This window comes from Lactuca saligna, chromosome 2, assembly GCF_052625555.1.
Source record: "Lactuca saligna cultivar CGN05327 chromosome 2, ASM5262555v1, whole genome shotgun sequence".
Classification (NCBI taxonomy): domain Eukaryota; kingdom Viridiplantae; phylum Streptophyta; class Magnoliopsida; order Asterales; family Asteraceae; genus Lactuca; species Lactuca saligna.
The window spans coordinates 2,214,242-2,286,330 of NC_136418.1; the positions used below are offsets into that span (position 1 = coordinate 2,214,242).

Below are 72,089 nucleotides of genomic sequence, written 5' to 3' on the forward strand. Positions count from 1 at the left end.
AACCACATGTGTAGACTAGTTCTAGATCGGTCTCTGATAGTATTCATCGATGATATGTTGGTTTATTCCAAGGCTCAGGAAAAATACGAGGAGCACTTGAGGTAAGTGATGGAGATGTTAAGGAGGGAGAGGCTTTTCGCGAACTTCTCCAAGTGTGAGTTCTGGTTGCGCGAGGTGCAGTTTATGGGGCACCTTGTCACCCAGAATGGTATTCTGGTCGATCCGGCCATGGTCGAGGCCGTGATGCAGTGGGAGGTTCTGAGGTCTCCATCTGAGATTCAGAGTTTCTTTGGTTTTGCTGGTTACTACTAGAGATTTATCTAGGATTTCTCGAAGATAGTTGTTCCTTTGACTCGGTTGATGAAGAAGATGGTTACATTTCGCCGGGGGCCTGAGAATCAGGCAACTTTTTAGACCTAGAGACAACGGTTGTTTGACGTACCGATTCTGACCCTACCATAGGTTGTTGAGGATTTTGTAGTTTATTGTGCTGCGTTGATCACGGGTTTTGGAGCAGTGTTGATGTTGATGGGTTGCGTGATCGCTTACGCTTCAAGGTAGCTAAAGCTTCATGAGGCGAATTATCCGACGCATGACTTGGGGTTGGGGGCTATGTCTTCCGCCCTCAATATTTGGCGACATTAACTCTATGGGGTCCATTGTACTATTTACACGGATCACAAGAGCCTGAAGTATTTGATGGATCAACCTAATATGAATATGAAAGAACACTGATGGTTGGATGTGGTGAAGTATTATGATTGTGAGATCCTCTATCACCCGAGGAAGGCTAATGTGGTGGCCGATGCTCTCAGCCACAAGGCCATCGTGGCTCCAATCTGGGATATATGTTTGAGGATGACCGTGATTACTCCACTGTTGAGCGGATTCAGGAGACTCAGGTCGAGGCTATGAAGGAAGAACACCGGAAGAGTGAGCGTATAATGGGTCAGGTGGCTTCCTATCGATTGTGATAGTCGTGGATTGTTGACTCTACATCAGTGAGTTTGGGTTCCATATTGGGGCGGTGTGCGTTAGGTTATGATGGAGGAGGCGCATTAGTCGACGTTATCCATTCATCCCGAGGCGACGAAGATGTATAGGGATCTTCGTCCTGATTATTGGTGGCCGTGCATGAAGTGAGATGTGGCATGGTATGTGGAGTGGTGCTTGACTTACAGGAAAGTCAAGGCTAATCACCACTGACCTCACGAAATGATGCAACCGTTGGAGATTCATGTATGGAAATGGGAGGATATTACCATGGATTTCATCACAAAGTTACCCTAGATTACACGTGGAGTGGATTCAATTTGGTTCATCGTGGATCGATTCACCAAGAGTGCGCATTTCATTCTGATTCAAGAGAGTATTTCCGCAGAGAAATTGGGTGAGATTTATATTTAGGAGATTGTGGCACGTCATGGGGTGCCGGTGTCGATGGTTTCGGACATAGATGTCCCGTTTACTTCCAGTTTTTGGAAGAGGTTCCATGACGAGCTAGGTACTCATCTCCATTTCACCACATCATTCCATCTGAAGAGCGATGGTCAGAGCGAGTAGATGATTCAGACATTAGAGGATATGCTTCAGGCGTGTGTCTTCGACTTTGGTGGGAGTTGGCATACGTATCTTCCGTTAGCAGAATTTTTGTATAACAACAATTATCACGCTAGCATTGATCAACATCCTTTCGAGATACCCTACAGGAGGAAATGCAAAACATCGATTTTTTGGGGTGAGGCCGGTCAACGGGTTTTGGGCAGTACCGAGGTGGTACTCAAGACCACCAAACTGATTCAACAGGTTCGGAGTAGGCTCTAGATAGCTCAAATTCTATAGAAGAGTTATGTCGACAGGCGCCGATCAGACTTAGAGTTCTAGGTGGGGGATTTGGTTATCCTGAAGGTGTCACCTTGGAAAGGTGTCATCCAGTTTAGGAAGATGGGCTAGCTGGGCCCCGGGTACATTGGTCCTTTCATGGGTGTTAGCCCAGCTGGGCTAGTTTGCTTAGTGCTTGGATCTTCCTGATGATCTTAGTCAGATCCACAATACATTTCATGTTTCTCAACTACAAAAGTGTTTAGTCAATGATTCCGTAGTGGTTCCATTAGAGGATATTCAGGTGGATAACCATCTGAATTACCTTGAGAGATTGGTAGCGATTCTTGATCGGAAGACCAAAACCTTGAAGAACAAGGTTATTGAGTTCGTGAAGGTGCAGTGGCAACACTGCAAGGGTTCGAAGTGGACGTGGGAGCCGGAAGAAGAAATAAGGGAACCTTATCTGGAGTTATTCAGTGTAGTGGACTTTGAGAATGAAGTCCGATTCAAGTGGGGGAGAATTGTAACACTTGGAAAATGGTAAGTTTCATAAATAAGTCTGATGCACGATCGCTCCTTCAGACACGTACGCGGGGCGTACATGTGGATTAGTGAAACCCAAATTTTAGGGTGTTGCACCCTATTTAAACCTTGTGATAGCCTCACTAGGTCATGTTTAGATAGCCTCCATCCCTTTGTGTCCAGAAAATCGAACCCTAAGTGAGATCTTGAGAGTTTGAGCCTTAAAGTGTGATTTTTGGTGCATTGTGATGGTAAAGAAGAAGTGAACCACTTGGATTTGTGCTTGGATCTTTAAGATCTGTGATTAGCTCTTCCTTTTCCTTCTTTTGAGGTAAAAAGCTTCCATCTTGCTTATCCTTAATGATAGATCTAGCATAGTGCCATTTTATGCTCTTTGAGTCCATGGTTTGATTGTTGAGCCTTTTGCTTCACTCCAGAAGTGATTGTTGGTAGAACTATGACCCTTTTGGTCCCTCTGTCCATAAAGGTGCAAGATTTAGGGAATTTGTGGTCTTATGCATCCATTAAGTCATTTGTTAAGTCCTTTTGAGCTTCAATAGCTTCATTAAGCCATGCATGCACACAAAGTTGGCAACTTTACGTGATAAGACACCTTAAGAAGGTTAGATCTGAGTTGGGGTTGAGGTCTTCATTGATAAAGAACTAAAAAGTGAAGGTTGACCAAATAAAGGGAGTACGTTGGGCGTACAAGCTCGTACACGCCACATACAAGCCCTAAAGTGAGTACGCTTAGCGTACAAGTTGAGTACGCCCCGCATACTAAGCAGTAGGCTTCGGTTTCATGGGCTCGTTGGTATTTGGCTATTGTGGACCTTAGTGACTTGGGCCGTATTTGGCCATTAGAATTTTATGAATGGGCTACTAATATTTTATTGGACTCTTGGTTGGGGGCCCATGAAAGGGGTCTGGGCCTAATTTGGAAAATTGGCCCATATTGGGATTTGAGTGATTATTATGGAAATTAGGCCTTTGGACAATTGGATTGGGCTTTGGCCTTGGGTGAAGTTAGGAAAAGGGTAAACAGGGATTTTACCCTATTTTGGGCTCTTAGCGTGGGTCGGGACCCGATTATTGATTGCAAGATCATTTTGTGATTTGTATCGCGGGGATTTGTAGCGGGCCAGCAGCCAGAGATTTATCTGTGAGATTCGGCATTGTGAGGTGAGTTTCTTCACTAGGTTCGCGGGTCTAAGGCACCAATGTCGACCCTTGTTTATTATGTTAGGATGCTAGGAGTCTGCGTGACATTTTCATGTGTTATGTGTTGCTATGTATATTGGGTGGGGCTCGATGCCGGAGGAGGCCGGATGACTGTATCGTATGCTATTTTCCTTATGAGTATTATATGTGTTAGCATGATTATGTGATATATGTCTATGTGTATAGTAGGCGGGGCCCGATGTCTGGTGGGGCCTATGGAAAATAGATATTTATACAAAGCAGGGCTCGTTGTTGGGCGGCGCCCGAGGCCGAGTGGAACTCGATACAGGGCAGGGGCCCAATATGTGGTTTATTATGTATGGTATGGGGTAGTTTTGGGAACTCACTAAGATTTGTGCTTACAATTTTTAGTTTGTGTTTCAGGTACTTCTGGTTCCAGAACCTTGGATGATTGCATAGCACACACCACGTTGTTCCGCATTTTGTGATTTACTTTGATATGATGTGATGATTGATACATTTGTTTTATTTGGATTTTTATGATAATGTTTCTTGGATATTGGTTTCAATAATTTTAAAATGAAATTTTTGGGTCTTATTTTTGGGATGTTACACTAGTTCCATTAAAGTCTCATTATTTTGCCATAATTTATGAATATGTACCAAGCTAAAATTTAGTGATGATTTGACCTTTTTCTGTCAGTAACATACATTTTACCGGTTTCATTGTTGACATGGACGCCTAGTCATTGAATGAGCTGATGAGATGAATATGTTAGGTTATATAATTCTGTGTTGGGTTAAAGACATGGGATTTTAATCAATCAAATGAAATCTCAAGTACATTTGGGAGATGATAAGCAACTGTGATTTGGAAGGACATGGGACTGTTGTGATCATTACAGGCAACAAATCTAAAATTTGTGTTTGTACACCATCACCAACTATAATAAAGCACATTAATTTATCAACAAAGAGTAGATTTAGGTTATGCATAATACACAAAGACTTAACATATTAAATAGGCTTATAATTCAAGCTTAAATCTACAAAGTGGTGATAAGAGTCAATTTGAGATGACTAATCTCCTAAGAAAATGACAGGGAAAAAAGAGATACTTGAAGCAATTTCTTTATTCGTTAATAACCAAACAATATGAATACAAGCAAATTAAATATGCAAACTAGGTCCTAAAATTTAGCTAGAAATGGGAACAAGTAGTAAATAGAAGACATAGCCTAAAGCAACAACTTTTGACAGGAAAATAAGGAAATGTGAGCCTATCTTTAAATTCATGATTGGTGGAAATAAGAATTAGTCTATTAAAGAAAGAAGACCAAATAAAAATTCTCAAAGTAGCTCTTGGAATGTTACTATTCCCCTTGCTCCAAATTTGCATACTCCAGGTTTTTGTCAGCATTAACTGTGTTATGTAACTCTTCATTCTTATTCATATGTATATCTTCTTTCTTGCATTTGTTCATCTTGAATTTGAACACACAAAAGTCTTTTGCATATTTTTTTGCTATAAAACAAATATCCCATCTTCAGGTTGTTTCACTTCATCTTTAATTTGATTGTTGTAGTTGTTTGCTTTGTAAATTGGTTTTTCTGGGATGATGTTGTGTTGAACGTCATCACTAGCCCAATGAAGCTTAGCCTAATAAAGTTTAGCCCTTTATCAAAAAGATGTTATAGTGTTCTAAAATAATATGGAAGATTCTAGAACATTATGGAGGCCTATGGTATATTGTAGAATATGCCAAAAGACTATAAAATATTCTAGAATGACATGGAAGGCCTAGAAATGTTATGTAACATTCTAGAAGGTCATGGAAGACACAAGAACGTCCTATACTTCTCTAGGACATGGTAGTGCATTCTAGAAGCTAGTAAATACATATAGAGTATGGTTGATGATTCTAGAATGTTGTAGATGTGTCTATTTAGTAGAAAAATCTTGAAGCTTCTTTAGAGGAGGTGGTAACACCTATAAATATGTGTGGAAATCCTTGGCTCCAAACCCTCCAAGCATCCAAGAAACATTTCAAGAAAACAAAATGTAGTAGTCCCTCTAAAGTGTAAGTTCTTCTCAAGTGATCTTAATGAAAGTAATGTTTTTTCACACATAAAAAGTCATGTTGAACTTATGGTTGGCAAATGGAAACATACTTGTGGATCCGGTTGGACACATAAGGATGTTGATGCCCCCATCCATTTAGGATTGTTTGGTCTGGTTTTTTTTTATGGTGAGGTTCGTTAGCTGTTTCTCAAGGTTTGTTGAAACTTTATTTTTTGTTTCTACATCACTTTTTCTTCTTATCCACGACATTATTCTTAAATCTATTTCATTTGTATATGTAGGGTCAAGGATTCAAAAACCACTGGCCATGGACTTGTACATTAACAAAATATGAAAATTTAAGTATACGACCCCAACATGTTTGTCAGGTTTTTTAGAACAACCTTATGTTGAAAAATACGGGTATATCATAAAAAAATGAGAACATGAGAAACAAAACATATTATCATTACAAAGGGATCACTACTAACAAAGGGTTAGAGACACAGTCCAACCAAACATGTATGATACTTGAGTTGAGTTACAAACTACAAAGATCACCAAAATCGATTATTAGTAATCTTCTTTCAGCTTCTATGAAATCTTGCCTTGAATTAAGGTGCTTGGTTTGTGACTATTCCCATTATTGAGAAAAGGGCAATCACTTTAAAAAAATATGCAAGGGAGCGTAACTTTACCTGTTAATTCATACACGTTTTATGTAAGAAATTAAATTACCAAAATCGATTATCAGTAATTTTCTTTCGGCTTCTATGAAATCTTGCCTTGAATTAAGGTGCTAGATTTGTGATTATTCCCATTATTGAGAAAGAGGCAATCACTTTAACAAAAATATGCAAGGAAGCGGAACTTTACATATTAATCCAGAGACGTTTTATGTATGAAATTTATTTTTTACCTTGAAATAAGGTGCTAGTTAATGTTTCTTGTAAAAAATTGAAGTTTGTGATGAGACAAAGTTTTAAGAAAGAATGTTTGACTACTGGAAAAACAATATTCAAGATACCACTAACCAATAACCATAACAATGAAAAATGATAATGAGTTATGCGGTTTGGTTTCAAAACAACAAGGAAAAGAATCGAGTACTTACAAACTTTAACTAAAACAAGGACATAAGTACCATGGTGTTCAAATATTGATATTAGATGGTTGAAGTTATCATAACTTATCTCCTATGATTCTTGATGTTTTCCTTCGATCTTAACTTGAAATCTAATGCAGGAGTTCACATCATCATGATCTGAAAAACACAAATGAAAGACAATTATGTTATGAACTGACTAATAAAACAATTTCAATAATAGATTCAAACACAAAAGCCTCTAATATTACTCGAATCAATAAGAAAAAGGGATAGTTTGGCAAATTTGAGAAGCCGCTCTAAAAAAGGAATAATCCTCTAAAACAAACAAGATGCCTATCCCTAATTATTCCTAGTACTTATAAGGTAACCCTCAAACTTAAATTACACCTAAAATACCCTTCTACTATAGGAGATTCCCTAATGATGTTGATTTCCCATCTTACCCCCTTCTATAAAGCTTTGCTTAAGTGAATGTATAAGACATTAATAAATAGAAAAGAAAATCTTATAGGCAACAAGGGCGACATTAATTAATAAACTTAGTTTCTTCTGAAGTCCTACATAAAATATATAACAAAGATAAAGTTGAAAATATAGAGAAAATATCAGGGCTTTTGATGAAAATATATAACAAAAATAGTACACAACATGTTTTCAATTGACGTACTTTCAAAAGACCTACCTCTTGTTTCATCTTTATAAAGGAGTTGATGTCTTCCTCTACATAATACGAGCCAAAACTTGTTTCGATTCCTTTTAGCTCCGGAGTAAACAAATTTCCCGTGGTGAAAGTCATTATTGATGGGCGTTTTTGGATGGTCAAAGTATCAAATAATGGGAATGAAAAATCCATCTTCTCCATGCAAAATCCCTTGAGACATCGAAGTTTATCAAGTTTTAAGGACTTGAAACGAGGTAACACAATTTCATTCATTTTTCCATCAGATTCCTCCTCCTCTTCATCTACAACAAATACCTCCTCCATATTCTCGCAATCAAATATGTGTACTCTTGGAGTTGAAATAGACTACCAACCATGGAACTCCTAAAAGCATATTGTAAACTATAACAGCCATCAATAGAGACTCTTGTTAGGTTTGGAAACTCAAATATTTTCCACTGATTGCTCTTCCATATATGCTTGAGAGAAGATAGACCCATCAACTTCACTTGTGTTAGGTTTGGAATTTTGACAAAAGTAGTAGTTTGCGGCGATTCATCAAAACCATTGTTTATCACTTCCAACGCTTCAAACACATCCTCTACCAAATTATAGTAGATTACCTTAATCTTTTCCAACTTTTGCAGTTGTAGCAACTCATTAGATGGGATAATCTTTTTAACAGATCTATCAAATGCCACATGTAATTCGATCAGATTATGAAAAGACCAAATGTTTGATATCTTCTGAAGTAATAGCAGCCGGGCACCAGGAGCTTGTATGTTCTAAACTCGGGAATGGGGTCTACAAGCCAAAAAAATAAAATAAAAAAGAATATCATATAAGGCAATCAACTCCACTATAACCAAAACTAGTTTCAGTAGTAGGGGTTGTCACATGAGAATTAAACCAACTTCCACGAGGATTATATTTGCCTAAACTTGTTTCTACATAGTTGGGTTGTGGAGCTTTTGAACCACCGGCTGTGAACACCTTCATTTGTGGGCAGTCCTTTATCATAAGATTATCCAATGAAGGCCACCGGAACTCATTAGTCCCTAAAAAGAAACCCACCAGCTCTGTTAGATACTCTAGTTTAATACGCTTTAGATGAGTAAATACCACAACCTTAGAAAAAGATGCCTTTGTTGTTTTCTCTACTCCATCATCTTCTTCCTTCACCACAATCACTTTCATTGCCTGTAATTCTCTATCCATAACTCTTCAAGTTGTACAAAGTTTTCCAGTGTGGAACAGGTGAATATATGTTCCAAAAGGTTACAACCCTTGATATTCAATATCTTTAGGTTGGGAGGTTCAAACATAACAATACTCTTGTTAATCCTTTCTACTTTTTCAAACACCTCCTTCATCCCATGTCAAGACTTTATTTCCAACACTTGAAGCTTTTGCATCTATCCTGCTGCATAACATGGAATCATACTTGATAATGCATCATAATATTATATATTTATCTCTCTAGGGTATTGGCATAAGGTCCAAGATACACCATCCACTTGAGAAAATTGCAGTAAATGACAAAAGGAGAGAGATGAAGTCACATAGAATAGAAACGAGAATTGAGGGAGAAAGATAAAGGGAGGATACGGGGGGTGGGGGTAGGTTTTGTTTAATGATTTAATGTATATAATAATTAAAATATAATTCTAAAAGAAATTAAAAAATATCATTTAGGGCAAAATAGACATTTTAACTCGATCGTAGACTGTCATTTAGGGACATGTTGCGTTACTTAATAGAAATCTGAGTTTCATATTGTAGGAAATACATATACACATACATGAATAACTAGGAATCTGATTATGAGCAGTAAAAATTTCAATCTCTTGTGTGTTCAAATGAATGACACTTTTATGCCTTCTAATCTTATTGTTGGGTTTGTATAATTAAAAACTAATGAGTCAATTACATGCTCTAACTTTTTCAATATCTTCTGGTCATAGGGTCTGTTGTATTTTTCTAGAATATGATTAGCATCAGGAGGATATTCCAAAAAGAAAACCACTACTAGAAAAACAGCCTTTTACGACGCGCAATGCGTGTCGTAAAACGCTCAGACGACGTGCAAATGCGTGTCAAGAAAGGCCCTGTCATAACGAGAAACGACACGCTTTTGCGCGTCGTAACCTTACGACGCGCATTTACGGCGCACAATGCGTGTCAAGGAAGCCCCTTTCATAAAGAAGATGACACGCATTCGCGTTTCGTAAAACGACGCACATTTACGACTTGCATTGCATATCATTAAAGCTCATGCCATAAAGAAAGGCGACATACAATTTTGCGTGTCATAAAGTTTAAATGTTTAAAAATCATATATATTTTTTGTAAATTTACTAATTTTCAAATTACATCACACATTTAATGTCTCATAATATAAAATAAAATTTCATACACAAAAAATAAAATAAATTGCACAAATTATAATTTCATGTAAATAATCATTCAAATGTTAAACAAAAATAATACATTACTAACATGGGTTATACATTCCTATAAAACTAACAACTCTCGGCGACCTTGATCTGGATCGAGGTCGACTTGGATCGATGGCGGCGATTGGATTTTAGATACACAACATGATTACTGACCTAAGACCTTGTGCAACAAGTACATCCCATGCCCTATTTCTAGCAACCACCACACGTTTTAGTGTCTCAAGGGCTAGTATACTTCCTCCTTGCCATCCAATAACTTTCATTGACAATGGAACCACCTGTAATTTATTAAAAAAAACAAGGTCAAAATTGAAAACTAAGTATGCCCTTGCTCCTTTTTTCCCCTTAACATGTTGAACTTAAACAATTAAACGCCCATTATGTATTCAAGGGTAAAATGGTAAAAAACTCACATGGGCAGTGCGATGGATCATTCTATCTAGTAACTCCTGGAGTAACTTATGATGGCATTATTGGAGGTGAGACTTCTATAATTCTATCAAAGCAGCAGAAAGGAAAGACTTTGTGTTTTCTTGTAAATCTGATTGTTCTTCGTGTGATAATTTGTAAGGTGACTCTTTTAGTATCATGTTCAAAGCAGAAATGGCTAGGATTCTTGTTTGTGGAAGTTGACTTTTTAAATTCTTTAGGAAATGACCAGCTGCTTCAGTGAGAATCTTTGATGATAAATTTGGTTCATTTCTAGATGACATAGCCAATAACATGAGAACCCTATTTGCCATCAAGCTATTTTGGATGATAAAAAAAAAGTATTTTTTTTACTGTTATTAAAGCATTGTAATTTCCATTATTTTTTTTACTAACACAATGATTATAGCATTATACTCTCAGTTTTTCTTATTAAGACAAATTGAAAGTATGATTCTATAATAAACAAGAAAATGAAAGTACATTGTTATTTATTGCAATTAACCATTATATATATATATATATATATATATATATATATATATACCTCAAGAGTCTCGAATCCCCACACTGGGAAAGCACTTTTATGTGCTTTCATCATTCTCTCCAGCATATCTGATAATAAAAAGTGGGAAGAATTTAAGCTTTCAGAAATCACCAAAAGCAACATTAAACCAGAGTTTGAATACCAACAGATGAAGATTTTGGTTATCAGTGATAACTAAAACACACTTTTAGTGTATAAGTTTACATATGAAGATACATTATTTTACATGTTGAACTAATGTTACCTGATCTTCTTCGCCATTCAACAACTAGAGACATTTGTTCGGTATGAACATGTAATTCTTGTTTGTGGTTAGACTTTAGCTTCCATAAGTTTGCTTGCGTTCTTGTATCTGTATATTGTCTTCTGATATTGCAAATAATGTTATCTGCAACATAAAATAGATTAATCAGGAACCAAACAGAGGAGAATTCTTTTGAACTAAACAGGAATTTGGAGGACTGGTTACTGAATTCGATAAAGCTGTATGAAACAATTTAAAAAAAAATTAACACATGTTTTGCTGAGTTGAAATAATCATATATTCATGTGTGTATATAGACCAGAATAAACTCATAGAACTTATCTCGGAAACCAAAGATACAAAGCTCCCTTGTCAAAAATAACCCCCAATAACAACTGATACCATTCCCTAGTAAGCCCACCTGATATCATTCACATGTTTTCAATAAGTATATTTTCAATAGTTGACTGACCATAGTTGACCAAGAAAATGATGAAAATAGCTTACTTTCAAGAATCAAGAATCACAAAAGTGTGAGATGAGGGAAAAGTTAATGGACACAAAAAGTTATCTAATATTGAAAAAAAAATAAGAATAATAATTTAAGATGCTAAACTCACCAACATCTACTTTTATCAGGTGAGTTAACTGTTAATAAGTGAAGAACTTAAAGTAAATAATACTATCTTCAAGAAAAAATTCAAATATCTCACCATTAGGAGAATAGATACTGAGATATATATATGAACTGATGAAATCTGTTTGCTTCGTCCTGTCTCACGATTAGTCTCATCAGAGATTTCCTTCCTCACAGCAGCTGCACAAGAAAAACAATAAAGATATGTTTATTGATTATACGAATCTTCAAGAATGTATGCCCTGAGAAAGCAGTGACATGAGTTCATGTAGTTTGACCAAACTATGGGGATTTACATTTACTTACCAGTGCCCAAAATAACCAAATATTGACCTTCTCCTCTAGAGGAAATCCAATATTCTATTGAATCTTTGGGAAACAAAAACTAGTTAAAACAACATTAACCAATAAAGATTATTCTATTAATTTATACTAAATCTGAAATATAATTAGAACAGGTTTTTTTGCTCACCTGTTACTAAGAACGGTAGCCAGAAATTTCAGCTGTCCCGGGCAGAGGGTAGGAATAAACCATTACGAAACCATTAAATACAACTTCAAATCATTCACGAGGATTAGAAGAAGCCTGTTGTCAATTGAAGCTAGTTACTGCACTTCCAAATCAAAATATTTGTAACCAAATAAGAATGTTATGAAAATTATTATAAAAATGAAAAAACAAAACCATACGTTGAAAAAAATGAAATTGTGAAAGACAAACAGAGACCTTTCTTTCTCTCTTCAAATTGGCAAGAAACTTCCATATTTCAGTTAGCATGAAGGCGTAACAGTTTAAAGTCGCTTTGTTCTGGTTACCTCCTACCTCCCCTGATGCTTCTTCCCCCTCTGGCTACTGTTTGGTTATTAACAATAACCCCTAATCAAATAGAATATAAAGATGAACTGAATCAAAACAGTTAAAACAATATATGGGTTAGTAAACCCTAACCAAATTTCTAGAGAACAACGGAATCAGTTAGTGGATTCGGCATAGTCTTCTACATTTGCACCAAGTAGAATCACAAAGTGAAATACGTTTTGCTGTAATTGCAAGAACAGATAGCATATATATCATCTTACAAAGTGAAAGCATCAAAACTTTTATCCTTTTGTCTAGTGAACAAGATAGAAGACATTGGTCCAACAAAGAACCAATATGACATCAGATATATATATATATATATATATATATATATATATATATATATATATATATATATATTGAACCATGAATCGCTGGTTTTCATTCCTCTTCAAGACCAATCCCTACAATACCTAATAAATAAGGGATATCAACTATGAAGCACCAACATGCAAACCCTTGAATTTGCAAGCATCATAAAGCATAGATAATACAATAATAAATTAAATTCAAACCTCACCTGAAGCGTTGTCTAGAGAGAGAAGTAGCAAAAAAAATAAGGAGATGAAATTTGTATATATGCAAATCAATATAAAAAGATTACATTGAAACCCACATCAGGAGCTGGCGACTGAAGCTATTAATAGACAGTATTAACAGAGGCTGAGTCGGCAAACGGAAGTAGAGGTGGAAAGGGCACGTTTCATCGACGCTTCAAACCAACTAGCTTTGGGGAAACACTCCACCACTGTCAAGAAGGAAACCTCACCGCTAGGTCGGTGTCGGTATTACCTGATTTAGGGTGAGTAAGCAGCAAAGAAGAAGAGGTGTCGATTAAAGGGGATGTAAGAGTAGAAAGCATCATTGGGAGAAACTCCACCGGCCAAAAGGAAAACCCACCACCAAGTCTTCCGTCTCAACGTGATGTCAGGCTGACTGGAAGCAAGCAAGAAGGCAGCTTTCATCAGAAAATGACATCGTTTCGTGAATCACATTATCATGTGAGGCTGATGTAGGGTTGAGAGGAATTAAGCACACAAGCATCCACTTACTGATGATACTGATTATCCAGACTGGCCTTGGAAAACGACATCAACGGAGGTGAAGGGAACGCATAAAGAAACCCCTGTGAAAGAAAAAGCAAGAGTCGATTTGAAGTAACCAACAAATGAAATTGAAAGGTAGAGGCGCTACACTCTTTTTTTTGTTCTTGTCACCACACATCAACATAGAGAAATCGAGAACCCCTGCGGGTTTGATCTGTTCAAAAGACGGGATCAGAGATTTGGTGATATTGCAATTTTGTTGTGGGAGAAAAGAGGATTGGTGATGATGTTAGGGTTTTTTTGGGTATTAAAGTGAGAGAGAGAGAGATAGAAAAGAATGATGGAAATAAGATAGAGAATAACAATGGCGGCCTTTCAAACTTTTGGGATTTTCGTTTCCCCCAGCTGCAAAAGAAGAGAACGCGCCTTTCATTAAAAAAATATAAAGCGACATTTCTAGATGACGCCCATTTTTTAATTAAGTGACCTCCGTGTTTTTAATTTTTTTGCTGGACATTAAATTTAGGGCACGCACAAAAGCGTGTCCTTTATCCTTCAAATTTTAGAAGAGATGACATTATTTTTAGGGCACACGCTTTTGCGTATCGTAAAGCACCGCGTGTCATTGTTTGCGCGTTATTAAAGAGCTGTTTTCTAGTAGTGAACGGATTTAAATAAAAAAATTGAATAGTAGCTGAAAATGTTAAAAACGTACCTTATATTGATGAAGAAAGGAGGTATTTGTAATGGTACTGCTGAAAGATATTTCATTGTTCCCAGTCTTGGCACCACCACCACCAATACACTTGAGATTTCGCAGGCCATATAAATTGAGAGAATCAAGAAGAGGGAAGAGAGTGGTGCTTGTTGTGTGGGTAGATGTAGATGGAGATGTTATTTTTTTTCTTCTTCTTGTTCTTCACCATCTCTCTTTAAAACCACTTCTTCAATACCATCACAATCTTTTATCTCAACTTTCTTTAGGCTGGAAAGGAGCTTTGCCATGAGAGGTGAAAATAAGTACTTAATGCTATGACACCTTCTCATTTCTATGGTTGCGAGGTTGTGAAATGGAGATTCTGACTGTTGTTTCTGAATGAATTAAATTCATTCCAGTTGCACTTACACACGTGACTCATCCCCTCCATATCACTTATTTCCAAATTCTCAAGGTAGGGAAGTATATGTTGTTGATTATCCTGACTTGTTGGAGTACTCTTGATCTCAAATATCACCTCTACTCCTAGATATCTCCCCAACTTAAGATTATGGAGATTATGAAATGAGTGTGTGAGACATGATGGGAATAAAGTATTCTGCACAAATATCCCAACAAGAAATGTAATTAGTAACTATAATAGTCAAGCTAAAGTCGAATACCTCAACGATTTGTAACTGTATATCTATTCACAAGTCCTTTTCTTAAAAATTAAATTTGAGAAGGATTATTTTGATTTTAAGTATTCCTTCAAGGAATATCTGGTCAACAATTTTAAGAACATTCCTACTAATTTTGTCCTTAAAAGAGTGAATTTTTTGTTATTTGAATAAAAAATCATGAAAAGCTTCATTAGTTCCTACCCACCAAACAAAAGTTGGGTATCTATTGAAGAAAATGTGAAATCTTTTCAAAAAAGAGACGGAGTTGGTAATTTGTTTTGATAAGCAACAGTAGTTTGTGAAATGCAAAAATAAATGCATTAAACCATACCTCTTGCCCTGAGCTACTTTCAACCGATCCATATTTTCTTCTGATTCCATCCGAATCATCTATTTTCATGTAGATAAGTGCCCCGAGATCAAAATCGGTGGTAATAGGTGAGAGAAAATTTCTAAATCTTTTACAACTCTCAATACTTATGCTTTCAACAACTTGAAAGCAACGGATAGGGAGACAAGAGTTATTTTCACCACCTTTTATCCTCCACACCTCCCTTAGCTTCCTTAATTTCTCTACTTCAATGTTTCTCAAACTGTTGATGTTGCCGCCTTCTCCAGTCTCACCAATGCAATCCAAGTCGATGTTAAACAACGATTCAACGGAACCAGAATCCTTGACTTTAAACCCTTCAAGCTCACACAACAATGGCATGGGATTGCATGGAAATATATTCACAAGATTTTCACACTCAACCACTTCAATCTCTCTCAACTTAACTTTCTCACTCGTCCTAAAGTCACAAGGCCATATCTCCTCCAAACCACCCATATGCTCAATGTATAGTTTCTCCAACTTAGGAACCAAAACCTAAAAAATAATGAAGTTCTGTTTATAGCCCGTTAAAAACTATACACCATGCAATCAACTTACAAATAAATTTTCGTATATATTTCACCGGTTATTAAACAAAAAACACCATGTGAATGCAACCTCTTTTGAAAATTCTAATTGAAAAGATTGTTTGAATTGTATTAACATAAAAACATATTTACATCTTCCTTTAAGGAGCAAGATGTTGCCAGCTTATTCTTGGAATAAACGCTTGTGATATTTGGAATTCCGCTGATTCTCAACTCCTTGAGTTGTGGTAGCGCAATTATGTTGACATTCTGGCACAAATCCAATAACTCTGGTAGCCCACTCAACAATAGAAGCTTCAACTTGGGGAATGTAATTGTCTCTTCTCCTCTATCCCCGTTATGTATGAGTTCTTTCATAACAGGGCAATCACAAACCTTGAGATATTCAAGATTTGACAGAGTTTTTGCAACACTGAGTGTAAAAAGTATCTCAACTCTGCACACTCTGAAACAACAAGGATTTTTAAATTGCAGAACGAAGAGGACTGAGGATGCAGTGAAGACTTCACCTCAACATCTTCAAGATCATTCATATCATCCACACTTAAACACAGCACCACCGTTTTCTCAAATAACTCGTTAATTCTAGATCCCATTAGTTCACCTTTTTGGGTTACCAACTTCAACGTGTTTTCGAAAGAGTGCTTTCTTGTTATGAAATCATAATCTTCGTTTAAAGAACCTCCCATCGAGACCTTGAATCGTTCAAGATTCTCAAATGATAGATTCTTCCAATGAGCATCATTTTCAAAGATGTCGAATTCCAGAAAGGTTTTTCCAACGTTCAACCACTTCATTGCAGTTATCACCTTTAAAGTTGATGGTCTCTCCATGATAATCAAAAGGGCATGCATAGAGCTCTTCAAGTCTGACCAAATTTTTAAATACACCATTATCTATACGAAGACCGCCACAACCTGTCACATCCAGTACCCTTAATTTCTTCAAATTTCTGATTGTTGAAGGTAGAGATCTAATGCCAGATTTAGCAAAGCTGAGCACTGCCAGATTCGAAAGGCTTCCAATAGAAGAAAAATCAAACATCAATGAGCATCGGTGGAGACGAAGCACTCGAATGTTGGTGGAGCTTCCAAACATCATCCAGTATTACGAGGAACTTACTTTCACCTCCCTTTAATTTGGCCTCAAACCCTTGACGAAGTTCGTCGACTCTTACCTGTTTAGCTTGGTCCTTTAGCTGTATACCCAGGTAACTTGCTATAGATTCCTGAATAGCATTGATGTCCGGATTTTCCCCTACAACAGCCATAACAAAATAACTGAACATTTTCTTTTCAACTACAGTCTGCCTCAGCTTCTTCATCATAGTGGTCTTCCCCACTCCGCCCATCCCCCATAAGGCTACCATATGAGGTTTGTGGTCGGGTCTGAGTGCTTTCAGTGCTTCTGTAAAAGTATGCACTCTTGACTGGAAGTCATTGTGATCACCTGATGGTGTAGAGGTGGATGCATGGTGGAATCAATTCTTCCCAAAGGAATTTTCTCATCAGTCCATTTGATCAGAGAGAGTTGTGTTGTGATACTATCTATCTCGTTGATTATCTTGGAGGCTTTGCTTCCAAGTTTGTGCCTACTATTGAAATCGAGACAACCGAGGTCTTTAGTTGGAAAGTTTTCCACTTTTGCATTAATATTTTGTACTTTGTCCAACCAAGGGCTAACCTGGTCAGGCACCATAAGACGTATTCTTATGTTCCGGTCCAAGTGCTCTTTTTCGCAAGCTCTTGCAACATCCAAATAGTACATTTTCGTATGCATCTCGACCACATATTTTCTGTAGGAAATCATGTAGCCCAGATGCTTTTTAACAGGATCCATGAGAACCTGAACAACTTGTTTTATTATTTCAGTAGCGACATCCATTGCTGAAAATTCCCTCTTGTCGTAAAACCTGCATACATGGCATAGTAGCCAACAAGATAACAAAGGGAATTTGAGGGTACTCTATAATCAAGCCATTATATGCATCATAAATTCATTTCATCGAGTATGGTTGTATTAGCTAGCTTTGGCCCATAGACCGATAATGTAATTGTAACCTATAGAAAGTGTCGATCTCATAATCTACGGCTAAAGTTTTGATAATTTTATAGAAAATGATGGAAATAGAAATTAACAAAATGGATTTTCAATATGGTCAGCTTTTTAGGGATTATTTATTATGATTTAAAAAGAAAATCCAAAAACATATATGAAGTTTGAATGATTAAGAGAAGATTAATATTTAAAAGTTTTACATAAACGTAGCGGGTAAATGATAGACCCTGATACATTTCTTGAATTGATAATCAAACTATGATAATATTAAGATGATAATCCTGTTCATTCGATAGGAAAGGACTCTCCAAAGAAGAACAAAGTTCTTAACAATATAATTCTTAGCTCCCTAAACAATAACCTCAAAAGGGAAATAAATACGAGACAGAACTGTGGTCCCAAAAAAAGACCTGGGACAAAGATAGCGGTCCCATATAATCACATAGAAACTCATAAAGAGGAAACTACCCCTGGACCCAAAACAAGCAATCAAGGATGAGTTGAGGCTTATAGTAAACCAGCAACAAGTTGTGCTGCAACCCCTTTTTAGATGGCAAAACTGTTTTTTTAAATACAACATATTTAAATATTTACTTATTATATAAATATAAAGAAAAACAAAACATAAACATATGAAGTTGCAGTAAGCACAGTCCACGCTTGTCAATGTTTTCACCAGCCTTCATTCCAAACCAAAGTTTATTTTAATAGAAAACGACAACCAAGTTGGCCACATTAGCTTTTGTTCTTTGATATTTATATATATATTAAAACAAAGTTTATCCTAGTCATTATTTGCGTTTAACATCTCTCTCGTCATCTAGGTTAAAATGAAAAAGATTCATGTTAATGACCATTACCATGTCTGAGTCTACCAGGAATGTTATCCGGATACAATATTTTCATAGTTTTAGTTGGGCAGATTTTCCAAAGTATTGTCCTAACAAATAAAAAATGAAACTACAAATGGGATAGATCGATTTTTCAGTGTAAAATGCATTATTATGAAATTAGAAATTGAAAATACAACTTTGTAATAGAGAAAAATAAAAGTAAGATGCAGGTTATATAACATACATGAAAGATACTGTGTTGCTATTTATTGCATTCAACTCTTCTTATGTATATCAACCATCATTAAAGAACTTTTACGTCAAGTGTTATGTAGAAATTGACATGGACTCTTTTCATGCACATTCTGCTCAATCAACATCAGATATTGTTTGGGCTTACCAGTTGTTCACTTTTCAGCCTAACAATATTAGATGACTAGAATTCCTAACCATCAACATGCTGTGGCAGATCCATGGGAAAAAGCAAACCTGAGTCCATAATATACTTATAACATAATATAAAATAAAATCTAAAATGTCGATATGTTTTTTTCAAAAATCTTTCCATTTTGTAGTTAAATAATCAAGTTATTAACAAATAACAGTGGAACTAACAATCCCGGTTAATATAAAATATAAACTAGCAATTAAAATAAGCAATTAACAATTTGAAACTAATAAATAACAACTAAATAAGAAAAAAAATCTTCCAGGTTTGCTTCTGCGTTTCCATAAAATGTGAAAGAATTCCAAATACATAACTCTTAAAACTAATAAAATAACAATAAATAGAAATAACCATTAAAACTAAAAAATATGAACAATTAACAATAAGAATTACCTCAATGTTTCTTAACTGGGTCCAGGGAAATCAGAGAGAGGCCAACAGCAGGAAAATGATGTATCTCTCCTAGAGGGAGAGACAAATCGGTGACTAGGAGAGAGGAACAGATGAGAGATAAGAAGAGAAGATGTTTGGCTATAGACTATATAGACTAAGAAGTGAGCATTATTGTCTAAAATCTCAAAACAGGAAATTAAAATGGGACAGCTGTAGTGTAGTAAAGATTTGAATATTGGGATATTTATGAAAAGAGCAAACTGCAAAAATGGTCCCTGTTTTTTGTAACTTTTTTTAAGAAAATTCCAAAAGGTTTCCAACTTGCAAATACTGTCTTTTTTTTTTTGACAAAGATTTGTTGTGTTTAATCTCTATCAAACTTAAATCCTTTAATTTATTTATTACATTTTTAATACTTATTTTAATATTTTATATTAAGAAAATATTTATTTAAAAAAAATCCTATATCCCACCCCCACCTCTTTTACTCTTCCTCATGCCCTGTGAGCATATGGTCCGGAAAAACCGAATTGAACCGAAAAAGCTGACCTATCTCGTGAGGCTTTTAACAAGGACAACCTCTTTTTTGCTATTGGATGCATAACTAATGTGCAAACAACGTGGAGACACAAAATTATTGGATTACCTTTTTCTAGCATAATTAAAAGCTAAAATACCCAAACTGCCCTTCCACTACCAAAGATGCTTTTTATTTGCTGATATTCCCATAATTAATACCCCCTTCCTATCATGGGAGACTGAAGTTGATGTGTAGCAATACCCTACCCCAAAAGATTCACCTTGTCCCCCACAATCCCACTCTTTTGTGTCTCTTGCAATTTGCTTTTCATTGTAGAGCTTCATTCTTATTCTCAAATGACCAATATGTACAAGCTGGTCACTATGAGTGTCTCATCAATGTCAAATCATTTCAATGAAAACAGGGAACTACTCCTAAAATGCATGGCATGGTTTCTAAGGTGTTGTTTGTTTTTTCTAAAAAACCACTTCTGACCACTTATTGTTGCGCTGTGCAGCACTTGGCCCTTCGCAGCTGTTTGTTTTTCAGAAGACTTCAGACTTAAAAATTGTTGCGCGTGTGCTGCGTGACGCAACACTGGACCCTCTGTTTCAAATCTCTTCACACCTTACTTTAACTTATTGCAGCAGTCTGCAGAGGTTAAAAAACAAACAGACTTTTTATTACATGCTGCAGCCATTTGGTCTACCTCTTCTGCTACATAGGGTTACAGAGGTGGTCCGCAGACTTCAGACATTTTCGTTTCGAAAAAAGAAAACAGCACCTAAATGAAGTTCCTTCCAACCCGGGATGCCCCACACTCTTCCCAGTTTCAACCATACCCTTCACATTGGCTTTCCCAAAAGGAAGCTTCTCTATCAGCTTTTGATTTGCGTTTGGCCTAGCGTTGACTTCTTTGATGCTCCAACCAGCAATAACTTCACTGACAACTCACACATTTCCTCAATAATAGATCTGTTTCACCACTGTATCAATTTTACTCTTCTTCTTGCTATACCCTACATTGTTTTGGGTTTCCATCTTTGCAATCAATGCCCGAGTCTTGTTCACACGACCTCTCTTACGAATTACAATGGGTTTTCAAAATCAAATTCAAGTATTTTACACTTTTTCCTTACAAAAACCTCGAGCTTATAAGGAACTTATCTTCGTCATTTTTGTTATCTAGCATAACAAAGAGTATCCAAATTAAGTGATTTTTCAGTAGGGGTGTAGTTCTGCTGTTGCAGCATTTTATCATACAGTTAGAGTGCATTGTCACCAATTCCCCTTTCATCTTGGGTTTTATATTTGCCAGCTTTATGGCCTGAAGAAGGATGACTTTATGATGGCATGAGCACAGTGGAGAATATCTGATGGCAGTGGCGAATCTAGAAGTACAAACCACATGGTTCCTTGTATAAATAAAATGAAAAAGAGTAAAACATATTAGTGGTGGTGGGTCGAGTTGTATGGACGACTGAAGGTGAGATTGATCGATCAGGCTAGTGAGAACGTGATGCGAGGCGTCCATCGTTTTGAGATGTCGATCAATGATCACGTTCTCCGAGCGACGTTTTGTTAGGCTTTGTTTTTGTTTAATTTAAATTGGATTGGTTTATTTCCTAAATTTAAAGTGAATTGATGCATTAGCTTATTCCATAAAATATTGGCCGATAATTTTTTTTTTGTCAAACCTAACAGCAGAAACTTGAGATTTGAGAAAATATGTTCAAGTGTTTCTAGCACAAAAGTTTTGTGAGATTTTAGCAATTGCGATGATGGTGACAATATTCATAACTCTTAAATGAATAATAGACAAAGTAATAAAAAAATATTACCATTGTACTTTATTATATAACTTCTAAAAGAATTTTGCTGTTGCAGAAAAATAAAAAATAAAATAGTATACACGTAAATCTTCTAGATTTTTTTTGCAACTACAAAGGGTGTCTTAGAAAAATGAATCAAAACTAAAATAGTTATAAATGTTAATGAAGATATATATATATATATATATATATATATATATATATATATATATATATATATATATATATATATATATATATATATATATATATATATATATAATGACATTAATTCTTTAGGCTTCTAAAACTCACAGAGAAAAAAGCAACCATGCAACCATGGTTTAGAAAATCGACTGAGGCGTAACCCTCAAGGCGCCATTAATATTAATGCATAAGAAACTAGAACTAAAACGGAGGGAAAGAATGTTGGAACCAGCCCTCTGTGAACAAACCCACTACAAAAAGAAGATATATTATAATAACAAAGTAAAGCAGCACTTTGCTGCGTGATCTACAGGAAGGAGAACATAAAAATAAAAGAGGCAAGAAGATGAGCCAACTTTCACATCTTATTTTCTGCTGGATATAATAGAAATTACACACGCTAAAAATGACACCTAATCCTAGCTTATAAAAGAGAACTAGCCAAGAAAAAAGGAGAAAATAACAAATAATCCTCAGCTCTTGCAAACTACAGACAACATGGCTTTGTCCTGATCAATCAAAGAAAACATAATGACCAAACTACCCTTCTTATTTACACCAACAAAGAATTGAGTACTAACTAGAACTAAAAGATGAACATAAGTAACGTCTTTTTCAAAGTCAGATATCAAATGGTTGAAATTATCATAACTTATCCTCTTGATTATGATTTAGTTCACAGAGATCTCAATTGTAATTCAATGCAAGAGTCGACCTCACCATGATCTGAAAAACATGAATAGAAGGCGCCATTAATGCAAAAGAAAAAAGGTTTTAGGCATCAAGGACTATGTGAAAATAGAATCTACCTTTGATAATAACTTGCCATTAGTAACATTTTTTATAATGCTGCATAAAACACGTAATAGATATAAAGGTGAAAATACAGAGAAAATAGTCGGGGCTTTTGATGAAAATATATAACAAAAATCATACAGGACATCTTTTCAAATGCACTTTAAGAATACCTACTTGTTGTTTCATCTTTATAAAGGAGTTGATGTCTTCCTCCACATAAAACCAGCCAAAACCTGTTTCGATTCCTTTTAGATCTGGAGCAGCAGAATTTCCCGTGGTGAAAGTCGTTATTTTTGGGCATTTCTGGATCGTCAAAGTATCCAATAATGGGAATGAAAAATCCTCCTTCCCTAAGAAAAACCCCTTGAGACATCGAAGTTTAGAAAGTTTTAAGGACTTGAGACGAGGGAACACAATGTCATTCGTTTTGCCATCAGATTCCTCCTCTTCTTCTACAACAGTATCTATCTGTGTCCTTAACGATTACCTCCTCCATCTTGTGGCATTTAGATATGCTTAGCTCCTGAAGTTGCTTTAGGCTACCAGTCATGGAACTACTAAAAACATATTCTAACCTACCACATCTCTCAATACAGACTCTTGTTAGATTTGGAAACTCAAATAATGTCCATCGATTACGTGCATAAAGTTCTAAGGACTTTGGACGACGAGGTAACACAATCTCATTCATTTTTCCATCAGATTCCTCCTCCTCTTCTTCTACAACGAAATTTCCGTCCTGAACAAATACCACCTCCATGTTATCACAATTAATTATTTGTAGCTCCTTGAGTTGCTTTAGGCTACCAACCATGGCACTACTAAAAACATGTTCTAAACTATAACATATCTCAATAGAGACTCTTGTTAGGTTTGGAAACTCAAATACTGTACTCGGATTGCTTTTCCATATATGATTAAGACAATGTAGCCCCACCAACTTCACTTGTGTTAAGTTTGGAAGATTGACAAGAGTTATTTGTGATTCATCAAAACCACTGCTTGTCCCTTCCAAAACTTCAAATACCTCCTCTACCAAATTACATTCCTTTACCTGAATCTTTTCCAACTTTTGCAATCGTACCAACTCATTGGCTGGAATAATCTTTTCAATAGATCTATCAAATTCCATATGTAATTCAATCAGATTATGAAAAGACCAAATGTTGATCTCTTCTGAAGTAGCAGCAGAGAAGGAGAAGCTTGTACTCTGCAAGGCCAGAAGAGAGGGAATATAATAAGGCAAATGTTGAACAAAAACATTTGGAAAAGTAATAATTAATAATTAAGAGATTAATTAATGTTGGTAACTAAAACAGGTTTAACTTGGGTAACTGCTTTAGTTAGATATGGACAAATGGATTATATAATATTAATTGTAATGTGTTTAAAAATGCTTTGGCATCATGATTTTCTTATTAATCATATAATATATGCATGTGAAATATATATATATATATATATATATATATATATATATATATATATATATATATATAGATCCGGTAACAATTTTTTTTTGGTAGGAGGTAAGAAGTTTTTTTTCTATATATTTTTTTTACGAACAAAATAAATGAATCACTAGATGATTCATTTGTAAGATGATTCACAAGAAAAAATTCTCAAAAAAACATATTTATGATTCATTTTTAAGTAAATTAAGAATGAATTCACTTTTATGACAATTTTAGTGAATAACAACAAAATCATTGTATAAATGAATCATCGACATGTTTTTTTTGAGAATTTTTTCTTGTGAATCATCTTACAAATGAATCATCTAATGATTCATTTTGTTTGTTCGCGAAAAAAATATGTAGAAAAAAAACTTCTTACCTTCCTACCAAAAATTTCCTTCTTATTTGATCTTGACTCTCTCTCTCTCTCTCTCTCTCTCTCTCTATATATATATATATATATATATATATATATATATATATATATATATATACACACACAATTATACCTCCTTATGATGCTGCCCAGTAGTAGTGGTTGTCACATGAGAGTTAAACCAATGTCCACGAAGATGTTTGCCTAAGCTTGTTTGCACATACTTGAGCTGTGGAGCTGTGGACCCACCAGCTGTGAACACTTTCATCTGTGGGCAGTCCTTTATCACAAGATCATCCAATGAAGGCCACTGGAACTCATGATTTGTCCCTAAAAAGAAACCCACCACCTCTGGTAGTTTAAATAGTACAATGGATTTTAGACGAGGAAAGACCACAACCTTAGAAGAAGATGCCTTTGTTGTTTGCTCTCCATCATTTTCTTCCTTCACCACAATCACTTTCAATGCCTTGCATTTCTCAATATTTAACTCTTCAAGTTGTACAAGGCTTTCAAGTGTGGAAAATGTGAATATATGTTCCAAAAGATCACAACCATCGATTTTCAATATCTTTAGGTTGCCCAGTTTCATCCTAATAAAACTTTTGTTGATCCCTTGAGTTTCAAACATCTCCTTCATCCCATGGCAATACTCTATTTTTAGCATTTCAAGATTTTGCATTTGTCCTGCTGCATACCATGGAATCACACTTGACAGTGCATGACAATCATATATAGTTATCTCTCTAGAGTATTGGCATAAGCTCCAAGAAACACCATTCCCTTGAGAAAACTACAGTAAATAACAAAAAGTTAATGTAAAATTATGTTAGATTATTAACAAATCTTAGTTTTTTGTTACCCACACATACACTGCTTTATGAAAGTATTTTAACTCAACATTTGGTTCTTTGTAAGGAATTGTCTCAATGCTCAACATCACGAAACTGGTTCAAAAACAATGTAGCCCAGGAAGGTGAAACACAAAATTAATGATGTTAAGAAATCATATGTTTAGAACAGGAGGTTGAAACAAAAAGAGAATTTTAATATGGGGTTAAAATTTTGGAATGCAAGATTAACCAGGTTAAGAGAGCGTGTGTTTAGAACAAGAAGCTTATATTTTCTACTTGAAATGAGAAACAACCTGGCCAATGATTTTGTAATACTTTGGTTAATGATGAGATGTTCTTGTATAAGACATATAATAGGAGAAGAATGTATATCATTAGTAGTTGAACATCATGCATAAATTAGAACAAAACTAATATTAGCCATAAATTAATTTGAAGAAATTTATTGACATTTTGTGTTACTTAATAGAAATCTGAGTTTAACATTGTTGAAAATCCATATACTGATATACACATACATGAATAACTCGAAATCCAAGTACAAGCTGTACAAATTTCATTCTCTTGTGTGTTCAAATGAATGATATTTTTTATGCCTTCTAATCTCATCGTTGGCTTTGTATAGCAGCCGATGACTCAATTACATGCCCTAACTTTTTCATTATCTTCTAGGCGGTTTGTTGAATTTTTCTAGTATATGCTTAGTACTAGAAGAATATTCCAAAGAAAAAAAGGATTTTTATAGGGAAATTAAATAGGTAGCTGAATATGTTGAAAACATACCTTATCTTGACCAAGAAAGTAGGTAGTTGTAGTGGTACTGCTGAAAGATTTTTCATTGTTCCCAGCCTTGGCACCACCACCACCACCACCACCACCAATACACTTGAGATTATGCAGGCCATATAAAATGAGAGAATCAAGAAGAGGGAAGAGAGTGGTGCTTGTTGTGTGGGTAGATGTAGATGTTAGTTTTTTTTCTTCTTCATCATCGTCTCTGTTTGAAACCACTTCTTCCATACCATAACACTTGTGTATCTTGACTTTCTTTAGGTTGGAAAGAAGTTTTGCCATGAGAGGTGAAAACAAGTACTTAATGCTTTTGCAATCTTCAATTTGTATGGTTTTGAGGTTATGGAATGGAGATTCTGACAGTTTTCTATGAAGAATTAATAGCTCGTTCCTATTAAACTTCCATACGCGACTGACCCTCTCCAAAGAGCTTATATTCAAATTCTCAAGGTAGGGAAATATTCGCTGTTGATTATCCTGACTTGTTGGAGTACTCTTGATCTCAAATATCACCTCCACTCCTTGATATTTCTCCAACTCAAGCTTACGGAGGTGATGAAATGAATGTAAGAGACAGGTTGGGAAGAGAGTATTCTGCACAGGTATCATAACAAGAAATTTAACTAGTAACTTTAATAGTTAAGATAAAGTGGAAATACCTCCACAATTTGTAACTGAACATCCATTCACAATTCTTTTTCTTAAACATTTAGATTTGAGAAGGATCATTTTTATTTTAAGTATTATTGTAAGGAATATTTGGAAACGACGGATATAGTCAACAACTTAACAACATTCCAATTTGTCCTTAAAATGGTGAACATTTTGTTATTTGATTGTGACAAAATTATGACATGGAAGGGTCAAAAATATCACAGAAAGAGAGTCAAAGCACTTTTTAAAGGTTGTTTGAATAATAAATAATGAAAAGCTGCAACTGGTTCCTACCCATCAAAGAAAATTTTGGTATCTATTGAAGAAAATGTGAAATCTTTAATTTCAGAGAAGAGATGGAGTTGGTAATTTATTTTGTAGTTAGTTAAATAGAAACTAAAATTCATTAAACCATACCTCTCGTCCTTGGCTACTTTCCACCAATCCGTATTTTCTCTCAATTTCTCCCGAACCGTATATATTCATGTAGGTAAGTGCCCCAAGATCAAAATTGGTGGTGGTAGGTGAGAACACATTTCTAAATCTCTTACAACTATAAATACTTATGCTTTCAAGAGCTTGAAACCCACGGATAGGGAGACAGGAGTGATTTGCACCTTTTATCCTGCACACCTCCCTTAGCTGCCCTAATCCAACTATTTCAATTCGTCTCAAGCTGCTGCTGCCTCCTTCTCCAGTCTCACCAACACAATCCATGTCGATGTTGAATAACACTTCAATGGATCCACAATCCCTGACTTGAAGTTCTTCAAGATGACACAGCAATGGGCTGGGATTGCAAGGAAATATATTCACAAGATTTTCACAGTCCATCACTTCAATCTTGCTCAACATAACTTCCTCACCACTCCTAAAGTCACAAGGCCATATCTCCTTCAGATTCTCCATACCCCAAATGCACAGATGCTCCAGCTGAGGAATGAAAACCTGACAAAAAAATGAAGTTATATATAACTTTTTGTATATAGTTCACCAGTTATTACACATAAAAAACAGTGTGAAAGCAACATTTTTTTGAAACTTTTGATCGAAAAGATTGTTTGAACTGTATTAACATAAAACATATTTACCTCTTCCTTTAACAAGCAAGATGTTGCCGGCTTATTCTTGGAAAAAATGCTTGTGATATTTGGAATGCCTCCAATTCTCAACTTCACGATTTGTGGTAGCGCAATTATGTTGACATTCTGACATAAACCCAATAGCTCTGGTAGCTCACTCAATGATAGAACCTTCAACTTGGGGAATGTAATTGTCTCTTCTCCTCTATCTTCGGTATGTATGAGTTCTTTCATAACAAGGCAATCACAAACCTCAAGATACTCAAGATTTGAAAGAACTTTTGCAACACTGAGTGTGAACAGGTATTTCAACTCTGCACATTCTGAAACAATAAGGATTCTTAAATTGTGGAATGAAGAGGACTGAGGACGAAGTAAGGACTTCACCCCAACATCTTCAAGATCATTCATATCTTCCACACTTAGACAAAGCACCTCCGTTTTCTCAAACAACCTGTTAATTCTAGATCCCGATACTTCACCTTTCTTGATTACCAACGTCAACGTGTTTTTGAATGAGAGCTTTCTCTTTATGAAATCATCTTCTCCTTTTAAACAACCTCCCACTGAGATCTTGAATTGTTCAAGATTCTCAAATGATAGATTCTTCCACTGAGAATTGTTTTCACAGAAGTCAAATTCCAATGCAGAAATGTTTTTCCACCGTTCTATCACTTCATTGCAGTTATCACCTGTAAAGCTAATGGTCCCTCGATAATGATCAAAACGGCACGCATAAAGCTCTTCAATCTTGACCAGTTTTTTGAAGATAGAATTATCTATACAAAGACTATCACAACCTGTCACATCCAATATCCTTAGCTTCTTCAAATTTCTGATTGTGGAAGGTAGCGATTTAATGCCAGATTTAGCAAAGCTAAGCACCTCCAGATTCAACAGGTTTCCAATAGAATAAAAATCAAATGCCAATGAGCATTCATGGACACAAAGCATTCGAAGGTTGGTGCAGCATTCAAGTGATGAGGAAAGCATAGGATACATCATATGATCAAATGATATAACCTGAAGATTTACCATTTTTTCGTAAAAGTTTCGAGGAAACCTCAGCAACTTATCTCCATGCATAAGCTTCAGAATTGAGAGGTTTGGAAAGTTGAGGTCACTATGAAACTCAATCATACCCTTGCATGTTAAGGAGATTCTTTTGCAAGAGGCGCTCATGTCATTTTCAGTTTCAGGCCATCCTGGCTTACTGCTACCATGGTTGATAATCGAAGCATGCTTGATTGAATTAGAAAACATATCCAAAACAAAAGAACGCACCAGATCGTGCATCTTGACGCATCCAACAACATCACATTCAATCAATAAATTTGTATGAATGAGCCGCTCAATGCAGGCGTTCAGCTGGTATCTTGCTTCTCTTATAGTATCCAGTCCCTTGAATAACTTTAATCCCCAACCATACCTCAGTAGGTTCTCGCTAGGAATATTGAAATCCTCCGGAAACAAACCACAGAGCAAAAAAGTAGCTCCAGTCACCTCGTCTTGAAGATTGTCATAACTGGTTTTAAAGACAGCTGGCGCAACTGTGTTAATGTCATGGTGCTGTAAACGAGAAAGTGCATTCTTCCATGTATCCTTGCTTTTACTTCTAAGAGTGCAGGCCATGGTTTTAATGGCAATGGGTAGACCACAACACTTCTTTACAATTTCTTCTCCGATCTTATGGAGCTCAGGATCGACATCATCAGAAGGTTCCCAAAGTTGGCAGAATAAGCTTTGTGCTTCAGCTTCCTCTAGGACACTCACCTTGATAACTGAATCAGCTTTAACTCCCATCTCAGTGCAAACGGCTTTGTCCCGTGATGTAATCAAAACCTTGAAGTCGACACCTTGATTTGGCAAACGACTTAAACCAATATCCTCCATATCAACGGACTGCCATACATCATCCAGGATTACCAGGAACTTCTTCTTTCCTCCATCTGAATTGTTTGTGAACCATTTACACAGCTGCTCAGTTCTTGCTGGCTTAGTGGTTTCGGTTAGATTTATACCAAGGTACTCTGCAACAGCTTGCTGAATAGCAATGGGGTCCGTCTTTTCCCCTATAACCGCCTCAACATAATGATTAAACATTTTCTTTGCTATCACAACCTCTTTCAGCTTCCTCATCATTGTAGTCTTTCCGACTCCACCCATACCACATAAGGCTACCATGTGGGAACTGTGATTGGGTCCAAGTGATTCTAGTGCTTCCGTAAAAGTCTTCTCTCTTGAGCGGAAGTCATTTCGATCACTTGATGGTGTAGATGTGCATGCAATGGTGGAATCAATTCTCCCTACTGGAATTTGTAGTTCAGTACCTTGGATAGCAGGGCATCGTCCCAAAACACTTTCGATCTCCTTAAATATCTTGAAGGATTTCCTTCCGAGCTTGTGCCTACTCTTGAGATCAAGACAACCAAGGACTTCACTTGGAAAGTCTTCCACCTTTTCGTTCATCTTTTCTACTTCTATCAACCAAGGGTCGACTTGGGCAGGAACCTCAAGACGTCTTTCTCTGTTTTGCTTCTTCTGGGATTCCACGCCGACTCTTGCAGCATCCAGATCCTTCAATTTGGCGTGCATATCCTTCACATACTTTTTGTAGGAAATTAGGTAATCCAGTTGTTTTTTAACCGGAACCATGAGAACTTGAACAACTCCTCTCACTATTTCAATAGCAACCTCCATTGCTGGCAATTCTCACTTGTGGTAGCACCTGCATACATTGTATAGTAGCCAACAAGGTTAACAAAGGGAATTCGATGGAAATCTATAATCGAGCAATTACATACATCCTAAATTCATTTCACTGAGTATATGGTTGTATTAACTCTGGCCCATAGACGAATAATGTTAGTTTAACCTGTAGAAAGTGTTATCTCATAATCTAGACCTAAAGCTTTGATAATGTTATACAAAATGATGGTAATAGAAATCAACAAAATGGCATCCAATATGGTCAACTTTTTACGGATTATTTATTCTGTTTAAAAAAGAAAAATCCAAAGCCATATGAAGTTTGAATGATTAAAAGAAGATGAATCTTTAAATGTGTACTTGTTTATTTATAAATGTAAAGATAAACAAAATATGAAAGTATGAAGTTGTGATAAGCTAAGTCCACAATGACAAACAAAGTTTTGCATAGTCATTATTTGCATTTAACATCTCTCTCATCATCTAGGTTGAAATGAAAAAAGACCCATGTTAATGACAATTACCATGTCTGAATCTACCAACAATTAATGTTATCCAGATACAACATTTTCATAGTTGTAGTTGGACATATTTTGCAAAGTATTGTCTAACAAAATAAAAAGTAAAAAAATTTAAAACACAATGCTATAATGGGATAGATTTTGCAGAGTACAATGCATTAATACAAAAAAATTAAATTAAATTACAATGCATTAATATGGGAAATGAAAATTGAAAATACAATTTTATAATAGAGAAAAATAAAAGTAAGATTTTATATTGGAATAGAAACAGAATTGAAATATATGGAAGTTGAGGCTAATTGCAAAGAATTACAACCAGATATAGTTGATATTAGCTTAGTGTTTTTTAAACTAAAAAATCAGATTAAAATTAAAACAAAGTTTATTCTGTGTTCATACCAAATTTATGGATTGCTTGTAAAGTAATACACAATATTAATAAACAAAAACAATACCTGGCTTTTAGTTTTAGTCTTGCAATGTTCCTCTGGCAAACAAAAGGATTCAAAGTCTAAAAGAGGGTAAAGAAGAAAAGGTATTGACTACTGACAGGGTTTTATAATCAAAAGTTTGGGAGGTCGTGTGGGTTTGGTGGAATGCTCACGCCTTTCAAGTAAATTTTTTATATCAACTTTTGTTTTTATTTCTCATATACTACATATTAACAAGTTAAGAGATCGAGATCTAACATGTGCTCACCACTTGGTTTCCTAACCACCCATTTGCTTATATATTTTCTTATGCTTTCCGAAATCATGCAGGTACAGTCCACAAGATTCATTTGTTGCAGTTATGGTCCCTGTGTCAAACCTATTTTACAAAATTTTGCATAAAGGTCCTTAAACTAAGTAAGCTTAAAATAACTAGACGTCGTAGTTAAGAAACTAATCATGTTTTGAGTGGTGCTTAATATTCTGTTTCTACTTATTAGCTGCATTTTTGTTATTATTGCTACCCCATAACTTTGAGGGTGTTTGGGATTACTTTTGAACATCAAAAGTCCTTCTTGTAGAGACACTTTTTGTAAAATGGCTTTTTGCAAAAAAAGGTCTTTAAAATGTGTTTGGATTGGCAAAAGAACTTTTTATTTAACTTTTATAGGTAAAACAACAAAAAGTCACAAAAACTCATATTTTTGTGACTTTTAGAAACTTCTTATTTTCATCTTACCAAAGGTCATTTTCAAAAGATATTTTGAACTATCCAAACAACTTTTGGCTTTTTTTTTTTTTTTTTTTTTTTTTTAACTTTTGGAAAAGTTAAAATCCAGAAGTTATTTTAAAAACAACCCCAAACACCCTGCTGACAACTCATACATTTCCTCAAATAATGTGTTTCACCACTATATCAATTCCACTCTTCTTTTTACTATACAAGTGACCTCCCAACACTACATTGTTTTCGATTTCCATCTTTGAAATCAATGCGCGAGTCTCCCTTACAATGTGTTTTCAACATCAAATTGAAGGATTTTACACAGGGCAAAATACCCTTTTTCCTTGCAAAAACATCGAGTGCATGAAGGAACTTATCTTGGCCAATTTTGTTATCTAGCAGCATACAAATAAGAGATTTTTCAGTAGGGATGCAGTTCTGCTGTTGAAGCATTTTATCATACAGTTAGAGTGCATTGTCACCAATTCTCCTTTCGTCTTGGCTTTTATATTTGCCAGCTTTAGGCTGACTTAATGATGGCATAAGCACAGTGGAGAATTTCTGATGTGTAAGAACTCGTTTTAGCTGATCTTGATATGGTATTGCTACCATCAATCGGTGAAAGAGAACATTTGAGAACGCCTTTTTGTAGTAAGCTATGTTTGGAATAGAATTGCAAATTTGGGAAATCCGATTATGGAGATCAGTTATTGCACCGGTGACGTGTTTCTTTTTCAAACAATTACTGAAATCAGAGCAGCTTGCGTAAGGTTTTGTTGTTATGTATCGTTTTCCTCAGGTTCTTCATTGTTGTTGAGGACAAGGTTGTCTGTGCGCCAATCGGCAGAAGTGAAGCGGACGTAAACGGTGGTGGACTCGTCGCGGATGGTGGGGCAATTGTGTAATACTTGATTTAAGAAAAAATTTCAGAAATGGTTCCTGTTGTTTACAAAAACTCGCAGGTTCAGTCCAATTTTTTAAACAACAAGCAATTTTTCGTCATTTTAAGAAAAAATTGCAGAAATGACCGGACAAAAATGCAATTTTTCTTTATGTGTGTTTTAGGTCCTTCAACTTAACTTCCATCTACTTTTGCCCGTTAGTACCATACATATATGGGGGTATTTTCATCATTTTAGGTTGGAAACGATAGGGGCCAACTTTGCATCTTACTCTCTCCTTTTGTATAAGACCCAATTATCTCTTTTGTCTTTGTCCTCTAGCCCAAGGTACTGAACTCAGAAAAAAAAAAATTAATAGACAAAGGTGATGTGGCGATTTGTGTCTTGGGATATAAATTACATATTTGACCATCAACACCAAGGATTGTCACCTAAAACAATAGAAACTAAATAACTCCATAAATATCCACGAGCAAAATAGAAGGCTAGACAGATTTTATATTACAAAACGACGAATTCAAACGATATACACTTTTATTATACAATATAAGAGTCACTACAATATTAATTTTACTTAATAACATGTAACTATACTACATAAGCGAAATACAAGACTTGAAACAACCTGTGTATATAACTCCTTCATAATTCAAAATCCACATTTTGTGTGTTTGTAAAACAAATAAATTACCAACATTTTTGTAACAATTATTAGGTTTTATCATCGGGTATGTCAACACTTGCAACAATGTTGGCAGATTGTCTTGGAGTTGTTGACTTTCCTATGTCACTTGGTTTGACTTTGACTTGAGCATCTATTGGTGGTTCGCTTGTACTCTTTGATTTCCCGTGTCCTTTGTCCTTCTTTTTAATATGCTCATGCCAATTCATTAGATGTTTCGATGTGTGATCATCGAAAATAGACCTCTTCATTGTTGAACCCATCTGAATTTGTCATAATAAACATATTTTGTTTAGATGCTTAAATCAAAGAAATAACAATGTACTTCCATTTTTTTTCTTCCTATTACAAAATTTTGTATTTTGAAAAATCTACCTTATTATATGAATGTCATCCAATTCCTATTGCGATAACTTGGGAGATTTTTGAAAGTACAAAGTCTTGATGAATTTTTTTTTAGTAGAATGTTATGATTGAATAGATTTTTCTAAGTAAAATGTCTTGATAAGAAAAAAAAAACAAAGGAACAATGTTGCAACACAAAGAAATGAAAGTTGGACGTTATAATAAATAATTAAAAAATGAAAGTATGATGCTATTTTTATCATATGGAATAATAAGTCTACGATTAAACCTCAAACTTGTATCATATGGAATACAACAAGTACCTGAGTTACAAGGGCATAGAGTGGAAGTATGCTGTAACTGCATAAGCCTTGCACGAGAACTCTGTCAAAATAAACATGAAATATCAACACAGTTTTATAATAATTAATAATCTAATTTGAAGAAACAAATTAAGAAATGGGTTTCAAACTTACCCTATAACGACTCTACCATATTGAAGAAAAGGATTTTCGTAAAAGCAACTATCAAGGCCAAATTCATACTGCAACAGATAAAAAGGACATCTCAAGTAGTATTAAAAAAATGAAACTTAATGAACAAATGTTGGAATGATTAATAATAATTACCCATATCCAAAAGAAATGTGTTAGCTCAAATGAATTCTGCAAATAAATAGAAAAAACAAATAAATCACTTAGTTGCATTTATTAATCATGGTTTTATTTAAAAATAATAACAATAAATTATGCAAGACTGAGCAATATAGAACTTTCATATTGGTTTTTTTTGCAACAAAACTAAGGAAACAATCTCACTTTAGCATACTTTTGTCTTTTTCATTTAAGCAAAAGGCTAAATGCAATAAATAGCAACGTATTTCCATTTATTTGTTTATTATAGCATCCGACTTTCAATTCTTTCTATTGCAACATTTTTTACTAAGGCACTGTACGCTGATAAATCTACTCGATTATATCATCGTACTTGTATTTGGGTATAATTTCGGTAGATTTTTCAAAGTATAATACTGTAATACGAAGAAATGAAAGTAACATGTCATATTCTTTGTTTATATACTGTAGCATCTTACTTTCATTTCTTTCTATTACAACATGGTACTTAGTTAAATCTTTTTTCTTATTAAGGCGATATAGTCTTAAAAATCTACCCGATTATAGGAGCGGAAATTGGTGTAGATTTTTGAAAGTATAATGTTGTAAAATAAAATGAAAGTAGGTTGTTATTAAAAGGAGATGAAAGATTATGTACCTGAAAGAGGGTGAGTTGAATAAGGTATAGAATAAGTCTAGGTTGACTAAACCAAAAGTGTCTGTCAGAGAGTTCCACAACGGGTATCCCTTGTGTCACCGATTGTCGTTCTTGAATTTCAACCGCCATTTGTGTTACAATTGCTTGAAGCTTTGTTCCAACCGCTAACAGAATCTTTAACAATTTTTTTTGTTAAAAGACTAAAATACCCTTAATTATATACATATTGAAAAAAAGGGGGAAATTTTAAGAAAATTTTCAATTTTGATAATTGAATTCCATTCCATGTCGTCAGATATTCCAATTCCTTTGAGGCGTTGACGTAGACGAATGTTATGGGCCAAAACTAATGTTGCTACTACTTTATTATAGTTGAGCATTACCCAACATATTAAAGGTCTTGTTTAACTTCAAAAATTCAAATAAAATTATTGCATTTATTTTGGGTAGAATTAATTTATGACAAATAAGAATATGAATGAAAGAATATAGGAGATGGATGCTTACAATTACAGGAAACAAAGAGAGATAAGTCATAGCACGAGCTCCTGCAAATGTTTCCAATAGAGTGAGTATAGAAAATTAATTAGTGAATAACTTTTTTAATCAGTGTATTTGGTGTGAACGTTTTAATTATTGTACTTAAAAAAAATGTATAAAAAAGCATTGTAGTTAACAAGTATAAATGAAAATAAATACAAGTTAAAAGTATCATGGTAATGCAACTATGACATTTTTTTTATATTTTTGGAAATATAGTACATGGCTAATACATCAAACCAAATACATTGATTAAAAATTTATTTATCCTTTAAATATATATAAAAAAAAGTGGAAATCTCACCATCAACATTTGCAAAAAGGAAAAGCACTGCAGTAGCCCATAATATCGGGCTGGAAGCATCATAAAAAATGGTCAGATAGATAATAAATAAAAATAAGAATGTTACAGTATTTTAATTATTGCATATTATTTTCGTTATATAATTATCATTATATCTTTCAAAATGCAATAATAGCAAATACTTAGATATTACAGATAAATAATTACCTGATTCCTACAATTACTTTAAAGTCGTCTTCTAACGACCTCTTTATATATTTTTGAAAGTTGAAGTGACTCCCAGGAGACAAATGAACCTATATCAAAATTGGAACAAAAAAAATAATCAGTAAACATGTTTGTAATTATTGCATTACATCTTAATACATTTATAAAAAAAAAAAGTACGTAAAGAAACCCTAACTAAATATTATATTTGTAAAGCTTAAAACATTATAATCAATGTATTTGTTATTAGGTTAAAGAACCATTTTAGTTGCAAATGTCAAATTAAACCTACACTAATGAAATCTTAGGACCATTTTTGTAATCAAATCTGAGTTAGAGGTATATTTACTGTATGCACCCTGAATTATATAGTGAATTCAAAACTGGTCCTCCAACTAAAGTGAGATGTTCTTCAGAAATCTGGAGGGTGGTTAGTTTTCTTTTCTCTATAAAACCATGATCGCCAAGTAACATCTCACGTTAGTTTGAGGACTGTTTCTGTCATCATGACATAGATCAGGGCATAAAACGTAAATATACCTCTAGTTTAGATATATTACCAAAATAGTCCTAAAGCCACATTAGTGTAGGTTTATTCTAACAGCAGAAAATTGAGAAAATATGTTCAAGTTTTTCAAGCGCACAACTTTTGTGGGATTTTAGCAATTGCGATGATGGTGACAATATTCATAACTCTTAAATGAATAATACACAAAGTAATAAAAAAATATTATCATTATACTTTATTATATAACTTCTATAAGAATTTTGCAGTTGCAGAAAAATAAAAAATAAAATAGCATTCACGTAAATCTTTGACAAAAATATTTTAAACTTACACAAATACTATTTTCTTTTACATTTTTTTTTTGCAAGTATAAAGGGTGTCTTAGAAAAATAAATCAAAACTAAAATAGTTATAAATGTTAACCACGATATATATAAAAAAAAAAATGACATTAATTGCTTAGGTTTGTAAAACTCACAGAGAAAAAAGCATGGCGCATGGCCAAGTAATCTGATCTACGAACTGATGTAAAAAATTGCCGAAAGAAGCAAACCTGAAATTAAAATAATAATAATAATAATAATAATAATAATAAATAATTATAAAAAAAAATGAGAGAGAGAGAGAGAGAGAGAGAGAGAGAGAGAGAGATTTAATGAGTAATTGAATTTTCTAATCATCATAATATTTTCTAAAATACAGAAAAAGGAACACTAAAGTATGCAATTGTGAGTGCTCATAACTATCATACCCATAGTTTTCTTACAAATTAACCATTGAAATTGTCAAAAATCACTCACTAAAATACTTTGTGTATGTTATTTTTTTATATATAAATTTAAAAAACGATTAGTGATTATAAAACTAGTTCACTTTATTATAACTCCCTTACAAGGTAAAACATTGCCGGAGTACTCGTAAAAGAACCAGTGTGATGTTTCACAAAAGATAATTCCTTGGTAAGCTTATACTTTGATGGATCTGCACATGAGCATATAGGGTCAAATTAGTCATTTAACATTGTTATTCAAAAATCAACTAAATTCATAGCAAATACATGATGATAATATTAATAGTACCTGCGTCATGGGGTACAAGTTCCTCCAAAATCTCCTTTTCCCATAACTTCCACTTACGTGTCTGCATTATTTAAAAAAAAAAATTAACTTTTATTTAAGTGAGCAACATTTTTTAAAAATAACTAAATGAGTTTTTTAAGGTTGAATGTGCATTTTAAGGCTTTTGCAAATACGTCAATGGTGTCTAATGTAACATTTTAATAAAAAAAATAATATTATAATATGTAAGAATAAAATTAAGATTCTAACCTTTGCTCTTCCAAAAATCATTGTGAAGGCACTATAAATTACATGAAACACGGCCAAGAAGAATATAAAGATATGCAATTGATGCAATCCAGCAACTGATATAATCTCCTCATATCCCTAGTCACAATAATGCAATTGGATTAAAATTTTGTATATGAATCATTATAACTGTTAGAATATGAAAAAGTTAAAATAATAACTGTTACTTGTCTTTAGCTTCCAAAAAACATCATTTCAGTTGTACATATTTTTTTATTCTAAAAAAACACATTTAAAAACATGGAGATTATAGCTTTGATAAATTCAAGACATATTTAAATAAAAGTAATATAGATTTTGTTTACAACGTCAACATATAAGAATTATAAATTTATGAGATACTTAAAGAAAGGTGATTTGATAGAGATTCATAAATATATGATATAGAAATTGAAAGCGACTTAACAAATAATGGTTGTGTTTAGCTAGAGTCCAAATAAAAAAAATACATCTATGAACTACAAAAATAAAAAATAAAAATTAATATGTACATCCTACCTAATAAATGAAAGTTTTTTGCTACGTATCATTACCTAATTCAATATGCCACATATCATTTTTTAATTTTTTCAATTTCATTTAAAGCCAGTTGACAAAATGTGATTTTTTTTGGCTTTTTATTAAATTATAAAAAAATCTAATCTAAAAATATAATAAAGAAAATAAGGAAACTTAAATGTCTCCATAAATTTTCACATGATTTGTCAATTAATGTATTAAATTCAAATCAACTTTCCTAATTGAAAAACATAATTTTCGGTCAATCCCTTTTGAATTCATGATAATTTGCAGAAACATTGCAAAAATTGGTTAATTCAAAGTTAATATTGATATTTTTTTCCAAATTCGGTTTTATAAATTATTAAACATGTAATGCTTAACAAAATATACTAACTTTAAAAAAAAAAAAAAACCTATGTATTACACGGGTCTCATACCTAGTATAATTGTATATAGATTCTTAAAGTTTTTGTAAAAATAATAAAAATAAAAACGGTTCCATGTAAATTAATACGTATGTACAAGTATACGTAAATAATCATAAAATTATACATTATGAAATACTTAAATAAATGAATTTTTGGGAAAGCGGATGGAGAAATAATTTAAATGAGGGCCAATTGGTAATTAACCAAAGTGTTACCTCTTTGCATTCTACGGGAGCACCTCCTCCCAACCTTCTTTGTTCATACCACAATAATCTCCTCTTAGCTTCCTCATCATAACCACCTTCTCCATCTTCTTTAGCATAATCTTCTTTCTTGCATGGCAAGAAATCCTTCGTAAGCTTCTTTGAAATACAAATCGATGCAATATAGTTCTGGCAAAACACCAGAAGCAACGAAATAAACCCAAGTACCATAAGCTCTGCATGCAAATCGCAAATACGTCATCAAATTAAACTATATACCTTTAATTTTAGAATAAAAAACAATATTAAAAGAAAAAGGTACCATTTTTAATCTTGTCAAGTGCTTCCAACAACCCTGCTTTTTTTCGTTTTTTAAAAAGCTAAAAAACAGAAAATCGTAGATGAGAAAGGCGCAACAAAATCAAATCGTGTTTATGTGATTTCATGATGAGAATTAGGATAATTACATGATGTACGCTATGAAGAACATGCTCCAACCCAATTGAAACTATGACAATGATTGCACAAACAACGGCAATGGACCACGTTGCCGTTTGATCGAACCCTCGTTCACCTGCCATTTTTTATGCGTTATTTCTGATCGACGTTATTGCTTCAAGATCATCTCCTTCTAATCTGTTCTTGATTGTTTCTTGGTGTTTTCTAGTATGAATTGCAGACGATTTAATTGCAATTGATGATTGAAAGAATTCCCATTGATTCGATTTTGTTTAGAAAGGAAAAAAAATCAGATTGGAAATGGAAACGTGAGATAGGATTTTTTTTGTTATGATTGAAGAAGAACGGATTAACGAGAGTGTTAATAGGGAATTTAGTTATGAGGTTTCAAACCATGGCCACACGATTTATACTTACAAAAACATAATCCAGCATAAAACTTCGTAACGTTATATCATCTTAAAAATCATCATTCCAATTTCTAACCATTTCTTTTGGAAGACATTTGGCAAAAATTTAGACACCAATAAAAGTCTAAACACGTGTGGATTCGTTGGGAAGATTAATTAGGTCCAATTTCAAGCTCGTTTTCATCCTGATTCAAGCCCGAAATGAAATTCATTACTAAAGAGAAAGCAATGTTTCCAAAAATATAAATAAAAAAATCGGATTTTTAAAGCACAATTTTAGGGCATTCGGGAAATAAACTTCCGACCTCCAACTCTGTGGTGGTTTTGGTTGCCTTCAACAACCAAACAAGGGGCTTTTCACCAAATAAAACTAAAAAAGTGCACGAAATTATGAAGTTATTTAGTGATGAAGACGATTCATACCTTTCATCACTTGTGCGAACATTATTTCGGAGTAGATATTTGCTAATATATTAAGGTATTTCGCGCTCGACCCTTGAAATCTCCAATCTCCATTGGCTTGGATAGTAGAGATTCGAACGGACTTCAATCTTAAAGAAGACCTGTAAATCTGCAGGTATCTTGCATGCGTCCATGGCTATGTATGTATTATGTAAAGCATATGCATATGCTTCTCTTTGATGTCGTGAAAATGCAGGTGGTTTTTCTCCTTCAGGTTTTTCTCCTTCACTTTTGAGTCGGCAAGTTTTGTATTTGTGCATTTTGGGTTATTTTGAGTGATTTCATTTGCATAAAAAAAATAATAAAAAGAAGTAAAAAACACAAAACTAATTTTACATTTGATCATTATATCCGTTGAGAAATTAAATATTTTTTTACTATTTCTTCCTACAAATCCTCCAACCCAATTGAATAGTGACATGTGTATCATTTAATGTTTATTTAATGATATTTTATTAAATTAATATGACACATGTCATTATTTAAATGGGTAGAAGAATTTGTAGAAATAAAAGTAGGAGGATAACTAATTTCTCTAATCGGTTACTCCAATTACGATCAGATCATCTATTTAGGTTAAGTTTTCAGTTTGTATACATTTAGTCATTAATAGTTTTTTTTTTTCTTTTTTTTGCAATTATTGTTGTTTTTTTATGGGAAATGACACATTGGCCCAACCATGTATTTTGACATTGTGGGATCAGTCATATAACTTATTTTTCTGTTTTATAAGGGAATAAACTCTAAAGTGACTTGTATTTTTAGTCCATCTAACCTATATTAGCCAATTTCATAAGCCACTTGAGCATTTTTCCATTTAAAAGTCAAAATCACATTTTGACTATTTGTTCATTTCTCAAAATTCATTTAAAAGTCAAAATCGTAGACTATGTCACCCTCCAAATCGGCCCCCCAAGTTCTAGCGAGGTCTCAATCACCAAAATCATTGGAACCGATAACTCTGCTAATAAACTCAACAAAAACCTTATATGTGATTGTATTGGTATTGTTGCCATATCCTCATGAAGATGCTCTAACATCTGATCCGTTGGCCTCTCTCTATCTCTAGAAAAGGATTTACCCCTCAGTTCCAACGTTGCTAGCGTCGTCATTGCGGTAACCGTTGTTAATGAGTTTTTTGTGGAAAGTTACCTACATTGTATTTCGTCCTCGTAGGGTTGGAACCGAAAGTTAAAGTATCTGGATACCACACCTATAACGTGCCGGCAATCACGGTTGGTTCATTCTCGTTTGGAACTACAATCCTTTACTGTTGATTATGTTGCAGTTAGGTCGACAAAAACCTCTACTTTGTCTTGGTGAATCCATAATTTGAAGCGCCAACGAAGAAGACGAGGGCGTGGTTACCGAAAGAGATAACAATGTTGCACCATGAATGGACCAGTAGTCAAGTGGGTGCGTTGGTGGCAACAATTTTGTAGGGAGATCTGAAAGGGGTTTGGAAAGGCGTTGTTTTTTAATAAGATAGTAGAGCCGAGGAGGGTGCCATTGATTTTGGGAATGGATGTTGTAGAGAAGGTTGCATTTAAGACAGGGGCTTATGGGTGTACGATCAGTGGAGCAGGGCCAACTACGGTTTCGGTTATAGATGATGAGGGAAAAAGGAGGGAGATTAGGGAGAATATGGTGGAAGCTTTCATGGTGGAAGGGAATTTGAAAGCTTTGGCTATGGCTCGTTTTTTTAAGTAATACAAGGGAAACAGGAAAGCTACTATTGAATGTTGAAAGGTTTTTTTTTTTTTTTTTTTTTTTTTTTTTTTTTAATTTCTTAGATGATTGTAGGTCAATAGGATAAGTTTGCCCACGAAATGGTCAATGTATGATTTTGAATTTTAAACGGAAAAATGTCTAAGTGGCGTTGGAAATTGTCTAATATATGCTAAAGGTACTAAAAAGACAGACCACTCCATGGTTTATTACCTTACAAAGCACGAAAATAAAATAATTTATAGGACTGATTTAACAGACTACTTTGGTTCAAGATAAATCAAGAAAAATTAGGTAATCTATTAATAATGTAATGTGTATTTGAAGAAAATAACCAAAAATATGTTTTTGGTAAAAAAAAATCACCAAGTCCGGAAGGTGCATTCTAGACAGAGAAAATAAACATTTTTTCTAGCAGAGAAGTACATTTCAAACTGGCATTCCAGAAGTCCACACCAATATTTCGGATTCCGGATTGAAATTACGAAGTTGGGGAAAAAAGAACTCCAGAATACAAGTTTTAAATCAAATGAACAATTCTGGAATTTCAAGAAGCAAAAAAACAGTTTTTACTTAAATCAAACAAAAAGTTATTCAAACTTAGTAATGTGAACTATATATATATATATATATATATATATATATATATATATATATAGAAAGAGAGAGAGAGAGAGAGAGAGAGAGTTAGGTTCAAGTATTCTAACTAATTATTGTACATATATCGTATGCTATGAGAATGATAAAGAACATATGTTGTTTGATAATATAAATACGTTCAATCTTACATAACTATTGTCATTAACATACATTCTCACTAATTAAATCGTTTATAAGGTTATTATACACTTATTATTATTATTATTATTATTATTATTATTATTATTATTATTATTATTATTATTATTATTATTATTATTATTTCTGTCAGAATGTTTTATTGGGTCGTATTATGTCAGAATGAAAATGAGTGAAAAACGATGTGTGAGAACAAAAAAAATTAACGAGAATGCATGAAAATGACGATATTCTTGTAAGGTTGAATGTATTCGCATTGCTAAACAACTTATTCTCTTAGTAATTCTCATAGCATACGATAGATGTACAATAATTAGTTTGAATAGAATAATCTAAGCCTATATATATATATATATATATATATATATATATATATATATATATATATATATATATATATATTAGGCCATGAAATCAAACATTTGATTGAAAAACGGTGACATTAAACACTTCGAAATGAGCATTTCATTTATAAATAAAGATATTTATTTTGAAAAAAAAAGAACTACAAAATTTGAAGATCCCAAATGTTAATGACTGGGGGGTTAGATGATGAAGAAGTCTCGGAACCTAGTCGCCTCGTACGAAGCTTGGTTTGCTTCCTTAACTTCTTTGCAATCTTCTCTATCTCCGAGTCAATTGGAAGTGGTGTACTTGTACGGAAAGATCTAGGCATAAACAATTAGTGTCACACCCCCAAACCGGAACGACGGAAACATCCGGGGGCGGATGATGTCATTATAGAGTACCATAACAATTGAATATGAATGAAACATAGCATTACAAGTGACATACATTGAGAATACATACTTACATTGTTTACATATTGTACTTGTTCATAAGTTACACAAAAGTGACAAGAAGTAAAATTTCATAAGGTTGCACCACTTGACCTCATAGCAAAGTTGATTACCTGTTATTGAATCCCTGAGAATACAAGTCGTTTTGAAAAGTGCCAACAAAAAAATTAGTGAGTTTATAAGAATTTTTGTATAAAAATGGTTTTGCACTTGTTTAGAATAGTTCTTGTAGCTCTTTTAGAAAATCCGACATTTTCTATGAAAATGATTTGTAAGTCTCGTTCAAAAACTGTGGATATATTCATGCATGTCCTTTGTTATCTTTTGTTTGTAAAAGTAAAGTGAACGTTCCCAGAAAATCCAATATTTTTTATGTAAGAGAGATTGTAGTCTTAAACCCTAAGACCGGAAGTGTAAGAGACTGAATACTTGAAAAATGATTTGCAGCTTTATAGTTTAATAAAACCGATGAAGTGTAAGCTTCCCGTAAAACAAAATCGTATTGGTATTCCATATGTGAGTCGCTATAACCATGCTTAATATGACTGATATGCATGTCATGACGTTCTTCAGGCGTCGGTTTCGGTAAGATATTTGTCACCCTAGACTGGCCTCGTCTAGCTGTAGCGAACACTTCAGGTGTGGGGGTGTCAACTCCATATAGATATATACACAATTACCTCGCTCTCCCTCTAGGAGACTCTGGTTATAACTGCAGGACTTACGATGTACGCTAGGTAGGTACGGCAAAGGAAAGTCTCACAAGAGTCTTAACAGATTTACGTGACCTATGACTCATTTTTCTTGTAAAATGAAATAATTATACCTTTGAGTAATTATATGTCCTCTAAAATGAAAGTGTGGTCTGTGACTCCCAGACTATACCAATTATAGTTTATTATGAATGTTTTGTTAAGTCCATTTATATAATCAAATCTATAATCACATGTAAGTTATCATGTCTAGATGTTTTAAAAGATTATAACACATAAACTTTCATCTAAACAAAAGTATAAAACATTTAATATGATGGGGACAATTTCTAGTTTTTGACTTTTCTGTCCCTGTTTTTAGAAAAATTATAGAAAAATCACCGTAAGTCGAAATTTGGATCCGTAAACTCTGAAAGTTTGGAAAATGAATCTACTTTGTTCATAATTTTCAATGGTCTCAAACCAGTGTGAAAATGTTCATCTTCACAGACTGGTCCGAAATCATTTCTAAAATGTTAGACAGTTTTGTAAAAATCGCCAAAAATTGTAGAAAAATCGTATGAATGCGTGCGAGTAGTCCTTAGAAAAGTATAAAACTGAAATATTTTTATTTTAAACAGTTTTGAAAATTATTAAGTTTAAGATGGCTAAAACAGTCCTTAAATAGACCACAACTTTTCTGTTGAAAGTTGATGTTTAAGTTTAGGCTATATATGTTTGAACACAACACTCATTTTTGCTATTTTTAGTGTATAAACCATATACACAAGTTTTCATGCAATATCTATATTATCAAACACATTTATCATGATTTTTATAAAGATGTATAAGGTAAACTCCGTGTTCATGCAAATACCCAAAGGTTAAACACATAACACAATGGTCCATGCAATTATCCAACGGTTAAACAAAAACTTAACTTGTATTCCCCCCCCCCCCCCCCCAAAAAAAAAAGTATGAAAAACTAAAAAAAAATGGGGTATGAAGCTCACCTTGGAGTTTTCGAGTGGTAGAAGAAGAAGAAGAAGAAGGGAATTCCGAGCCAAGCTTGTGTTCTTGGTGAGATTCTCGAAATGGTGGTGTTTCTCAGTGCTTAAAACACAACAAAATTGTGTAAACGGAATGTTCTTACCAAAAGTATGTAATAAAACACTTTGAGTTTGACATGGACTTACCAAGAAGCCTAGGATCGATCTTTGATGATGATGAACTCAAGATTTTTGAGAGAAGGAGGAGGGGAGTTTTCTTGAAGCTAAGTGAAGGAAAAATGAGGTTGTGAGGTATATAGGGGGGGGGGGAGGGTAGGCTAAGAGTATAAGAGAGTGGAGGGAAGAGGGTTGACCTTGCTAGAGTTTGATGGGATATATGCCTTGATGCATGGAGGTTAAAGGCTTGGAGGTATTCTAGACAAAAATGAGGTGGCATTGCTTATTATCCAATCATTTTTCCCTCTCTTTTCTTTCTCTTTTCTTTTTTTTATTAACCCATAACCGACGCATAGGGTTCTCGGCCCAAAAAGAAATGGTTTCGATTTTTGGCTTGGCCCAATAAGAGGGCCCAAAAGAGTTTCCGGCCGAATATGAGGTTTTCGGCCTAACAAGGCCCATTGAAGGAGTCTTGGTCCAATAAGGGTTTTGGGTCGAGAATTCTTGGGCCAAGGCCCAAAACTGATTGGACTTGACTTATTGGATCGAGTTTTGGACTTGCATGAGGTTGTTTCGGCTTGAATCACAATGCATGAACGTATGAACCTAAATAACATGGTAGTTTGAATTTCACTATCTTGATGAAATAGGGTTATATAGAAGGAATGGTTTCGTACAAGAAGTCTAAATCTTAACCCTAACTTGCTGGTTATGACAATTAGTAACACCGTGTCCCCGACAATGGCACCAATTTGTTAGGCATGTCAAACCCAACAAATAAAGGGGTACAAATGACTCCAAAATACACTACTACTTTACCCTAAAAATGTAATACATGGTAAGTAGGGTCGATCCACAGAAACACAGAACAAGTGCTTATACCCTTCTTGCGTAAGGTACAAATGTGATCACAAAAGACGGGGGATTTATATGTAATGATTCAAACAAAGAGCTGAAGTAATAAGTAAGCAATTGATTAAATAAAATAAATTCAATATTTGTAAATACTCCAACTCCATGCAAGACTAATTAGCAATGTGATTCCATGTATGAAATGATATTTGTTTAATTCTATCTAAGTTGGTACTTAGAAATGCTAACTAGATCTAGCAATTCCCATTCACCACATTAATTAATCAAAATAAGCTCTTTGATTAATTCTAACCTTACCAATGTAATCTAAACAAGCTCTTAGAATTAGGTGGAGAGATTGCATTATGCTTTGTGTGAATTTTACCAACAACATTCAATACTCCTCATAAGATCAGGAGCATAAGAATGTGTGAATTTGATTTACACTAGAATCATTATAAGAAAATCAATTTAGTGTTTCTTACTTGTTCTATTTTACAAAACAATTACGGATTTTGCATAATAGATAATTGGGTGATTCAACCTTAACTCAAATGGCCAATAAGAACTAGAATTGAAATCAAACTTTCAATTGAAACAAAATCAAATTCACTAGATAGAATTTAGAAACAAACACCAAGTCACATGATTGGAATCACACACAATAGTCAATACATAAAGTTGGAGAGTCTAGGTTGCTAGCCACACATGACTAGAACAAAACAAAATCTAGAAATTGAAGTTAAAGTCTTACAAAATGAAATCCAAACAAAATTCAAGTGTTTCCAAGTATTAATTGACTTCCAATTCTTCCAGAAAATTGCCCCAAGAACTCCTAAAATCAACTTAACTTCCAATGGAACCGGTTGCACCATTTAAGAAAGAAGAAAAATTGTTTTTAACTCATGACCACGTTTACACGGCCCGTGTAAATTAACACTACCATTTACACGACCCATGTAAATACAAAAATACATTGCGTAACTTGGTCGGGCCTTCAAAGTGTGATGCTCAAGAATCTTCGTTTACACAGCCTGTGTAACTACTAGGCTTCCTGTAACACCTGATTCCTGGTATGCCTATTATTCAAGTATTTTTTGTTTTTCTCTGGGACTTGACGAGTTGGAGGCCCAACTCGTTGAGTAGAGTCGTGACCCGCAGACAGTTTAAGTAACCTACTCGACAAGTCAGGGGACTGACTCGGCGAGTAGGTGCTGGTTGAGTGAAAACCTAAATCTGAGGGTTTACACCATATTTAAACACCTTATCTCAGCCTCCATTTCCCTTATCACTCCCAAAAAGTTGTGTATCGTAACCCTACCCGTTTTTGAGTGTGCTAAGGCCATTTTGGTGCATTTGGTGGTTTGTAAAGCTTGAAGAAGAAGAAAGAAGCTTGAGAGTTCAAGTTGGGGCTTAGAGATTCAAAGATCTAGTTCCATTTTCATCACAATCAAGGTAAAATGCCCAAGTTTTTGGTCTTCTATGTGTTTATTCATATTTAGACATGGGTTTTGGTCACATTTAGGGCTTTCCAAGTGATATTTGGATTTGTAGAGTGTTATTTGGGGTCTTGACTTCAGATCTGAGTCATTAGAAGAGTCTCATGGCATAAAGGTGCCAAATTTATGGCCATAAGAGCCCCATGCATCTTGTAGAGCACTTTTTATGGCTTTTTGAGCCAAAGGCCCGATGCATGTGCACCAAGTTTGGCGCTTTACGTATGAAATGGACATTAGGGGGCCAGATATATGGCTTTGAGGTGTTAAGGCTCATCTAAATCGATTGTATAGTGTTGGTCAAGGATGGACTCGCCGAGTTGTTCTTGGGACTCGGCGAGTCGCGTTGTAATGACCACCAAATCCTTTCTGTGGATGGACCAGTTATTAGGGAGGACAGTCCCGTAGATGTTTAGACGCGAAAAGGGACCTGGGAATCATGGGACTCGATGAGTGTATGAACATACTCGGCAAGTCTAAGCCAATCTCCCAATATTTGAAGATGGAATCGACGAGTTGTTCATACAACTTGGCGAGTCGTAGACTAGACACGTTCTTATGAGGGAGATGAACTCGCTGAGTTCAAGGAAGAACTTGGCGATTCGGATGAAGATGGTCCCGATGGTTTGAATGAAGGGTAAATCGAAGAGTTCTTGCTAGACTCGACGAGTGGAGTCGGGTTAGTGGAGTATGGACTCGACGAGTTGGTAGACCAACTCGGCGAGTCAGGTCAACTAGGTGTTGACTTCGACCAATGTTGACTCTGCCTGGTTTTGGTATTGACCATGGTTAGGGTTGTATGTTCTGTTTGATGACTTGAGGGTTGTCGTGTAGGGATTGAGGAGTCAAGGAGAGCCGATCTTCACGCCGAGGACAGTTCAGACACTACATGACATCGAGGTGAGTTACCTTCCAGTAGGAGTGGGTCTAAGGCTGTAATAACCAAAAATTTGAGCCAATTTTAAACATTTTATTTCATTCAAAAACCATTAAGTTCATACATCTTATTTTCAAATAGTTTAAACATCAAAGTATCCCCCAGAACCATATCACATGAATCATAAAACATGAGGAGCGGTACGATCATGCCTTCGCCTTGCCATAATCTCATGAAGTACATGAACCAATACACTGAACTGTAATCCCGAAAGCTTAGTCAGTTACCCTCAAAATACCAACCACAACAACCATAATCATAACATATTGTATAAGAATGCAAAACAACCATGCCTCTCAAGTCTGCAGCGTGACTGGTCCGCCCTTAACAGGCCTTCAGTTCACCTGGTCCGCTCTCTGAGTCTAAAATATGACTGGACCGCCCGCACCGGGCCTTCAGTTAATCTGGATCTATCCGAGCCTTCGGTATGACTGGACCGCCATACGGGCCTACAATCTATCCGGACCGCTCGTAGGGTATGTTAGCCTTTAGCACAAAGTGGGACCGCCTCAACCCAAAAATCAAGCAAATAACCATGTGTACATATAAAAGGAAATCACATAACAGTCCATAGGCAAACAAATCGATCTTGCAGATCATAAAGCATAGCATCATCCTTACCAGGATATCAACCTAACCGGTCACTAACATAGCATCATCCTATATACCAGGATACCGACCTAAACCAGGTCACTAACATAGCATCATCCTATATACCAGGATACCGACCTAAACCAGGTCACTAACATAACATCATCCTATATACCAGGATACCGACCTAAACCAGGTCACTGACGTAATAGTGTCCCAATTACCAGGACGCCGATCTAACAGATCAATAAGCACATCAACAGTACAAGTACAGATATTAGATATAACTATCTCACAGATCATCGATCATAGCAATCTCTCATGACCAAGGCATCGACCTAACCAGGTCACTAACATACCAAACCTAACAGATCACAAGAGCATACAACATACTGTCTATTCTGATACCAATCTAACAGATCATAACCACATGTAGCATACTGTAACCAAGATAACAACTAAAAGGTCCGACCTTGGTGCCTTAGACCCTATTGATATAGTGAGGATAACTCACCTTGCCACTGCCGAACCGAATCACGAGAGCACAATCTCGAAGCACTGCATCAAACTCCAACACCTATCTCCATCAATAACCATTGACATAAACATCCAAATTACCATAATACCCATGAAGGTCAAAGTCAAAGTCCTCAGTCAAAGTCAACCTTCCTGATTGATTCTACTCACCGAGTCCACCCATCGACTCGTCGAGTTCCTATACTCAGAACCTCCCACAACATGACTTTACTCGCCGAGTCGCCCCAAGACTCGACGAGTCCAATGATCTTCGAGTCTCATCCTGCTCAACTCACAGAGTCGTCCCTCGACTCACCGATCCAAAGCTTTAACCAAAATAGGTTAGGGTTCCACGACTAGACTAGTCGAGTCCAAGAACAAACTCGCCGAGTCCAAGGCAATCTTCAACAGACTCATCGAGTTGTTCTTCCAACTCATCAAGTCCATGCACATGTTCATAAAACTCGTCGAGTATACCCATGCGACTCACCGAGTCTCTCCAGTTCTCAATCCATTTAGAGGCTTTTCGAGCCATGTTGAGGCTCCAATCCGTAGATCCACCCTTCTACAATCTATCCCTCACATAAAGTTGAAAAGTTACATGAAACAAAAGAGATATAGGACGAAAACACACTAGCGCTTGGGTTTTAGACAAAAGGGCTTCACCAACAAATTTAATAACTAATGCTTTATGACTTTCGGGACCAATACAAGTTTAGATCTGAAGTAGCAACCTCAGATCTGGAGTCAAAACCCGAAGTGGATCTCAATCATACCAAAATGGCCCCAAATCTCATTCAAGAATAAATCTAGAAGCAACAAAGGAAAGGTAACAACTCATTACCTCCAAGATGTACCCAAAACTGCAGTAGATTATGGATCTACACTACTTTCTTGATGCAAACCCTTTTGATCTTCAACTTTCTTCCACTAGAACACCTCTCAAAGCTTCAATCTCCCTCCAATGGCCTTACACACACGAGCTAGGGTTTAATGGATCTCAAAGGGGGCTAAGGGATCTGAGGGGAGGACATTAAGTCCTTTAAACAGGGTGCAAATCCTAAGATTAGGGTTTTTCTCATCCCAGCACTAACTCGTCGAGTCCAGCTTCCGACTCGGCGAGTTGGTCACTTAATTCACGACCCAAACCCACTCCGACTCGGCGAGTAAGCGTACCTACTCATCGAGTCCCTTCTTCGAAATTACACTTTAAACTCTTAAATCGTACTTCTGAAATTCAGGATGTTACAACTCTCCCCCCACTTAAATTAGGCTTCGTCCTCGAAGCCTGCTGCAACACATACTTCCAGATGATATTCCCACAATGCATCCACTGATCTCAAACCAACCCAGATTCCTTCAAACACTACTATCGAATCCCTAAAATCCATTTCTTCCCTTACAAGGTCCTGATAACTGCTTCAATCCGGCCACCGGCTTCCTTTCTTTGCTAACAACACCCATCACTAAGTGCCACCAGAAGACACTACCTTACTTCCATCTGACGCATTCATTCGCCACCTGTGAAAACTGGATACCATTCTAAACCACCGGGTCTTGACCCAGTATTATCCCGCTATCTCTCGCCCATCTGGCGCCACTTCTGTTAACTTGCACCGATGGAAACTCATCCCGTTTCCTCCTTGGATCAAATCCCTTACCGCGCCGACATGATGGAACATTTCACAGCTTCCGAGCAACTCTCCTGAACATCCATCCATAACGTTCGTACACATCGTACCTAGCTCACCCAGCCTCGGGCTGGAAGACCAGGCATGCCTACGATGGTCCAGCCATCTCTAGGATGAAACACAACTACATACATAACTCATGACCACAACCATAATTCGGGATCCAAGGATCTACCCGTGCATCACTTCTGATCTCCCCTGACTCTGCGTTAGTGCTAACCGTTCAACAATCTCAACGAGCATCCAACCCGTTTGTGCTTCCACACATTTGGTACAATCTCAGTGCATATCACCATTAACTGGAGGACTTTCGATCATCCACTTACTCTACTGCCTTCCTTTCAGAGGAATCACACTCCTTTTGGAGCTACATACCCTTCCTTTCTAGGAAGTCTACTTAACAACTTTTACCGCACCTATAAGTGCCCCTGAGCTAAACTCCACTCTACACTATCCATGTAGAGCAGCTGCTATTCTCGAACTCCCATATACCCCGAATCCGATCACATAACCAACAAGGCCCACACATGGTCTCCAGCCAACTCCATCATCAAGATCAACACTTGGGGCTAGACCATATCGATTACTATTACATGGCGATATATCCACACATCCTCTGAATACAGATCCACTTAACAAATACAAAGTCTTCAGCATGACTGGACCACCTTACCAGGCCTACAGCCTATCTGGACCACTCTCAGAACCTTCAGCATGTCTCTGGACCGCCCTCCCGGGCCTTCAGCCTGTCTGGACCATCCCCTGAGCCTTCGGCTTGACTGGTATGCCTTCCGGCCTTCAGTCTATCCGGACCGCTCAAAACAGTCGTACGTCACCCTGAACCATTCTTCCCTGGAATCTCTCCCATGCAGTCTGTTCTAGCCCTCTTGGGGTTCCGAACTCTAGTTCCGTTCCCAGAGTCCTTTCCATGGCCTAAACCCAAGCCTCACATCGACCAACTACCTTTCCTGAAACCATGGTCGGTTCCCTGCCCCACTTGTCTATCTCTTGCTCCAATCATGCCACACTCCCGGCTAACAACACTACTGGATCCAACATTTTAATCAAAACACCCATTCGGATCCATTCTCGGTCCCCAAATGGAGTATTACCCGATCCAAGAATATGAAACCTCGGAGACACTCCGCACGGATGAGATCACTAAGATCCTTTGAACTTCGTCCAACCATTAATAACAACTTTCGATCAACCAAGATACACTGGAGTCTTCAGCCTACTCTAGCAGCATGCTCAAAACGTGGAACAACCCTATTGAGTGCTAAAGCGTAGCAGCCTACTCAGTACCCGAACATAGATCTACAAACATAAATAGAGTCTTTAGCATGACTGGACCGCCCTACTAGGCCTTCAGTCAATCGTCCACCTTCTCGGAAATCTGAGGTCTGTTCCTTGGCTCGTGTGTCTACCATACACGCTAAATAACCCGCACTCCCGTGCTGAAAGCACTGCTGAGCCCTGACATCTAACAAAACCCTCAATCTATCAATCCAAAACCCTCAGAGTCGAGCACACCCTCGACCGAAAACTCGAACTGAACTCGATTCTTGACTAGGACCCCAACATGGTTACCCAACTTCTGCTATCAAGCATCTAGAAGACGTGTTCTTATGCTGGGGAGTTTTGCCGACCCCCAAACAACACAACCTTCAACTAAGCAGCCAATAGGGCCTCTGCTCTCCCTGTTGGGTTGTGAAGCTTATCCCCGTTTCAAAACCATTCCACTTCAGCATCTCAGGGTAACACTCCCCTACTTAAATTCAACTAATCCTTCATAATACATGAAGATTGGAGGATTTTCAATCCTCCTCACTTCCCAACAATTTATCCAATGACAACCAACTCTTTCCCACTAGTGTTCCATTACTAGCTAGACCCGACTCATCACACACTTCTAAGAATCAAATGATCACTTACTGAATCCCAGTGAAACCAACAACCACTAATGCGCGAATGACTCCACACTCACTTCCTAAAGACCACCATACAGATGCTCCAACTAATACCTCGGCAACGAGTTACTTCTCTTGGCGCTTTTAATCTGTCAACCACTAATGGTTGATAACCACTGAATCCTGACAATGATGAATAACCCTTTTGTGGGACTCCATCCGCAATCCTCCCACATAAAACCCCTTTTCCAACGGTGTTCCAAACAAGCTTCCTTCTTTCGGGCTTTAGAAATCATTCTCTTCAGGGTTCACACCCTGACTCACTCACTAACTTAAATGCCCACATCTGAACGGCAGCATCTGAAACAACCTCTGCCCTAAACTGGGCTACAAACCACACCTAAGACATAGTCTATAGTCCCAAAAGTGCAATAGATCGCACAATCAATCCTTTCCATCCGATACAAGAGTTCCAAGGAAAACCGATCCTCACAACACTTATGCCACACCGGCCGTCCTGAGCTCACCGGCGCTAAAATAATGTTGCATATTCCTGTAACCAACTGACCCTGAGCTGGGATATACCTGATCCTGGGATCACAAGCCTACTCACTCTTTCGAGCTCGGAAACTGAGAGGGTGCAATCGTTGCCCCACCAAACGACGCTCCAATTCATCAATCAACCATTTCACTTCCAGCTGCAAAACCCCAACTGGACATAATCATCACTCCTTTCCAGAGTTCCCACGATCTAAAACCCGGCCTCGAGCAAACCCCCAAGCCTCAAATCTATAAACCCACAAGCTAGACTCTCCCGCTCAACTCGCGGAAATATAACGAGTACAGGTCATCTTCCTGCTCCTAGATAACTGTATCCTTCTGCTCATCAGATTTTGTACCGATAACATGTCCCGGTCCTGGAAAGCTCGTCCAGCTCCTCTCCCTGCCGTCGTTATAGCTGCCCAAGCTGCCGCGGCAACCGTCTCAACAATGTCTGCATGACGCTCGACAAAATACTCAACCATGGCGGTATTGAAAGACCCAATCATCTTAGGAATTTATCCCCGAACAATCTCGATCTCCCTGACATGATCCCCTGACAATGCTGGCCTATCTTGACTGCCAGCTCCCAATCCTAACCTGGATCCGGTCACAAGACGTCTTGTGATCACCATTCTGGCAATACACTAAAAGGTTTCTAATAACCTATATAATGACAGGGAAACAACTCCAAAACCCAACCCTAAGGGTTGTGAATTCCTTGCCACGCGTATGGGTCCTCTGCTTTTAGTAGTACGGGCCCATACTACCTTCCACACCTACCCATATTTGTCTCAAGTATCATCACAACGCCCTACCAATATACATAAATGTAGTGAGCGATTAAATCCGCACTCCTAGAGGAATGCTAAACATTTCATATCTGGCCTCCAGGCCTCTCACTACCCACCCAATCCATGAAACTTCCACTGACCCAGCAGCATTAGTGTATACTAGCCACACATAACGCTGGACTCGATAGACTTTCGAATATCCAATTCTACCCTAAGGTCGAATCAAACATTCTCAGGCTATAAGATCTTGATTATGCACAACCGTGATACATACACTAAACATGAAGAGATAAGAAACTCTTTGATCATTTAGATCTATTAACAGATTAATCACAAAAAGAAAACAGCAATATAAGGCACAAGAATGAATCAAAATATGTCGAATGATTCAATAGATTCAAGCCTCAGCATAGCTCGATAAAAAACTTCCGCTGTAGAGGCTATTAGGGTTACAAACGATAAAGATAATATCTTTGAAAAGATTGACTTCCAAAATCCTACGTACTAAGATGCATGCAAGCACCTATAAATACAGAACCCTAGAAATAACTCACGGATGGACAGCCCCAATCCGGAGATAAAATGGACTAAAGAGCGAGCCCATGACGCAACACCTTTCAGACCCTACAATCTCCCCCTTTGCGTCAATTGGAGCGAGACTATTACTTCGACTTACTGGGTCCAGCTGTAGGAGCTTTCTTAGTGGTTTCAAGCAGACGTGGGATGAGAGCAAGGATTGTTTGTCTGAAGCGAATGTACCACTGGATCATGTCATCAAAATACTTCTTGTCATCTGTTGAATTCTGCTTGCATCGATGAATGATTCCCAAAACATGTTCCAAGCATGCAGTGGTGTAAATGTGCTTATCTGCCAAGGTGAACAGGCATTTTTGGCCTTCGTTCCTTGTAAACATGACAGAATTCCGCTTCGGGTCGATTCTTCCCATCTGCATCATGTTCAAATCACTAGCAGAGCCAACAAGAGAGATAGTAGGCTTTTTCTTGAAGATACTAGCGATCTCCTGATCCATCTTGGCAACCTCCATAATATAGCATACAAGCATTCTTTTGAAGTGATCAATGATAGGACCATACTCAGCTTCGTTGGTGAGGTGGATGTTATGCAAAATAATCCAATCATTTGGATTCAGGTTGGGAAGATCAGCAAGAGATATAGCATGTTCGGTTTTAGCAGAACCCCTTAGTACTTTGAACCGAACGTTCGTGAAGTTCCCCTCACGAAACGGTTTGAGGACCCGAACATTAACGATCTTCTGAGTGCTCCATGTTTGATACTGAGGTTGAGCAGACTTCAGATAGAATTTGACAAGCTCCCTGTCAACTTTTGGATGAGGATGAGGGACATCAGCAACATTATCAAAAGCATGGAAGATGAAGGCTTTTCTGGTCAGTGGCATATCGAACTAAGAGTCGACAGAATTGATTCGATCCAAGGAGATCACTGGTTCGAGCCACAGGATGCTAGGAGTTGCAATGGCTTCTTTTATAAGCTTCTCGAGAGTCCGCGGAGGAAAAAGAGTTTTTCTACTCTCAAGAAGATCATGAGCCTCCTTCTTTTTGCGTTCGTTCGCCTCAAACTCTGTGGCAACGCGAGCGCTCATGTCAGCATCTTTATCCCGACCTTGTTTCTTTAAGAGATCAGTGATGGTCTCTTTATCATCATCATCATAACTGTCTTCAGCAATCTTCTTTCCTTTGTCTTTGACCCCCAAACCAGAGGCTTGACCTGCTGGAGGAGGTTCGGTTGCTTTAGTTGCTGTGGAAGTGGGAGGCGGTTGAGACACATCTTCTCCCCCTTGTTTCGGATAGGCCACAAACTCAAGGAGCCCTTCAAGTTTGCTTAGTAGGGCAAGGGCAGGAGCAAGCTTCTCTGTAAGAGCGTGCCTTACTGAGTAATTTAGGATAGGATCATGTGCTTCGATGATGTTGGAAAGGGCGGCGTGGACATCCGAAACACACGATGAAATAACCTCACGCTCAGATCGTAGAGATGCAACTTCTATCTCAAATTGGAAAAGATGAAGACTCTTGACCTTGAGAGCAGTGATCTTGTGAGCAAGAACATCCATCATTGAGTTCTCTGAAGCGAGATCTTCTTGCAGCTTAGTCAGGCGCTCCTCAATAGTCGCCTGAAATAATTTGTTGTCATCGTTGAGAAATTGACGAAGACTGGCAAAGGACTGCAGTTTGGAGGCAACTGAAGTGGCAGCCTGTTGACAAGAGAGTCAAGCTTCTCTGCATTGGATTCAGTGGCTCCCTGTAAAGACTGCAAAAGAGAATTAGCATCAACAAATAGTTTTTCGACTTTTTCGGTCGCAGCAGCACACGCCTTGGTAGAGGCGTCAATAGCGGCAGTGGTAGAGTTGATAGAGGCTTCATGAGCCTTGGTGAACGTATCAACGAGCCCCTGAATAGCAGCCTCTGAGATGGTAGATCGAGAGGAGGAGGAGGAGGAAGCAATGAGAGTATCAATTTTCTCATGAAGCTCCTTGAGATGTTTCTTAGTGACTGGAGCATCATCGTCATCATCACTTTGCACTTGATATGGACTGTAGTAGATCGAGTCAAACGTCATGTTCTCTCCTCTAAGAAAAGGTTCATCATTTTATGCTGAGTGAGCTGGAGATGAGGGCGAGGGTGGAGGCTCGGTTGTGGTAGTAGGTTCGGGTGCGGATGTATGTTCGGTAGTGGGAGTAGGTTTAGGTGCTGTAGTAGAAGCCCCCATATCAGATACGTTGGTTCGAACGTCAGCGGTGGTTGTTGTGGTAGCTTCGGTGAAGATAGGAGGTGGTACGGGGATAGAGGTAGGTGGTATTTGAGTAGTGGAGGTTATGGGGGGAATGGAAATAGAGATGGAGATTGAAGGAGGAGAGACAGGTTTAGAAAAAATAGGTACATCAGGAGTAGGCGAATGTGGAGGAGTATTACCACGAAGTGACTCTTTTGAGTCTGAACTCTCTTCCTCAGATTCACTGGAGGAGGAGGCAAGAATAAGCTTACACCTGGGTTGAGTCTTCCTCTTCTTTGGTGGAGGGGATTGAGCTGCCCTGGAAAGTTTGCATTTCTTTGGAGAAGGAACTTTCGCTCCTTTGACAACCTTCTTGTCTTTTCCCTTGTCTTCTTTCTTTCCCCTGGGAGCAGGCCTATCAGTGTCATGGATTGACTGAATTATTTCAGGTGTGAGTTCTCTAGGACCTGAGCGACGAAACTCCTTGTATGTTCTGATGATGCGACTGTCGCTTGGAACACACCCATACATTGACTCAGGAATTGAGCCAACGAACTGAAATTTGGAGGAATTAGACATTATGATCTTCGTAGTGTGGAAAGTTCCTATCAAGGAGAGTGGAGAATCAGCAACTATAGGGACATGATACTTGTCCATCACCCACTTTGTGACCAGCATCCAGAATCAGGCATAAGAGATCTCTTAATGGCGAGAAGTAAACGCTAGGCTCTGAATCAGCTGCTGCCATAACACCGATTCATAATAGAGATTGATGCCGTGGTACAATCCATAGAGAATTGTCATAAACAGGAAGCTCGCCCCATCTGAACCTGCACTTCGTTCCGATAGCCCTTTGAACAACACAGTGAAGAAGCCATTCCACTGAGGAGGTAAGCATGATTTCTTGAACTTTGTAACGGTGGTCAGAATTTCAGTGTAACCCATGTTGTAAAACATGGAGAACAGCTGTCCCACGGGAATGGATTTAGGGTTAACCCTAGACTCATCAGGTTCAAACCCTAAAAGCGAACAAAATCACTGTTTGGAGATGGAGGACTTGTTATCAAGAATGTCGAAGAAGATTCGATCGACAGACTTGTCATAGTGGGCTGTGGAGAAGATTTGCTACAGACACTCCATTGGAACAGGTTCGACCTTGGTGAGTGCTGGAACCAGTAGCGAATACTTGAGACATTCCATGATTGGGAACATGAAAGCATCATAAACTTGTAGGGTGAGATCGATGATCATGCTTTGTTGAGGACGGAAGGGTAGAATGTGGGAGATAGCATGAACTGAAGAGGAGTCCGCCATTGAAGATAAGTTTTTGGGGAAGATGATGAACAGTAGGAGAAAGTAATATTTTCTTGATCTCTGAATATTTGGTGCAGTAAAGAGGTAAAGAATTGTAGAATTTACCTTTTATACCGTGGTGAGAAGAGAGAGAAGAAAAACAAACGAAGCTTTTCCTTAGGTGATTGACGCGTGACAGTTTAGAACCTCGATGATTACGTAGGAGAGAGAAAAACTGTCCCGTTTCACACGCCTTCCCATCAAGCGCCGTTTGAAATATCACAAACGATTCCGCTTCTCATGCCTTCCCATCAGGCGCCATTTGAAATAGCAAAACGATAAGACTTTCGGCTGAGTCAGAAACTTATCCTTTTAGTATGAGCTGTCGCCATAGATCAAGAGAACCACGTGTAACATTGTTAACCACATCTCGTTTATAACAGTAAATGCGATGGCTAAAAAGAGCATATAATTAATGAAACCAAATTTATGGAAAATCAAAAAGAATTTCGTGCATAGAGTGTCAAAGAAAAAGAAATAAAGCAACACATATGTGGGAAATTGTGATGTCAATAAAGACACGAAACAGTGGATCCCGGGCACTAATCTCTTCCTTCAAAGTCAAGAGAGACCTTAAAGTGTTTGTGTGGTTTCCCGTTGAATTATGATCAGACACTAATTAAGAAGTGTTGAAAGGTATCTTTTAATAAGGCTATTTTGGGAGGCTTTCACTTCAGTTCAGAATTCCTGATCTTGACATAAGACAAAAATCGACTGAAGTACTTGTGAGACCAATGTGGTCTGTTGAACAAGTAGGTGTGAAGAGAATATAAGTGACATGATGAAAACACTTTTAGATGAACTCTCAAAAAAAATATTGAAACTGGATTCTAAGGGAAGAAATGTCATGGGATTTAACAATTTCATAAGAATCACACAAAAAGAAAAATTAGAGATTTCAAGGTACAACCACTTGGGTGAATTCGTTAATTCATTAGTGAAAATTAGAGCAAAGTTAATTGTTCACCGTCAATGCATAGTAGGTATTGAATTGTGGGTTTCACTTAGCACGTAGTGGCACGAAGCTAAGATCATAAACACAGAAATTGTGTAACCATAAACCTCAGTGGTAATTTCTGAGAGTCTCAAGGGTTAAGTGTATGAAGTGAATAGGATGGAGAAAAGTATTGGAGATGGTGTAAAGAAACCAAAGTACCTCTGCTGTTAAAATACGGACCAAGCAGAAAACTCTTATCTCATGTGAGAAGAGAGTAAGGTAGCTCATGATTAGAATAAATATGATAGCCTAATTGGGAAGACAAGGTTTGTATATACCAAGTCAGTAAGGCTTTATTCAGAATCAGTTGAGGCTATGGACAACATACAACAACATGCTTCTAGGGACACTTAACTATTTAAAAGGTGTGAGAACAATACCTGCCCCATTGATCATCCACAAATGGTAAAAAAAATAAAAATAAAACAAACCAAAAAAAAAATTTGGAGTTTTTGATTCAAAGAGAAAAACAAAAATAAAACAAACCAAATTTTTTTTTTGAATTTTTGATTCAAAGAGAAAAACAAAAATAAAACAAACCAAATTTTTTTTTTTGGAATTTTTGATTCAAAGAGAAAAAAAAAATAAAACAAACGAAATTTTTTTTGGAACTGAACATGAAATAGACCGAACGCTCGGTTCATTTCGGTTTAAAAAAAAATGTTTGAAAAAGAAAGAGAATTGGGAAATAAGTAAGAAATAATTGAGAAATAAGAGTACAAAAAAGTTTACAACCAAAGAAACTACCTTTAAGTGATAAGCAAAGACAAGTGAATAGGACCGAACCCGAGCGCTCGGTTCATTTCGGTACCTACGTGAACCGAACCCGAACGTTCGGTTCATTTCGCTTCCAACTTTTAGTTTTGAGAAGGAGTTTTTGGTACTAACTCCGATTCCATCATACTTAGACCTTGTAGAATTTTATTAAAACTTGCTTCAGGAAGAGTTTTGGTGAAGATGTCAGCCAGTTGATCAGTAGTTCGAACAAAATGAATCTTTGCGTTTCCGTCTTCCACGTGATCTTTAATGAAGTGATACCTCAATGCAATGTGTTTGGTTTTGGAATGTTACACGGGGTTATGACAGATCCTAATTGCACTTTCTGAGTCACAATATAGAGGGATCTTTTTCATATTGAGTCCATAATCCCGGAGTTGGCTTTGGATCCAAATCACTTGAGATGTGCAGGAAGCGGCTGCAATATATTCTGCTTCGGCTGTAGATAGAGAAACACATGTTTGCTTCTTAGATTGCCAGCTCACCAACTTCCCGTCGTGGCACACCCCCAAACCTGAACGGCGGAAACGTTCGGGGGCGGATGACTTCATGTGGTAACGTAACAAATGAATACATAGTAAAGAAAGCAATGCAACCATCATATATATAATTGAAAGTTTACATTTGTCAAAAGTTACATGTTCAAAACCAATTACAATATGATGTCAAAATATGAGATTAAACTGGCGCCGCAGCATCTCTTCTTCAAAAGCATATTAGTACCTGAAATTACTGAATCCCTGGGACATACAAGTAATTTTGAAAGAGTAGATCAACATTTAAGCTGGTGAATTTCATAAGTATTTAAGTGACAATGTTTGAATGAAATGAAATGTTTTATCTTTGTTTGTTTGTGTTTAGAAAATCCTATATTTTCTACTAGTATAAAAGTAGCCTTCACTCAAGACCAATGTTTGTTTCCAAAAATGTATGTAAATGTAAAATAACCAATGAGTTTGAAAACCTTGTAAATCAATGCATTTTTAATACCCCTTGTGAGTTTTATAACCATACTATTGACTCTGAATGCCTATACACAACGTTCTTCAGGCGTTGGAATGTTATGACGTTTGTCACCCCAAACGGTGGACTGTAGCTAACAGTCAGGGCGCGGGTTGTCAAGCCCGTATAGATCTATACACAAACACCATGCTCCCCCTCCAAGGGATTCTGGTATATAATACAGGACTTGAAATGTGTACTCGAACGTACATGAAGTTAGTGTCTCACAAATCCGTGGTATAAAAACAGATCTACTGGTTAAAATGTTACGTTTGTTCTTGTATACGAAAGTGAACTTCTTGAAATATATGATTCTAGTATATAAGAGTTAGAAATTTGTTCGTAAAACTATACCTATTATAGTTTCCAAAAAGCGTGTCTTGTTTGTTTAGAAACATTGAGTAAAGGAATCACTTGTTTATGAAAGTATAGATTTTTGGGTGTAGAGTCTAGAATAGACAAGAAAAATCTCAGAACAGTTTAGTTTATACATGCATTACAACAACATTATATTTTAAAAGGTAAAATGCTATTGTGACATATGTTATATATATATAAAAGTTCCTTTAAATGTTTATAAATCGCATGTGATTTGAATATATAACAGTATATAAAAGAGTTTCTTTATGTAACACACGATAATACTTGTGTGTTTTACTTGTAATCCCCCCCTTGAAAGCATATAAAAGTATTTAGAATAATTAAAAAGGTTGATTAAGGGGTATGAAACTCACTTGAAAGTTTTGGAGATAGCGAGATGGAAAACCGGGCAGAGTTTCGTCTCGGGAAACGGATTTTCCTCGGGATTCTCGGGAATCTCGGGAGTAAAATCGACCTTCGGGACTTGAGCCAAAAAGACCAGAGCTTCGGGTTTGAACGGACACGGAAAATGAGGCAAAGTTGAGAGAGAGAGGAGAGAAATGAACCCTTTCTTTGGAAACCCTCGCATCCTATTTATAGTAAGGCTGGTCTGCCTCGGTACGCGGGGTGTACGCTCGTACGCAGCGCGTACGCGTACGTCATGCATGACCGAAGCCTCGACTGCCTCGGTTCGGATGGGACGGGTTGCTGGGTACGCGGGTCGGATGGGACGGCGGGTCGGATGGGACGTCGGGTCGGACGGGTCGGGGATTCGGACGGGTCGGTTTCCTTCGGATAGCGCGACGTGGACGATCAGAGGCCAATCCTCTCGGTTACGCGGGGCGTACAGGGGTACGCAGCGCGTACCTCGGATGAGGACGCTGACTCCCCTTCGGATAATATCCGAATTTTGATTAAAATAAATAATTAATTTATTTAATAAACTTCAAAAATTCATATCTTCTTCATACGAACTCCGTTTTCGATGGTCTTTATATCCTCGCGTAGGTGAAACTACGCTCTACAACTTTCGTTTAGACTCCGTCGGCAAATTCCAAAATTATATTTTTATTATTTATTAAAAATCCATCGTGTTTAAGGAATTTCTTAGAAAATTCATAACTTCTTTATCTGATGTCGGTTTTTGCCAGACTTTTTACCGCTGGAATACCATTGTCGAGACCTTCGATTCTCGTTTAGGTCATTCCGGCCAAAAGTCGCTCGATTACCGATTCGAGTTTTTAGCTGTCTGTTGCTAAGCCGAACTTGGAAAAATCATAACTTCGCTATATGAAGTCGGATTTGGGCGTTCTTTTCACGTACGATCATGGTTCAAAGACATTTAATCATAGAAGGAAATTAAGTGGAACTTATTTATACATTTTATTATGAAAGTAACTTTTATTACTCAGAAGTGGTTACAATACTTGACCCATTTTGGTCATTACAAAGAGTTGAAATATCGGGTTGTCACACGTCGAGGAATTGACAGCCTCCTCTAGTGCTTTTCCTGTCTAAACCACATCCTCCAAGGTCTGCATCTGAGTAGGCTTTAACAAAGAAACCTGAGTTTGAGGGATACCAGAGACCGAGAGAGGTGGTTCGCTTCAGATATCGGAGTATTTTTTTCACTGCTAGCATATGTTGTTCACGGGGATTCGCTTGAAACCTAGCACAATAGCACACAGAAAACATTATATCTGGCCTGCTAGCTGTGAGGTACATCAGGGAACCAATCATTTGGCGGTATAGCGTTATGTCGACTACCGGTTTTTCCAAGGATGGTGTGAGCTTGGTGCCGAACACCATTGGAACTTTGACCTTTGAATCTCCCATCATGCCAAATTTAGCAAGAAGAGTCTTGTTATATGCTTCCTGGTTGATAAAGATGCCTTCGGGTCCCTGTCTAATGTTTAAACCAAGGAAAAAGTTAATCGGACCCATTGAGCTCATTTCAAATTTTGTCTCCATCAGCTTTCCGAATTCAGCTGTTAAGCTAGGATTCGTTGAGCCAAAGATGATATCATCGACATAGATCTGAACTATCATAAGGTGGTTACCTTCCTTTTTACGAAAGAAGGTTGGGTCAACCGAACCTTGTTTGAATTTAGACATCTTTAAGAACTTAGTTAGTGTTTCATACCATGCCCTAGGTGCTTGTTTCAGACCATAAACTGCCTTATCTAGAATGTAGTAGTGATTTGGATGTTTTTCATTCACAAAACCAGGAGGTTGCTCCACGTAAACCGTTTCTTCAAGTTCCCCATTCAGAAAAGCGCACTTCACATCCATTTGGTAGACCTCAAAGTTCTTGTGTGCAACATAGGCAAGAAATATTCGAACAGATTCCAGCCTTGCTACCGGAGCAAATGTTTCTTCATAATCAATTCCTTCTTCCTGGTAGTATCCTTTCACCACAAGACGAGCTTTGTTTCGAATCACATTACCCTCCTTATCCATTTTGTTTCTGAATACCCATTTGAGACCAATGACTGAGGCATCTTTCGGTGTTGGAATGAGACGCCAGACCTTATTTCTTTCAAACTCATTGAGTTCATCTTAAATTGCCTGGACCCAATCAGAATGATCAAGAGCATTATTGACGGTCCTTGGCTCAACTTTGGACACGAAGGAATTATACATGCAGAACTCTACTTTGGAGAATAGGGAAGTTTGCTTTGCCTTCACTTGAGATCGGGTTAGGACCTTTTCAGATACATTACCCATTATCTGAGATACAGGATGATCTCTGGTCCATTTGGTGAGTGGAGGAAAGTTTGGATCATAGGATGGATCCAATTCAGCATTGACCATTTCTTCCAACTCTGATTGAATATCATCATCATAGAACATATCGGAATTCTCCCCCTCGACAGATGATGAATCATTTGGATCTTCAGGCTGATTTGGATCTTCGGGTGCTACAGGACTTTCGGGTGTAGCCGGGCTTTCGGGTGCTACAGAGATTGGATTCTCCCCCTGAAAATGTGGGTACTGTTGATTTGAACAAAATTGATTCTCCCCCTCAACCGAAGTGCCGTGCTGAGGAAGTTCGTTTTGAACTGGTTCTCCTTCTCCCATTTGTTTGGCTGCATCTTTGATAATCTGCTTCAGACGATCGATTTTGTTGTCTACTGCCTTGGCTTCCGAGAGAGTGGCCTTCTCAGGTTCATCGAATAAGTCTACGAACTGATCAAATAAATTAGCAATCGTAGCTGTGACATGACCTGTTTGAGAGAAAATCTCTCCAATTGCTTCTTCAGTAGTCTTTAGTTTCTTGACGTAATTGTCATCGAACGTCACATAATAGGTTTCTTCAATATTTCTAGAATGTTTATTCAAAACTCTGTATGCCTTTGAAGTAAGAGAATATCCGAGAAAGATTCCTTCGTCAGCTTTAACATCAAACTTGTTGTGATGTTCTTTGGAGTTGAAGATGAAGCACCTTGAACCGAACACATGGAAGAATTTTACATTCGGCTTCCTGTTGTTGATGATCTCAAAAGGAGTGAGAGAGAAACGCTTGTTGAGATAAGACCTATTCTGCGTAAAACATGCTGCAGCAATAGCATCAGCCCAGAAATATAAGGGAAGAGAAGCAAAACTTAGCATAGTTCGGGCCGCCTCACACAAGGATCAGTTTCGCCTTTCGACAATACCATTCTGTTGAGGTGTATATGTTGGGCTTTGAGCATTCTAACACTCCTAAGTGTACATGCAACCCTAAATACCTTGGATCTATGTTTTCTCTATTATACATGCAAATAAGAACTTCCAAGGTATTATCCTAATCTAGTATACAAAAACAATGACTATAGCAAGATAGAATACATACCTCTTTGATGTAGAAAGTCTTCATGAAGCTTGAGTGCCTAGTGCCCCAAGTGTGACACCTCAAATGGAATCACAATCATCAAAACACTTAGAATAGCTTGAGAGAATTCTATAACTCATGAAATCGGCTAGCCCTCTCTAGAATAATACTAGTGGCCGATTTTGCCAAGAATAATATCTTTTTATAGTGTTACAATTAGGGTAAACTCTTAATTGTCATGGCTTTCCATTTCCTTGGATCCATGGGTTCAAATACACCATGGAGCATCCATGAACCATCCTATGGGTTTTAGCCCAACTTGATTATCCATGGAGCATTAGCCCACTATACAAGTATGGATGATTTACACAATCAACCCATATATTTAATTAGTCTTCTTTTGATCACTTAATTAATCCTAGATTAATTCTTGATCAATACTAATTAAATAATCTCATTATTCTTATTATTAATATACTAGAACTTATAATATATTAATAACCATAAGTGTCTTATTTCTCTCATTTAGTCTATCCAAGTGCATGATGGTATGCAACCCAAATGGACCATGCCGGGTCGGGTCAAGTCTTACCAATTATAGTTATGGACTTAGACATTAATCCAACAGTCTCCCACTTGGATAAGTCTAAAACTATTATTGCGTACGACTTCAGGAACCAACTGGCAATCGTAGCTCTCAAAAGCTTCTGTCGAACTCTGACCTTGTAGATGAACTCTGACCTTTGTCAATGACTTGTCCATTAGATAAGGGATCATATATTCCTCCATTCTAGATATCATATGGAGTGAGACATGGATTATAATCATTCTCTCTGTCCATTTGTTGTTTCCTGATTTCCGATTTATGACGACTAACTAATTGAACAAATCAAATCAGTCCTGGCCCGGCCGAGCACTTCCATTTGTCATCATCAAATCATCGAGGGGCCCACAGATATCGCTTTTATCCCGAAGGTAAAAGGAATGGATAAACTTCGACTCATATGGCTTGTTCTACTACTTGTTGAATCATACACAAAGGAACGTTTTATAGCACCGAGTTACCAAATGCATTTTCATGCTATCAATGTACTATCAACTCATAGTAACAAGTCATATCTCTAGGTTTGAAGAATATAAGATATTATCGTCTCATGATCACTCGTGATAAAATCCATGAAGTGATTCCAATGAGCGCGGGTTGAATCCAATACTCAGAACTTATGAGCACTCATGAGTGTTGTAGCCCTTTGTCCAACACCTTAGACCTCTACAAGCCAACCCATGACAGTCTTAATTCATATCTACTTCCAACATATGACCGACTGTGGATAGTTTGAATAACTTAGTCATTCCGGAAGAATAACCCAGTTTATTCGGGAAGTCAAAACATGCAAAATGAAACACAATAATAATTGAATCCAATATGGTATCAACCTATCACCATATGATTACACATTATTCATTGTATACTGTTTCAGCTATCAACTTTATTCTTGAATTTAAAACAATAGTTGTCCCATGCTCCAAGCATGTACACTATGTTTTCTAAACACTAGTCATGCCATACACCAAGTATGCATACTATGTTTGTCTGTGATCTTTACTTTGTGAACTAGATCCATTGAACATAACTTCAATGATTCTCTTTTCACACTCCCAAATCTATACTGCAAATGCAAGAATTCCAAATTCATGTCATTTACTAAAATCTATTAGATTCTAAACTTATATGCATTGAACCTCTTGTAATGATTATGCACAAAGTCAGAAGGACTTGACAACAACCATTACAGACCATTCCAAAGGAGATCAACTCCTTGGAAATATCCTTCTTGCATTAAGTTTCCTTAATCTTACACAGATTGAAAATTCTAACTTTGAAACATTTCCAGATTCCATTTTGACTATCACTTCTGAACAAGAGTTGCCTCCTTACAGATTATGTCAATATGGTCCTTCCAGAATTATCACTATACTTCCAATTGTCCTTGAGTAACCAATCTTTGGTAAACCTTAGATTGTCCTTGACAATTGTTTAATCCTTTTAGTCATATCCAGTTCTAAACCTTTTCCCTTCTTAATGCCCCAGGCATTTGGAAAATTTTAGAACGGATGATTATAGCACATGTAATCGATCCTATATCCGAAGCATATGGGACACGATTCATGATGTCTCACATAAAGACTAATCCAGTCTTTTGCTATAATATTTCCATTTCAATTTGCCAAGTTCTCATAATTCAGATTATGAAAAGGGATGCCGTAATCATAATCGAATTTTAGAACGCAAATAATGGACCCATATACAGAATTTCCTTATGTTGAACCATTCCAACATGAAATTCATATATATATCCTTGACTAAATGATTAAAACCTCACGATCTAAGCTTATAGATTTGAGATGAAGTATAATTTCCTCTCCCTTAATTATAGCAAAACAACTCTTTCCCAATTGAAACTTTTGTTTTCTATAATTAACATTGCTAACTTGCAATACTTATCATAATTATCATGCTCCCACTAACATGGTGATTATTAGCATAACACTTATGCTCCCACTAGCTTTGACATGTACCCCGAAATCAGCTGGACTTCTAGAAATCAATACTTCATTGACTTTCTTACCAAAGTTCAGATTTCTGATACTAGATTGTTTTGATAAGACTTTATCAAAAACATACACCTTCCCTTAGATAGCACACTTGTGTGTCTAAACAGTTATGAAGAGGTATGCCGTAATCATAATGGTTAGACCTTTTTGCCACTTCTCACAAGTCCATGTTAGTGTGCCGGTAAACCACACATGCTCCACTAACGTCTTTGAGAATGCAAATATCACAATTGCTATCTAGCTAAAATCTACTTAGTGAAAGTGTTTCCTCACCATCATTTTCATGAATCGGAGAGAAACCTTATGACACTTAGATTTATTGGTGTATGAGTTCCTACCCATATGAATTTGTCAAAACCATAATCATAAGACAAAGATAATGACAAAGCCAAAACCATATGGATTGAACTCAATCTTAATTTCTTGCCACCTGGCAGCTCAAGGGCCTGCCATTGCTTCCAAGTTGTTATGCAAACAATTGAGAACTCTAAGAACTCATATGCAAAGCCAACTTTAACTGGAATGGGCATAGAATAAGTCAACACAATAGGTTATAAACCTCAAGTTGTGTGCTAGTGAAGAACTTCAGGTTTTATTCTTGATTAGTTCTTGAGACTTTCAAGACCTTTAAGACTCCCACTGTCCTCTTGACCTATAAGACTCCCTTGTCGAACATCCAAGAGATAGTGCGGATTCTAATCAAGACAAACACTTCGCAACATTGGCCTTAGTTGGTCTTTGTTTTATCCAAAACATAACAACTTACCAATTTCAAATGTACAAGAGTAGAAAACTTTTACTCTTACATTTGACAAGTGTTTTAAACCTTCTTTAAGACATGTCACTCAAGTTACAATCTTGGAGTATGACTCTGAGACTTGTATTGGAACGAAGTATGACTCATCTTCTTGATTTAACCATTTCAACAATTCAAGACCCCTCTTCTTAGTCATAAGAATGCACTAAGACTTCCTTAGAGAACTAATTGTGCTATGGTTTCTTAATCATTAAGATGATCACAAAACTGATACTAAAGTACTCTCCCATCTTTTCAGACTTGAGAAACTTTTATCCTTCTACCTTATTTGATTCTTCTTATTTGCTCTGCCATACATTGGAACCTTTTCCAATGTCTCAGAGTTACACTTAAGCTTGTAAGTATAATCATATTTACTGAGCTTTAGTAAACTATGACGAATAGTCTTATCAATCTTTTGTGGTGGACTTAATCAATGCACAAGACTATGTACTCGATCCCTTAGTCCATTACTTGACTCACACATCCATGTGAACAAGTAATTAGTCTTAATTTTTCCAAAACTTGAAAGTTCTCATTCATCATGCTATACAACTTGCATGATTCCAAGTTCCGGTCCAATTGAAACTTGGGTGATGAGAATCTTTCCTTATTTGGTAAATTTAGACATTACCACAAATGAAAGAATCAATTTCATATTTCCACTCTTGCTATTAATGGAGTCATATAAGCAACATGTTTCCCTCAAATGCAATTGTAAGGATATTTTAAAATAAATAAAATCAAAAATTTCCTTTTATTTTAAAACTTTGCGGAAAAACTTATCCTTACAATCCATATGAAAACTTGTTGTTATCTATTCCTTAAGAAATATCTCATAACTCCTAAGAAGTAGCTCAAGAATCTGTCAAACTACGCGATAGAAATCCATCTATGCGATCAGATTCAGCATATTCTTTCTTTAAGTTTCTTCACTTTTTTCTTTGATTCTTAAAACATCACCATGTGACCCAGTCACATCATGAATCAAGAATCTCAGAATAGAAACTTAACAGAGTTAGATAGTGGAATTTACCTGAAGTAGAGTCAAACTTATTGACTTTAACATCCTTAGGTAAATTTGGCAGCTTCGCAACCAATGCCCCTTCCTTTGGCAACATAAACATATGGACCCTTTGATAATGGTACACGGGACTATCACAGACTTAGCTTTTCTCTTTACCATTTGGTCAACCGAGTTGACTATGGCCGATCCCTTTCCATTGGGAAGAGAATGCTTTACTAGATATCCAATGTCATCATTGTCAATGTCCATCAAGTTTTAAGGAAGTTGATCTTAACAAATAGATAAGATCATTAAGGGTCTTGTCATAGTCTGTTTCATAGGTGTTCCAAAAGAACACACTATGTGACTCAGAAAGTAGTTGAACCACCAACTTTCTCAAGACTTTGACACCCAACTCTTCCAGCTTGTCAATATGTGACTACATCTCCAAGATGTGACCACACCTAGACCTTGCCTTGCCAATAGGGCTTGAGTGACCTTAAACTTTTCAAGAACTTGTGGGTTAGGGAGAATAATTGGAGGAGGAGAAAGAAGTATGATATCCATGGGACATCATCTTCATTAGGAAACCTTGTTTCAAGAGATTTGGGAAGATCATAGGTGTCTATTACAGACATCTTTTGGGAGATATTCAAGATAGTTGATTTAAAGTCCTTAATATGACACCCAATATGAAATATTAAGGCTAGGACCCAACAAACTATTTTATAACTTAGAAGAGGTATGCCGTAATCCAAGCTATAAAATATTTTAAGGTAGGTGAATGACGATTCACCAATTTCCACCAAGATAAACGAAATGTATTATTAGGTTTTAATTGGTTTTGAAACTCCTAGATATTTGAGATTCATTGAACTGTTCAAAGGCATGTTTCAATCTCGAGTGTGCCCTTCAGGTTTTGTGACTGGGATGCCGAGCATCACAAAACAAGGTGTGAAGTAA

General features: G+C 36.5%; 3 protein-coding genes and 2 pseudogenes across 6 annotated transcripts; 1 reads left to right on the forward strand and 4 right to left on the reverse strand.

The window, feature by feature from the left end:
* Window positions 1-7,237: 7,237 nt before the first annotated feature.
* LOC145030583 (uncharacterized) lies at window positions 7,238-19,750 on the reverse strand (annotated as a pseudogene). Its single transcript, XR_013676638.1, has 7 exons — window positions 19,617-19,750; window positions 16,017-17,796; window positions 15,295-15,831; window positions 14,304-14,899; window positions 8,220-8,890; window positions 7,381-8,134; window positions 7,238-7,255 (listed from the first exon to the last, which is right to left on the reverse strand). The product of XR_013676638.1 is annotated as an uncharacterized LOC145030583 (transcript).
* LOC145030582 (dnaJ homolog subfamily C GRV2-like) lies at window positions 9,784-12,817 on the reverse strand. Of its 3 annotated transcripts, XR_013676637.1 has the most exons (9): window positions 12,625-12,817; window positions 12,403-12,528; window positions 12,148-12,284; window positions 11,982-12,044; window positions 11,752-11,855; window positions 11,039-11,459; window positions 10,795-10,862; window positions 10,232-10,520; window positions 9,784-10,096 (listed from the first exon to the last, which is right to left on the reverse strand). XR_013676637.1 is itself a non-coding variant. In XM_078978953.1 (7 exons), exons 5-7 carry the CDS (start codon window positions 11,070-11,072, stop codon window positions 9,947-9,949), a joined length of 252 nt encoding a protein of 83 aa, XP_078835079.1. In that variant the 5' UTR covers window positions 11,073-11,459; window positions 11,752-11,855; window positions 11,982-12,044; window positions 12,148-12,284; window positions 12,403-12,523; the 3' UTR covers window positions 9,784-9,946. The 3 variants fall into 3 exon arrangements, 1 of the variants encoding a protein (XP_078835079.1); XR_013676635.1 differs by lacking the exon at window positions 12,625-12,817 and having other exon boundaries at window positions 12,403-12,615; XM_078978953.1 differs by lacking the exons at window positions 10,232-10,520; window positions 12,625-12,817 and having other exon boundaries at window positions 12,403-12,523.
* A 3,333-nt stretch (window positions 19,751-23,083) lies between the features above and the next one.
* On the reverse strand, window positions 23,084-30,880 carry LOC145028717 (uncharacterized). The gene is made up of 7 exons (XM_078977478.1): window positions 28,177-30,880; window positions 27,503-28,033; window positions 27,091-27,105; window positions 26,423-27,025; window positions 24,919-25,578; window positions 23,632-24,162; window positions 23,084-23,393 (listed from the first exon to the last, which is right to left on the reverse strand). The coding sequence occupies exons 1-7, from the start codon at window positions 30,865-30,867 to the stop codon at window positions 23,085-23,087; spliced, it is 5,340 nt and encodes a 1,779-aa protein (XP_078833604.1). The 5' UTR covers window positions 30,868-30,880; the 3' UTR covers window position 23,084.
* A 3,091-nt stretch (window positions 30,881-33,971) lies between these two features.
* LOC145028733 (MLO-like protein 9) lies at window positions 33,972-41,352 on the reverse strand. Its single transcript, XM_078977488.1, has 16 exons — window positions 41,107-41,352; window positions 40,282-40,388; window positions 40,137-40,194; window positions 39,827-40,050; window positions 38,644-38,760; window positions 38,395-38,455; window positions 38,208-38,296; window positions 37,794-37,868; window positions 36,808-36,896; window positions 36,601-36,650; window positions 36,264-36,304; window positions 35,757-35,930; window positions 35,114-35,149; window positions 34,961-35,028; window positions 34,808-34,868; window positions 33,972-34,402 (listed from the first exon to the last, which is right to left on the reverse strand). The coding sequence occupies exons 1-16, from the start codon at window positions 41,126-41,128 to the stop codon at window positions 34,169-34,171; spliced, it is 1,506 nt and encodes a 501-aa protein (XP_078833614.1). The 5' UTR covers window positions 41,129-41,352; the 3' UTR covers window positions 33,972-34,168.
* Window positions 41,353-41,631: 279 nt separating this feature from the next.
* LOC145028718 (homoserine kinase pseudogene) lies at window positions 41,632-43,010 on the forward strand (annotated as a pseudogene).
* Window positions 43,011-72,089: the final 29,079 nt, after the last annotated feature.

What these genes read in the sequence shown, in the direction of transcription:
- LOC145030582 (XM_078978953.1), bottom strand. Translation starts at nt 11,072, where the DNA reads ATGTCTCTAGTTGTTGAATGGCGAAGAAGATCAG. An exon ending in TGAATGGCGAAGAAGATCAG is followed by an intron (nt 10,863 to 11,038) that starts GTAACATTAGTT and finishes TTTTATTATCAG; the next exon opens with ATATGCTGGAGAGAATGATG. An exon ending in GGGGATTCGAGACTCTTGAG is followed by an intron (nt 10,097 to 10,794) that starts GTATATATATAT and finishes AATAAATTACAG; the next exon opens with GTGGTTCCATTGTCAATGAA.
- LOC145028717 (XM_078977478.1), bottom strand. Translation starts at nt 30,867, where the DNA reads ATGGAGGTTGCTATTGAAATAGTGAGAGGAGTTGTTCAAGTTCTCATG. An exon ending in ACTTTCTTGGTCAAGATAAG is followed by an intron (nt 25,579 to 26,422) that starts GTATGTTTTCAA and finishes TATTTACTGTAG; the next exon opens with TTTTCTCAAGGGAATGGTGT. An exon ending in CTGGGCAGCATCATAAGGAG is followed by an intron (nt 24,163 to 24,918) that starts GTATAATTGTGT and finishes CTGGCCTTGCAG; the next exon opens with AGTACAAGCTTCTCCTTCTC.
- LOC145028733 (XM_078977488.1), bottom strand. Translation starts at nt 41,128, where the DNA reads ATGTTCGCACAAGTGATGAAAG. An exon ending in CTCCCGTAGAATGCAAAGAG is followed by an intron (nt 38,761 to 39,826) that starts GTAACACTTTGG and finishes TATTGTGACTAG; the next exon opens with GGATATGAGGAGATTATATC. An exon ending in CTCCGGCAATGTTTTACCTT is followed by an intron (nt 37,869 to 38,207) that starts GTAAGGGAGTTA and finishes TTTTAATTTCAG; the next exon opens with GTTTGCTTCTTTCGGCAATT.